General features: G+C 41.0%; 3 protein-coding genes across 7 annotated transcripts in view; 2 read left to right on the top strand and 1 right to left on the bottom strand.

Annotated features, from left to right (window-relative positions):
• LOC136747613 (bcl-2-like protein 1) overlaps window positions 1-1,954 on the top strand; it is a 7,623-nt gene extending 5,669 nt beyond the window's left edge. The window contains exons 3-4 of the mRNA XM_066700584.1: window positions 1,062-1,095; window positions 1,517-1,954. The gene's annotated coding sequence lies outside the window, so the exon portion shown is untranslated. The remainder of the gene's footprint in view (window positions 1-1,061; window positions 1,096-1,516) is intronic.
• Window positions 1,955-11,330: 9,376 nt separating this feature from the next.
• On the bottom strand, window positions 11,331-16,623 carry LOC136747611 (Kruppel-like factor 18). The gene is made up of 2 exons (XM_066700583.1): window positions 14,258-16,623; window positions 11,331-12,307 (listed from the first exon to the last, which is right to left on the bottom strand). The coding sequence occupies exons 1-2, from the start codon at window positions 14,729-14,731 to the stop codon at window positions 11,627-11,629; spliced, it is 1,155 nt and encodes a 384-aa protein (XP_066556680.1). The 5' UTR covers window positions 14,732-16,623; the 3' UTR covers window positions 11,331-11,626.
• Window positions 16,624-34,857: 18,234 nt separating this feature from the next.
• Window positions 34,858-71,432, top strand: ano1a (anoctamin 1, calcium activated chloride channel a). 5 transcript variants are annotated; one of them, XM_066700578.1, is made up of 27 exons: window positions 34,858-35,323; window positions 40,255-40,407; window positions 43,100-43,414; window positions 47,341-47,439; window positions 47,534-47,685; window positions 48,394-48,448; window positions 48,677-48,728; window positions 48,996-49,051; window positions 49,156-49,197; window positions 51,243-51,307; window positions 51,661-51,795; window positions 52,080-52,240; window positions 53,301-53,383; window positions 54,778-54,789; window positions 56,516-56,587; window positions 56,971-57,048; window positions 58,968-59,042; window positions 59,504-59,705; window positions 60,036-60,147; window positions 60,255-60,312; window positions 60,515-60,615; window positions 60,911-61,053; window positions 64,557-64,709; window positions 65,267-65,319; window positions 66,869-67,053; window positions 67,457-67,562; window positions 67,875-71,432. In XM_066700578.1, the coding sequence occupies exons 2-27, from the start codon at window positions 40,303-40,305 to the stop codon at window positions 68,154-68,156; spliced, it is 2,952 nt and encodes a 983-aa protein (XP_066556675.1). In that variant the 5' UTR covers window positions 34,858-35,323; window positions 40,255-40,302; the 3' UTR covers window positions 68,157-71,432. The 5 variants fall into 5 exon arrangements, with proteins under 5 accessions (XP_066556675.1, XP_066556677.1, XP_066556678.1 ...); XM_066700580.1 differs by lacking the exon at window positions 54,778-54,789; XM_066700581.1 differs by lacking the exon at window positions 56,971-57,048 and having other exon boundaries at window positions 34,860-35,323.
• The last annotated feature ends 657 nt before the right edge of the window (window positions 71,433-72,089 follow it).

Below are 72,089 nucleotides of genomic sequence, written 5' to 3'. Positions count from 1 at the left end.
TAAGTAGATGCATTATGAACTGGTTGATGTCTAGGAAACAGAGGGTGTCGATTAGAGGAGTTACTTCTAACTGGAGTGAGGTTGTTAGTGGAGTTCCACAGGGATCAGTACTAGGGCCTGTGCTTTTTCTAATCTATATTAATCATCTGGACTCTGGGATAGTTAGCAAAGTTGTCAAATTTGCAGATGATACTAAAATAGGTGGCTCAGCAGATACAATCTTGGCAGCACAGGCTATTCAGAGGGACTTAGATAATATTCAGTTGTGGGCCGACACCTGGCAGATGAAATTCAATGTGGACAAGTGCAAGGTAATACATGCAGGTAACAAAAATGTCCACTATAATTACACTATGGGAGGTACAGATCTAGATGAAGTAATGCATGAGAAAGACCTAGGAGTCTACGTGGACTCCTCACTTTCTCCATCCAAGAAATGTGGGGAAGCAATAAAAAAGGCAAACGCAATGCTAGGGTATATTGTCAAAAGTGTAGAATTGAGAACAAGGGCAGTGATGTTCAGACTGTACAATGCACTAGTTAGAGCTCATCTGGATACTGTGGACAGTTCTGAGCTCCACACTTCAAGAAAGATATCGCTGCTCTAGAGGCAGTTCAGAGGAGAGCAACCAGACTTATTCCAGGTCTGAAGGGAAAGTCCTACTGAGAGACTGAGGAACTGAACCTTTTCACCCTGGAACAGAGGAGACTACGTGGGGACTTGATCCAAGTCTTCAAAATCATGAAAGGCATCGACCACATCAAACCAGAGGAGCTTTTCCAGATCAGCAGGGACACACGCACCCGGGGACACAAATGGAAATTGGGCTTCAAGGCATTCAAGACAGAAAACAGGAGACACTTCTTCACACAGAGAGGCGTCACAATCTGAACAAACTCCCCAGCGATGTGGTTGAAGCTGAAAGTTTGGGAACATTTAAAAATAGTCTGGATAGGATCCTTGGATCACTTAGATATTAATGAACACCAAACGAGCACGATGGGTCGAATGGCCTCCTCTTGTTTGTAAACTTTCTTATGTTCTTATGTCCTGTTTGCAGGGGAAGGACGTGTGTGAAGAGAGAGAGACAGTAGGTGAGTAGGCAGTAAGTGACAAACAGCACATGATGTCTTTTGTTTAAATGTCATCAATGAATACATCGAAGAACATTTTTAATAATGTGGATATTATTCATGAGTCGCACACAACTTCTCAACGAAATGGAAGGTGACCTATGAAAATATACTGTTTATTAGGTTTGAATTGTGGATCTGGTTTTCTGTGTATGTTCTTTCATATTATTCACTGTATAAAACTATTAAAATTACATAAGTAAATAAAAACACAAGTAGAATTCCTGGAAGAAGGGTGAGCTGTTTATTTGTTACCCAAAAAACACCAACATATGAATTGTTTTTACTTCCAGATGATGGGCTAAAATTCCAGCTCAATGTGAGATAGTCATTTGGTGGTCTGAACATTGGTAGCACTAAGGCATTGTGTTTGTTTTTTCAGTTCCTCAACCAGCAACTGAATTAAAGCTGCTCTCAGTAACACAAGGACGCGCTGACACAGACCAGCGGACACCAGCAGCCTTCAGTGCCCCCCTCTTTTGGGCCCCGCTTCCAAAGGGCAAGACCTCCAGCGAGGAGACACCGCACATCAACACTAGACAGCTATGACACTATCCCCGATTCCTGTCCTGCTCTCTCCTACCTCTCAGCGGTCACGTGTTCACCACCGCCTCCCTAATCCCTCCAAACCCCATCTCTGTGCCGTTGCTCTCCTCTCCTTTCCCCCCCCTTTCTCTCTCTCTTGACTAACAACTTTCACTGCCATGCAGTAGAACTCCCCTCTCCCTCTCACCTCTTATCTACCACCCTCCTGCTCCACAGTAAACCTCTGGCTGCCTGAGCTCCCAGGGTCTGTGACAAAACTACCTCGGGCAGTCGCTGAATGGATCCAATCAAATTGCCAAGAAGAGGAGTCCGCTTTCAACCAATCAGGCTGTCCAGCCTCCCAGGATCTGCCTCCACCTGCCCTGCAGGTCTGAGAGAGCGACGGAGGGAACTAGTTTTGAAGGAGCGAGAAGGAAAGGCGAGAGCCTGTGTAACACTATAATACTGGACTTAATACAGTTACTTAAACAATACAACCATGTATGCGTGTATGTATATATTCAATACATTGAGCTGATCAATATATCTACATTCATTTTACAAGTTTGCATCGAGTGGCTACATGTACGGTATTAAGGTACAGACCTTTAAGAAGATACGGTTTTGCAGTTATTGAAATTCATTTTGACATTATGACACTTAAATGTATTTTGCCTGTGTATAGATAGATAGATTAATAGATGTACAAGAGCACAAACAACATACAGAATGACTTGATTACATCCTTACAGCAATGAGTTTGTCATTTAAGTGCCATGACACCTGTGTGTTGATGTGTTGATGCAGCTGAACGCTGAACGTCAGGTTAATAGGAAAATCGTGTTGAAAGGCTGCATGCGAGCCTGTATTCACGCTTAATGCAGTCCTCTCTGAGTTCAGTCACATATGAGCTGAAGTGCTCGTCCCGTGCAAATGTCCCGTGTTGTTCAGTGAAGCCGTGTTTATATGACATGCAGAGCAGGCGCAGGGCAATACCCCAGTACTAGATCTGTGACACCCCAGTCATCAGTAAAGTGGCACACGTGAGTGTATTACCCCAGATCCCCGCTCTGTACGAGCAGCAGGTCAGTCAGTACAGCATTTCCGTCACACCTGTCTGTGAAATTAAACTAGATTAGCTACTAATATATTGAACAAATTCATAGCATTGAGACTTGCACTGACATCCAGGCTACAGTATAGAGGACAGGACTGACAGACGTGCTGTATTGAATGACCTGCTGCTCACACAGGACACGTGCCTGAGGTAATGAGCTCACGTTCAATATATACGTACATTAATGTAGATTTATTGATCAGCTCAATGTATTGAATATATACATACACGCATACATGGTTGTATTGTTTAAGTAACTGTATTAAGTCCAGTATTATAGTGTTACACAGGCTCTCGCCTTTCCTTCTCGCTCCTTCAAAACTAGTTCCCTCCGTCGCTCTCTCAGACCTGCAGGGCAGGTGGAGGCGGATCCTGGGACGCTGGAGAGCCTGATTGGTTGAAAGAGGACTTCTATTCTTGGCAGTTTGATTGGATACATTCAGCGGCTGCCCGAGGTAGTTTTGTCGCAGACCCTGGGAGCTCAGGCAGTCGGCTGATTACCGTGGAGCATCCTCCTGGTCCACTCGCCTCCTCCTGGTCCACTCGCCTCCTTCCTGGATGAACTGGACTTCCTTCTCTCCTCCCCTGACATCCTCCCGGGAGACTTCTACATCCACCTCTCCAACCCCTCCCACTCATTTCCTCCCCTCCTCCACTCTCTCATCTTCTCTCTCTCCCCGTCTCCCCACACTCACAGGGCCGGCCGCCAGCTGGATCTCATCTTCTCAAGAGGCTGCTCCCCTTCGACGCTCTCCCTGACACCCCTGGACATCTCAGAGCACCACTTCCTCTCTTTCTCCCTCTCTTTCCCTCCCTCCCCACCCCCCACACCCACTGTCACCTTCCGCCGTAATCTCCGCTCCGTCTCGCCCTCCACCCCCGCCTCCACTGCTCTCACCTCCTGCCTCCCAGTGACTGTGTTTCCCATCGGTCTGCTGACTGTGCTACTTCCGCCGTCTTCTCCTCCCTCAGCTCCCATGATTCTCTGTTCTCTCAGGTCTAGGGTGGCCCGTATGGGGCGCCGTTTGTGTCAGACATAATTTCGTGCACAAAAGCGCTTTTGTGAGTCACATGACTTGATTAGTGACGTCATTGTGACATGTGAGACGTATTGGCGAATCTGATGAGTGATGGCGTATATGAGTTGAAATTGTGGAGAGATCTATTTTTTAAATCGCCATTTCAAAAGCTGTCAATAACTCCCAATGCAGCAGATCAATCAAATTTAAAACCAGCCAATATTCAATATAGTAAATGAGATTAAAATACCTGGAGCTGATAATTAAATAGGGGGTCCTGATTTTATTTGGATAGAGCAGAATAGATCCACTACATGTTAGATAACACAGTTACATGACGGCCTAGGTGTAACACACACACACTTCTGAAACGAAAGTATGTTTACAAGGCTACAAATGGTTTCATAATATAATTCACAAATTGAGTTTTTTTAATATTGATCATCTTTCCTATTATCCGATTGCTGCCCCGCAAACACACTCTTCTGAAATGAATGCATGACACTCAAGTGAGGTGCAACTCTGCTGAGCGCTCTGTCCCCATGATGCGCAGTCTTGTCCTTGGAGGAAGATGAGCAACAGTGTTGCCCCTCAGCTGAGCCAAGCAAATCACGGCCAGTAACCTTCTGGTCTCCTCACTGGAGCACTTTAGATGGGCATCAGTCAGATAATAGGCAAGATAATTAAGTACAGTAGTTCTTCCCCGGAGTCAGAGTGCCACCTGATACAACACGTGCGTTTTTATTAAGTTGATGCAAGGGATTGTTTAAATTTATTCTACTGTAGTTTGAGACTCAATTTGTGACTTATATTATGAAACCAATTGTAGCCTTGTAAGCATAGTTTTGTTTCAGAAGTGTGTGTGTGTTACGCCTATGCCTTCATGCAACTGTGTTATCTAACATGTAGTGGAAGACAATCACGACCCCCTGGTTGTTTATCAGCTGAATTTAATATTGGCTGGTTGTAAATCTGGCCGATCAGCTGCATTGGCAGTTACTGATGGCCTTTGAAATGGCGATTTAAAAAAATAGATCTGTTTACAATTTCAACTTGTATGCACCATGACTCTCATCAGATTCACCAATATGTCTCCCGTGTCACGATGGTGTCACTGATCGAGTCACATGACTCACAAAATTGAGTTTTGTCCCAGGCAAAATTTCATGCAGTTAAATCACATTTCGTGCACTTAGAGTATTTTGTCCTACATTGCTTAGCAATTTTGTGGGCGAAAATAAAATATACTTTGCCTTCCGTGGATGGAATGAACACCCGAGTACGCATTATGTCCTCAAAGTGAAATTCCGTGGACGAAATGAAAACCCTCTTTCATCATTCCGTGCACTAAATTAATTAAATATATCATTTGTGGCGCAAAATGTCTGACACACAAACGGCGCCCCATACGGGCCGGCCTAGACCTGAGAGAACAGAGAATCATGGGAGCTGAGGGAGGAGAAGACGGTGGAAGTAGCACAGTCAGCAGACCGATGGGAAACACAGTCACTGGGAGGCAGGAGGTGAGAGCAGTGGAGGTGGGGGTGGAGGGCGAGACGGAGCGGAGATTACGGCGGAAGGTGACAGTGGGTGTGGGAGGGTGGGGAGGGAGGGAGACAGAGGGAGAAAGAGAGGAAATGGTGCTCTGAGATGTCCAGGGGTGTCAGGGAGAGCGTCGAAGGGGAGCAGCCTCTTGAGAAGATGAGATCCAGCTGGCAGCCGGCCCTGTGAGTGTGGGGAGACGGGGAGAGAGAGAAGATGAGGGGAGGAAATGTGGCAGATTGGGAGGGATTGGAGAGGTGGATGTTGAAGTCTCGAGGGGAGGAGAGGGAGGGGAGGGAGGAGAGAAGGAAGTGCAGTTCATCCAGGAAGTGAGTTCTACTGCATAGAAATTTGTCTGCTATTTCTGCCTGAATGCACTCACAACACCTCAAGCTCAACCTCTCCAAATCTGATCTCCTTTTTCCCTCCCTCCTGCTCCTCACCTTCTGCTGATCTCTCCATCTCAATTACCTCAGAATCTACGAAACTCTCTTCTTCCACTATGAACCTAGGAGTCGCCCTCGATCCTGCGTTCTCCTACACTCAGCACATCACCACGGCGATCTGCAGATTCTTCCTGAGCAACATACGCCTAATCCGACCTTTCCTCACAGACTACTCGACTCAGCTCGTCCGGTTCCTGGTCCTCTCCCGCCTGAACTACTGCTACTTCTCCTGGCCGGCCTGCCTGCAACTGCTACCCGCCGCTCCAGTGTCATAGATTCTAAGAGGATTGAGATGGAGAGGGGGGCACAGGAGATCAGATTTGGAGATGTTGATCTTGAGATGGTGTGAGGGCATCCAGGTGGAAATAGCAGATAAACAGGAAGAGATGTGAGAGGGGATGAGGGGGTCATAAGAGGGAAAAGAAAGGAAGGTCTGGGCATCATCTGCATAGAAACGGCAGGTGAAACCATGCGAGGCGATTGAGGGGCCCAGAGAGCATGTGTAGAGAGAGGACAGGAGGGGGCCCAGGACGGAGCCTTGGGGTACACCTGTGAGGAGAGTAGATCAGGACAGTCACTTGGAGGAGGCGAGTGGGGAGAGGGTCCAGGGCGCATGTCCTGGGTTTGTGCCCTAGGAGGAGAGAGGGAAGTTCAGAGTCAGAGAGAGGTGATAATGAAGAAAAGGAAGATCGATTAGTAGGAGATGTAAGTGTGATGGGAGAGGAGGGGGGCCTGTTGAAGAGCTTGCAGATGTCTGTGATCTTGGAGGAGAAGAAGGAGGCAAAATCAGCAGAGATGGAAGGAGGAGGAGGAGGATTAGGAAGGGGAGGGGGGTCAAAGGTTGAGTAGAATTTGCGGGGTTTATTGACAGCATTCAAAAAGTGAGTGAAAGTAAGACTTTTTAGCTGAGGTGAGGAGAATGTAGACCAGGACTGTCCAAACTATGGGCCTCCAGTCAGATATGGCCCATTCATAATTTATTAAAGGCCCGCGACATGGTCTGAAAATTACAGTTAAATGTGGCCCACATGAGAATTTTCCTCTGTAAGCGATAGTTAGGCTACACAGTGACAGACGTTTAGACATTGCTCATTTCTGATGTCTGATTGGTTACTTGCCTGATTTGTGATCTGCCTGATTGAGTAATTTACTTATTGAAGGCGGGACTAAGCACACTGACAGCCCAGAGAGCTGCAATTTCGAATAAATTAACCAATCAGGGACATCTCGGCGAGCAGCAATTGGCTGAAAGATCTTTATCCTGAAACCTTGGAATATCTGTAAAATGTCCTGTTTTATTTATTTACAATTTGCATTCAATAAATACTGGCATTAACCTTACATATTGCATTTCCATTGTGTTTTCTTTGTTTCAATGTACATTTTTATTACATAAAATATGATCAGGTGTGTGTGTGTGTGTGTGTATATATATATATATATATATATATATATATATATATATATATATATGCACTAATATTAGGCTACATACCTACCTATATAAAATAATAATAGTGTAACACTCGCAATGTTACACAAGTGTGTGGTTGAACACCCACCTGTCCCTTTAACTAGAGACAGTAGCCTGGTCAGGTAAAAAACTTATTTTCCCACAGTCCTCTGGTTCTATCTTTCCCCCATTGGCTCATTCATATCCTCCATTGTCCAGTCACAGCCTAGGCAGCACCTGTTAGTATATACAGAGCAGCCATAGCTAGGCAGACTCCATGTTTTGCAATCCTTTTTCAATCCTATCTCTATTGTGTTCACTTTTAGCAACCCTACTAACTGTGCGTTCACATAGCTTTATACTTGTTGTTTTGTTGTTTCTATTAGCACTGTTGTTTATGTAGGTGTTTATTGTCTTGTTGAGTTGGATCCCTGTTGAGTGTTGTTTTACAGTTTGTGTGTTGGCTTGTTTTGGACTTTCCTCACAACTGCTTCATTAATCTCCGTTCCTCATCCCTGGATTATCCACCAGGACCATTGCAGAGCTCTCAAATTTTCCAGTCGATCTCCTCAACATTCATTGCTGTTTTCACTGGACTTCTGCTAGGTGAGCTCACTCCATCCAGCTGACATTGGTTTCTTTTTCATTATCATTTTCATCAAGACTTGGACATTGTTCATTGTTACTTTGCAGGACAGTTCATTTCACCTTTACTTTGTTACTTTGCTTCAGCCTGTTTTCAGTTGTGTTTTCTGGACTGTGTGCATCCATTTCAATCTCATTTATCTCCATTCCAAGTTTCTCGTTGTTTTCTGCATTGTGTGTTTGTTGGGTTGTCTCTCTGTGGATGGTCTGAATGTGAGTGTTTTGGGCTCCTGCTTCAGGTCTCTCCTGCTGTATTACAAGGACTTTTCTACCTTTACCAAGTTCTTTTTCATATATCCGTTCACATCCCTTCTCTATCCTTATACTGTAGCTGTACTCTGCAGTCTTTCTTTTGACCTATATTCTATATGTCACTTATTTCATGGTTTCTTTCCTATCCTATCCTATTTCTGTTTCTGTTCTACTGAATCCCCACAATAAACTGCATTGGTTAAGAACTGAATTGAATCTGACGTCCCTGCGTTTGTCGTTTGCCGCCCTTTCTGACATACTTTAACTGTAATCGCTCCGTTTGGAGGACTTGTAAACTTTTCTTGTAGACCTTGATAGTGTGCATTGAGGCACATGAACTGTATTTGCGTATTAAATGTATGAATGCATTTAGGGCTTGCAAACGATTACTGAAAGTAGTTAACCTGTATGTTCGTTCACACATTACTCTCACCTGGAGACCATGATTACAGTTATTACCCAATAAAACAAACGTACACGTACTGATTTGTCGGGTGGTGTTCCATCTTCACAAACCTGAGCGCACACCTCATTTAAATAGGACGTTTCACTGCAAATTAGCTGAATGAATGAGGCGTGCATTTGGTTCCACCTGAAGCAAGTCACAGCTGCACTCTGGGATCTTATAAAATTGCCGCCTAAAAGCTGAACTCAAGGCGAGCGAAGTGAGATTGCACTTTTAAAATTCAGCTGATCTTTCAATACGAATGGATAACTTTCAAACTGAAGTTGCAATTGTTGCTGTGTTCACTTTATTTGTGGCAGAAAGACAATACAATAAAACGAGTCAAAATATTCCTCCTTTCTCCCCCCTTCCCTGAAGCACCCCTGATAAATAAATAAAAACTAATAAACTGATGATTATGGTTTTTGGTAGCAAATATTAGATAATTCCAAACTGTATCCCATAAAACAGCATCATCACAAATGGATAGATCCTTATTCCAAATACTATGGATTGCCGAAGATTTGTAAGAAGCTTTGAAAAAGAGTGTGGAAATTATTCCCCTTGTCTTACACTTCTTATCCAGCAAAGTATGCAACGTGTGTAAAGCTACAGTCTGTCCCCCAGGGCACCATGTAAGTACTCGATGCAGAGTGAAGATGAAGATTTAAGAAATAAAAGAAAGTACCACCTGGTAGGTTATACTGCAATTGTAAATCCTGGAACCTCTGCCTCTGACTTTTCCATAACCCTATTTTAATCTGAAGCATCCTTTCTGTTTTTAATTGTTGTATAAATAAATTACACTATTTTTATAAATTGCTCTCTGGCATTCTTTACTTCTAGACCTGAAGTTTTTTTCCAATATTGGTCTCCCTCTGTCTTGTACTGGGTAGTTAACAGCTCCCCACAGGGGGATGGCCGTTACAGTATATTAAATATACAACACATGTGCATCATTATTACCAGTGTAAGAGGATTTTTATTATGCTTCGTTTTCAGCCAATCTTTCATAACTGTTTAACTGAAACTCATAGGCCAAGTATTATTACCTCAAAGACTCTCTTCAGAGTGAAGACTCTGTCAAGTCACAGGTGTACAATCATTCATTTGTGACAGAATAAATGTAAAACTTATATTTCTAAACCAAAGTAATAAGCTTCTGCAGTTACAGGAAAGAAACGGATAAGACCGGATCTCTCTCCCTGCTCCTCACAGAGAGCAGTCGTGGGCAGGCTGGTCAGCTTGCAAGTTTATCGTGTTCCTCTCACTCAATCATAGTGAAACACCTCTATACCATGAGCTCCATACGTGAGGAGAGGGCCCCTCCCCTCTGCCCAGGCCTAAGGTCATAAGATGAACACAAGAATGCACTTGGCCTTTGGCCTGTCTGGCTGAGTTCAGACCATGTATGGATGTGAAACTACAGGCTGTCGGGACATGCAGGCTCTCATGGAGAATTGTCTCCACTGTAGAGAAATAAGTTGTACCTTAAAATCTTACGCTGGTAATTTTGGATATACGGGTCAATCAAAGTCAGTTCCTTATGACAAGTTATTTTGCATCTCATACTCATTAATAAGTAGCAATGCATATGTCCAAGAAGAATAAGCCATTACAGTGTACTTGGAATGCTAAAGAAAGCTATATTGAGTATTAACTCTGAAGCTTTTGTTGACATGTAGCGCTCTTTTTATGAAATCATTAAATCGTTACCACAATATAATCAAATGTTCCCAAGTTATACATTTTATTTAATGTCCCCTCCAAGCCTCCATTTAAAATAACCACAACATTAAAATAAATAATTACATTCTTTCCCCAAAAGGATCCAACAATTTGCATGGCACTGAATTAAGTAAAGCCGACTCATAGCCTTACTAAACTAAATATATACTGTAACATTAAAATAATTACCTTTCAAATCTCACAAGAATATTACTTTATAAAGCCTTCATTCCATTTTCCGCCCCTTACGCTTCCTCTAAAGATAAGTCAACACATGTCCATGCGACAACATTTCAAGACAAACGTTTCTAAGAAGTTTTGAGACTCGATATCCATTGCATTGTTGTGTCTTAACCGGTCTGAATTTAAGCTAAGACCTCCGCAACCTCTTGGAAACTGTAACTCAAGATTTTGATAAGTTAACTACTCATAAGAGTATGGGGTCAGGATTGACGGCAAGCAAGTTCAGAGTCCTATTGGTCCAAATTGGTCTTCGACACAGACGGAGAGAGAGGTTAGACACACAAGTGAGGTGATCCACCAGTAAGTGTTGCTTGTTGAATATTCATTTCACTTAATTCTCTATCTACATGCCTAGGTAGATGCAAAGAGCAAAGAGCAAAGGCAGTCAGATCTCACCATGCGCCACACTGACCTCCCTGAAAACATTAAACATTTATAACTGGAAGGCTTTTTAAAACTGCACTCTCATTGAGCACCAAGTGTCCAGTAGGAGAACACCAGTCGTGTGCAGCTGCTGCATAACACCAGTTTCGTACCTTTCAAATACCCGCATTCTCAATTACTAAAGATTATCTGCAACCAAGCAGGTCAATAAATGTCCTGCAATACCGTCTCAATGTTCCTGATGAGAGAGATGACCCACTTCAAAATGTAACATTTTAATCTTCAAAACAATCATGAAAATAAGTAGGTACACTGTCTGTGGCTCACCAGCTAAGAGAGGTTTATGCCTAGAAGAACTTTTTATGAACTCATAAGTCACATTCCATAGACCAGTAAACATTGTGTACTACTTTTAATAATTCTGATGACACCCAACCATTCCAAAAGTAGATATAGGGATTATATAGCTTGTTTGAAAGCAGAAGAGAAACCACCAGAGAGGAGTGAGGAGGGAGAAGATGAAGGGGAGGAGAGCAGGAGCGGTCGCTTGGAGGAGGTGAGTGGGGAGAGGGTTACAGAGGTTACAGTTACATGTACACAGTTGCAGTGCTGGTAGGCGTGAGTTCAAGCACGTGGTGGACACACAATAGGGGGGTCCTGGCTCATCTGGCCCCTGGAGTCTTAGCCGCGGAACTACATCCACTTCCGTACCACCAGAATGCCCACTGCAATCCCTGTCAGGACAGCCAGTCCTCCCAGGAGCCACTTCTTAGTGGATCGTGTATAGCGCTCCTGCGATCCAGTGCAGCTCTCCCGCTGGCCTGTGCAGCTCTCCTCTGGCCCTGTGCAGCTCTCCCGCTGGCCCGTGCAGCTCTCCTCTGGTCCCGTGCAGCTCTCCTCTGGTCCCGTGCAGCTCTCTCGCTGGCCCGTGCAGCTCTCTCGCTGGCCCGTGCAGCTCTCCTCTGGTCCCGTGCAGCTCTCTCGCTGGCCCGTGCAGCTCTCCTCTGGTCCCGTGCAGCTCTCTCGCTGGCCCGTGCAGCTCTCCTCTGGTCCAGTGCAGCTCTCCCGCTGGCCCGTGCAGCTCTCCTCTGGTCCCGTGCAGCTCTCCTCTGGTCCAGTGCAGCTCTCCCGCTGGCCTGTGCAGCTCTCCTCTAGCCCCGTGCAGCTCTCCCGCTGGCCTGTGCAGCTCTCCTCTAGCCCCGTGCAGCTCTCCTCTGGCCCCGTGCAGCTCTCCCGCTGGCCTGTGCAGCTCTCCTCTAGCCCCGTGCAGCTCTCCTCTGGCCCCGTGCAGCTCTCCTCTGGCCCCGTGCAGCTCTCCTGTGATTGTGTGTGGTCTGCTGCCACTTCCTTCCCATAGAGCTCTGCAAAATGGTCCTAGTTGTTGGGAGGTGGGGAACACGGTAAAGAGAGGACTCAATCAGGATTTTGATCATCATATTTATGATTCAATTGTCTGACCCCCTTTAAATCAAATAAGAACACACACACACACACACAAAGAAACAAACATACATTTTAAAAAGTGCAAAAGTTACAAGAAACTAAACAAAAAAAAAAGAAAAGTATAGTAGAGAAGGCACTGCATTGTGGGTCTTTGGCCTGGTATCTCTAAGGATTAAAGCTGTACTCTGCAGGAGAGGAAAGCACACTAGAAACACGGACCCCGCAGTGGGTCTTCTTTTGAGAGATGCGGTCACGCATTGAGAGCCTGGTTTAATTAGGACAAACACTGCATTTTGTTTTATTGCATTTCTATTTGGTGTTAAATATCCTAAACTGATGGAAAACCACATCAAAGGTGCGTAAGAGAGAGAGGGGGAATGGCAACCTTATTAGCTTTTTAACCATGAGTCAACAACGAGATGCATTTTAGAGCGGTCCTGCATCTAGCATGCTCACTTTACATCTTGAACATCAGGCAAAGGTCTCTGGGTGAGTAATGCAGTGGAAATTGACAGTCTAACTAGTGAGGACACAGCTTTTCCTATTACCTATTTCCTATTTCCGATTTATTTTTAAATTTTGTTTTCATTACTATGTTATATCATTCTTTTATTCTGTGAAGTGCTCTGTGGCAACCTGGCAAAGGGCACAATACCAAATAACAATGGACTGAATGATTGATAGATTTCAATAAACAAGTAAAGAATGAGGTGAATCCAGCATCTCGAAGTCACTAGAGCGTAGACCTGGCTGTACACATATCCTATATTACACAAAGGCTGCAGAGAAACAGAGCCATCTGTCAGCGCAGTCAACACTGAACACCGCACACCGCGTCAAGCTGCTTCCAAACTCATGGGACAGAAGCACCACTCCGATTCCTACAGCAGGACCCATTGCTCAACCTTTTCCAGTTAAAGCCCAGAGCCCAGCAGGACTGGGGAGGTCGAGAGGTGCGAGGAGCCGCTGCAGGTTCACTGTACAGCCACAACAAACAGGATTCCACTACAGATTTCAACAGGAGCCAGGTCTGTGCTGTGAAATGTCTTCTGCGGCTGACAGAGAAATCAACGCAGGGAGAATCCGAGCCAATTTGGGAAGATGGAATAACAAAACCAATAATTAAACGTAGTCTTTACTTTCAATGTTAGATATGATGTTTGAATCAGAATAATCCCAGTCTGAGATCAATTAGCCTGGACATCAGAGGCTATTAAATATTGATTTGATAAACAGGTATTTTGGAGAGTAGCTCAAAATGAATAGAAATGCAGAATCTCTGAGCCCCGTTGGAGAAGAAAACAATGTCTTGAAGTGAGTGCGAATGCATTGCAAATCCATCAGATCCTCAGCGCAGATTTCAGCAATGCAAATCCAAGCTGTATTCTGAAGAGGCTGATTTTCAGACTGTGTCAGATTGTAACATGAGGGTAAGAATACAGGTTTTGCTACATAAACATAAAAAGCTTCAGTTCTGCAGTCACAGGCTGTTACTCCAAGGTAACAGTCTAACTCACCAATGGTTAGGGTCAGATGTTATAATGAAGTTAATTCATTACTAATAATACAAAGTGTAAAATGATGTATTATTATTGGTGCACTGTATATAACTTGCACAATGTCACTTCCAGGACATAGACCTTGAACTGAGTCTTAGGAGAGCACACTGGGTGGACATTATACAGCATACAAGAAACAGCAGAAAAACGAAACATAAAAACAATGCACAACACGTGTGTCTGCACAGAGAGACAAGGGATTGAACTCTCGATTTATGTGGAACTGACTCTCACATGCAGCGTCTACAAGCAGCAGAGTAATACAGCGTGTCAACACAGAGACTCCTGGAAATGAAGACAAGCGCGCCTCGGCTCTACTCACCCATCCTCCGAGGCTCTGAATGCAGGGCTGGAGGCAGTCCAGGTACTCCGTCATCCAGTCTGCTACGGCCCCCACCATGTGGCCGCTTTCCGTCTGCGCACACTGCACGCACAGCTCCCCCCCGAAGACGAACAGCATCACGATGCGGCCCCAGTTCACCCTGTCCCGGAACATCTGGTTCACGACGTCCTCAAGGCTGAAGAGGGTGGCGTCGGACTGTGCCGGGGTGATGAACAGGTGCGAGGAGAGCTCGCCGAAAGTCCTGCCATACTGGCGCTGTAACTGCTCGGCCGAATCGCGCAGAACCGCCTTAACAGCCTCGGTGTTGGCCAGGGGCGGGGCGGGCTGTGAGACGTCATTCCTGCGCAGGCTCAGCTGGGCACTCGAGTAGCTCTTCTGCGAGAGTTTATATCTGATGTAAGAGACCACCAGTTCTCTGTTGGTGTGGGACATCTCTCTTGTCGTCGTGTCCATTATGTATGGCAGAAACGCTTCCTGCGGCCGATACTGGTCCGTTCAGCTGATTCTGACTGCGCTCTGTGGCTGGGCAGGAATCCGCAAACCCCGCACACATGACGCAACAATGGCCTGTATCATTGCATCGTCGATCTCTTGACATCGCAAACGCAATGACGTCACAAACAGCCGATGTCGTACACAGAGCAGGGGAGTGCGTCAGCAAAATCAACAAAGTACAGCTTTTTGAAACCGCAGGGAGTCAGGGGTTCCCAAACTGGGGTCCGCAACCCTCAAGGACACCCCCCAAAAAAATGTAATCAATCAGGCATTTCAGTGAAAATACCGCCAAACCCCCTCCCCCGCGTTTTTAGGTCAGCACCCCCTTTTTGAAATGGTTTCAGGCAATTGTTATAATTATCCCTTTATCCAAGCTGACTTGTAGGGTTTTACAAATCTTAATATAATCTACACACACACAATGCATCAGTACAATTACAGTATCACAACCTGACCAATTTGGTGCCCCTTGCACCGCAGCCAATTCCACCTCCGATCATTGTGTTCATACACTCACACAGAAACTGCATAGCTTTATGTCTTTGAGATTTTCTTTATTTTAGAAACAAAAAAACAAAAAATAACCACGAAATAAACAGTATTAAAGAAACAAGTGACATAAAACGAATTATAAATAAAATATAAATAAAAGTATTGCACGAAGAAACTATATTGGAGACACCTGGACAGCTGATCGTTCAAAAGGTGTGATGGTTGTGGGGCATCGGTGAGAATGCACAATCCTCATTCATTACAGTGTCCCTATTGCATCACTAGCATTGTATCCAACGGTGTCTTAGTAATTGTAATATTAAGTTTGATGAATATGTATGTGTGATTCTACAAAGAAATAACATCAACATAGATCAGTCGTATAATAATCAATATAACCAATATTCATGCAAATAATAATAATACAAATATACACAGTTCTGACAGCAGAGCTAATACACTCAAATGACTTTACATGCAGCATGCATGCAAACCTGTGGATCTATGGATCTCACTACAGCTAGATGCGGAGAAATTACCTTAACCAAGGTTAAATCATATAAACTTATAACCGTTATACATATAATACCCTATAATACCCTTGAATACAATTCAATAAACATGTAAACAATAAACAATAGATAAAGGTAATAAATAATATAAATCAACGCATTACGGCCGCATGGTGGCGCAGCAGATAATGACTCCGCTGGCTTACAGACTAGCATCGCTATTCTCAATATGTAGCGCAAATAACTCATACCAAACATAACAAACGTGTCTACTTACAATGTGCTGCAGCACACAATCATTTCAATAACACACAATAACTGTGTTTTGTAGACTAAAGTTGTCCAGCACAGCCCGCACATGATCGCCAGGGCGAAGTTACTCACAAACCCAGGAAGTGCGTGAGCGCAGGCGCGCAGCTCGGCATCTAATTGGCTGAGTGTTAAGGGACCGGGCAAAGGAGCAAAAACAGATAAAAACGTAAAGTTAAGGGAGTCACTACAAAAGCAATTTCCACGGCCCTTCAAAACATTACAGGTCAGGTTATTCCCCAAACAGCCGAACAGGCTTTCCAACATCCGCCGATGAATGCAAGGTAAAAGTGACTGACACGGACTCTAGCGCTGTAATGAGCGAGCATTGTCCAAAGTAAGCTGGTAGTATCACTGCTCCGACTATTCATTCATCTGGACTCATGACTGGAAGGTTGTGGTTCAAATCCCGGGTGGGCAGTGCTGTTGTACCCTTAAGCAGCTGCTTCCCTTAGACTGCGCCAGTAAAATACCCGGCTGTATAAATGGGTACAAATGTAAGTCGCCCTGGAAAAGAGCGTCAGCTAAATGACAAAAATAATAATAATAATAGCATATCATTGCCCCGCAGTTATCTTTTACTTCTCCTCTGGAGTCAATAAAGTAATGGCGGTGGAGCCATCCGTGAGGTTTATTTCGGTTTGAGAATCCATCACGTGTTGGTGGTTTAAACAAACTAACCAGCAGCCTCACCGATTCAGACACGTGTTGCCTCTGGAACCGTTTCATACATGTCATGTGTTCTAATGACATTGAACTGATACACAATGTATCACACATGGGGATTGCATTCTGTAATAGACATCTACCCTTAACTTGTCTCCTAATGTTGCTTTCTTTCGTGTGTTTATTCCATAATGTTCATTGTCTGTGTAATGTTGTACAACACTGTATTGAAATGACACTCGTGTAAACCACCTGTGATGGGCATCGGCTACATTATTGTTATTAATCACTTAGCAACTTAATAAGAAATATATTGTATTCAAACCCATTTTGTCATTTGTTTGCATTTGACCCGAGTCAGACTGATGTAATTCATTGACACTAGCTTTTATTATTTTATGTGGAATTGAAGATTGCACTATTCAGAATATATATATTTGGCATCGCTAATCATTTAGGTTACGAATCGAGTTTCCCGGTTAATAATATTAGTACTGCATTGAACTACAACCCTGCATTAGCACTCCAGAATAACCAGGTAGTATTGTAGTACTAATGTTTGACTGTCCTTGTAATCAATAACAATGTATTATTTTAATATGTGGTTGTTAGGCTAATTGATTGATAACCCTGTATTAACTGAAGATTTAGATGTTCAACGGAATTGTTTTAATTTGAAAATGTAACAATGGTCAATTTTCTTGGTAAACTGAAAATGGTAAATTGATTGAATGGTTGCATTTAGCTGGTTTCAAGAGCATTAAAAAGATCTGTCTAGTGAAATACAGTTTTTATTGTATTTTACATTTTCTTACAAATAAAACATTATAATTATCATGATTACAATTAAATTATAATACAAATCCTAGGAAACAATCAAAACGTTTTAAAATAAAAATCAATACATACAAAAAGTTTTTATGGGATTTTGAGTTCCAGAGTGCCTGGATTGTCCATGTATTTAATGCCTTCCGTTTAGCTAAGTTTTGTATTTAACTGGAATTAGAGATCAAATGAATGGTTAATTCTGGTCTGGGTTAGGGTTAGGGTTATTCCTCAGTCTCCTGGCTGTAGATTGTGGTGGGAAAGCTGCACATTTTGGTGTTGGCTAGTGTTGGGGGGCAGCCTGTTGTTTTTCCTTCAAGGAGGCAGACTGATCTAATCCACTGCGTTACAGTGAGAAGTCGCTGCTTTCTGCGCTGGACTGCAATACATCACAGTAATGATTCTGATTATTATTATTATTATTATTATTATTATGTAGATGTCTAATGATCTATAGGGATTTTTAAGCAATGTGTCATGTTATCTGATTCGATATTGTGTGCGTGTGTGTGTGTGTGTGAAATAAAATGTTGTATACAAATGTGTTCCTATATGTAATCAATTAGAAAAGGTCTGTTTGTCAGTGTAAACTTTATTCTTCAGAGCAGGTGACGTTGACGTCGTTTCTGTGAGTATTTGATTGCAATGAATACAGTTTGCACTGATGAACACACCTTTATAATTGTTAACATGTAGGAACACATTTGCAGAACAGCGCTGCCACTCTGTTAAAGTAACAGGATGCTTTAATGTCACATTGGTAAGGTTACACTTTGCAAAGGGAGCCATTTCCATTTCTCTGGAGTTTATTTGTGCATCATACACTGAATACATTGATTTCTGTTTTATCAGCACAACTCGCAGGCACACAACTCCCTGTACACCCAGGAACAGTGGAAAAATCGCAGAAAATATTGTAATACATTATTTGAATAATATAATTATACACTGTAAAGAAATCACGTAAAACAAATATGTGTAACCGAATTTATTCAGTGTTAAAACCCGTATTTTCATATAGGCTATGGTTAAAATACTTCGACAAAAAATACGGATATTATCTATAATACTAATAGTTTGTAATGTACAGAAGCATTTTGCAGAACACTGGCATATCCCTTGAATTGAATGTGAAATTATTATTATTATTATTATTATTATTATTATTATTATTATTATTATTAATAATAATAATAATAATAATAATAATAATAATAATAATAAATAGTTGTCGCTGGGCGAGCTGACGGCTCTCCTCTCCGTCTTGTCCCGCCACCGAGAATGATAGACGCTGGAAGGAAATTCAAGGATGTGTCGAAATAACAATGTATTTCCTTTTTTGTTAATCTATGTATTTATGAATTACTAACCTACTGCATAACACAACATGCAGTCTTTACAATTAAGTGTTTGGGTTGTTCACTGTTTTTGAGGAACTAGTCGTGCTATATTTCCAGTAATTGTGCGATGAAATATAACATGCTGTAGTTTAAATGGGTAAAATGTAAAAATAATGTGATATAATGTAACAATTGTAAGTCACCCTAGTTAAGGGTGTCTGCTAAGAATATGATTAATAATAATGATGACAAATTGAGCTAATGATGAGCAAGGTGACAAGGACCTGTGCTTTCTTATCTTGCCAGTCTTCTGCACTTGGGCTTCTTTCAGTTACAAGTGGCCAATAAATCTACACAATGCGTACATCTTCATTTATTTTGTGACTTTTATAATTTACCAGCTGACACAACTTGTGGATTGAGAGTAATTTCTTTAAAACACACTCCAGTTTCAGTTTAGGTCCCCCCCAGGTTAATAGCCTGTCAAAGTGATTAGACATTGCTTCAATTTAATAGATTGAGTGATAATGGTTTCATAATTAGCTGTGAGCAATTGACTAAATCTGGGTGTTTTTCCTTTCTGCTTAGAAAAGGCATGGACAGTGTCAGGGAAGACGGCCATACATTGCTGAGTTGTATCCAGTCGATGTTGCCAAACCTGAGACATTAAGAATTCAGTTGTAGACAACATTACAATATTGGGCGTAGATACCATGCACACTTCCATGAACATGACGGGTTGATGTTTCTTGAGGCCAGCGACACTTGTGTAGGAGATGAAATACCTGCATCAAGTCTTCCAGTCTTGCCCTGCGTCATTTTTTGTGGTGAATGATTTAAAATGTATTATCTGAGGTGTCTTATACATGAGCTTTACAGCACAATGAGACAATTCTGGAATGTAATTTTATCTGAAGCCTTTTCAATTTCCAGATATTGTAAAACAAGATTTAGTTTAAGGAAAGTAACTTCAGAACTGTCACAAGCGTTTCTTGTTACAAAAGCACATTGTAAGCATTGTGCTGTTCAAAATGTTCTGTAAGAAATTAACATGACAGTTTATGCAGACTACGCATTATTCTTATTATCATTTCATGAGCCTCTCTGCTGACAGCGACTCGGTTCATGATCAGCATTGACCAGATTGTTGTGAAGGAAAACATTAATACATCCCAGGAAGTTTTCACTATTTCTTTTGCGTCCTACTACATCTCCAGCATCAAGTACCCTGCAGAACTGGGATCAACGCTGGAATTCATAGAGAGGCAAGTTGCAAAATAACTCTAAAAATATTTAAGATGTATTTTGTAATGTGTTGGCATTTTAAAATCCTAAAGCAGAGCCTTTTAATTATTTTTAACAATATGGGTTTTAATTTAAGTATAAAAGTGTATAAAGAAAACATTAAGGAATCAACTTTTTATCAGTTACACAATTTAAAGAGTCCAATGCAACTAAATTAGTTCAATTAAGGGATCAATTAAGTAATTGGGAACTCGGTTGGAACAGAAAACAGCGGGGTAGATGGTCCTCTTGAACCTGTCCCTGGCAGGTTAACTTGAAGTTAGCCGGCTAAGAGTCTGAATACATTTAATCTGCCCAATGAAATGAGAGCTGACACCCCCTGAAACCTTGATATTCAAGTGTAGACATACAGTGCAGCCTGAAAGTATTCACAGCGCTTCACTTTTTCCACATTTTGTTATGTTACAGCCTTATTCCAAAATGGATTAAATGCATTATTTTCCTCAAAATTCTACAAACAATACCCCATAATGACAACGTGAAAGAAGTTTGTTTGAAATCTTTGCAAATGTATTAAAAATAAAAAACAAAAAAAAGCACATGTACATAAGTATTCACAGCCTTTGCTCAATACTTTGTTGAAGCACCTTTGGCACCAATTACAGCCTCAAGTCTTTTGGAGTATGATGCTACAAGCTTGGCACACCTATTTTTGGGCAGTTTCTCCCATTCTTCTTTGCAGGACTTCTCAAGCTCCATCAGGTTGGATGGGGAGTGTCAGTGCACAGCCATTTTCAGATCTCTCCAGAGATGTTCAATCAGGTTCAAGTCTGGGCTCTGGCTGAGCCACTCAAGGACATTCACAGAGTTGTCCTGTAGCCACTCCTTTGTTATCTTGGCTGTGTGCTTAGGGTCGTTGTCCTGTTGGAAGATGAACCTTCGCCCCAGTCTGAGGTCCAGAGTGCTCTGGAGCAGGTTTTCATCAAGGATGTCTCTGTACATTGCTGCATTCATTTTTCTCTTGATCCTGACAAGTCTCCCAGTTCCTGACGCTGAAAAACATCCCCACAGCATGATGCTGCCACCACCATGCTTCACTGTAGGGATGGTATTGGCCAGGTGATGAGCGGTGCCTGGTTTCCTCCAGACATGAGTTCAATCTTTGTTTTATCAGACCAGAGAATTTTGTTTCTCATGGTCTGAGAGTCCTTCAGGTGCCTTTTGGCAAACTCCAGGCGGGCTGTCATGTGCCTTTTACTGAGGAGTGGCTTCCGTCTGGCCACTCTACCATACAGGCCTGATTGGTGGAGTGCTGCAGAGATGGTTGTTCTTCTGGAAGGTTCTCCGCTCTCCACAGAGACACGCTGGGGCTCTGTCAGAGTGACCATCGGGTTCTTGGTCACCTCCCTGACTAAGGCCCTTCTCCCCATCGCTCAGTTTGGCCGGGCGGCCAGCTCTAGGAAGAGTCCTGGTGGTTCCAAACTTCTTCCATTTACGGATGATGGAGGCCACTGTGCTCATTGGGACCTTCACTGCTGCAGAATTTTTTCTGTACCCTTCCCCAGATCTGTGCCTCGATACAATCCTGTCTCAGCAGTCTATAGACAAGTCCTTGGACTTCATGGCTTGGTTTGTGCTCTGACATGCACTGTTAACTGTGGGACCTTATATAGACAGGTGTGTGCCTTTCCAAATCATGCCCAATCAACTGAATTTACCACAGGTGGACTCCAATCAAGTTGTAGAAACATGTCAAGGATGATCAGTGGAAACAGGATGCACCTGAGCTCAATGTTGAGTGTCATGGCAAAGGCTGTGAATACTTATGTACATGTGCTTTTTTATTTTTTATTTTTAATAAATTTGCAAAGACTTCAAACAAACTTCTTTCACGTTGTCATTATGGCGTATTGTTTGTAGCATTTTGAGGAAAATAATGAATTTAATCCATTTTGGAATATGGCTGTAACATAACAAAATGTGGAAAAAGTGAAGTGCTGTGAATACTTTCCGGATGCACTGTACCTAAATATCCCAGTTCACACTCACAGCCAGCTTCTTATTATACAAATCCCTTTCCTTCTCCACCATCCCCAAATTTAAGGAACTGTAATTCAGATAGGCTGTAAGCAAGATCAAACACAGTACATGTTCCAACAGCCTAGAAATAATATAGACAATAATATAGATGGATATATATTTCCATACAGTATACTGTTGGCCAGCACAGAGCTCTATGTAATATCTGCATAAGTCTGGGATAAATTATATTGAACAGCACCGCGTTTTAGGGTCATTAACATCGATGCAATTAAAAAACAATAAACTAAAGCATTTAACTTATTTGCAGTTGTTTGTCAGACTTCTGGCTTATGCAGATGCAGTGTTAGCTTTATTCAATGTAATGTTCTTTGCCTCTTCATACTCTTTCATAATAAGCGCTGAAACAGGCAGCAGCTCTTTTGCCTTTGCCAAGTCATTGATTTGACGTGCCACTGAGCGTTCTTTTGTATCCAAATGGGAACACGCACTTATCCGCGATAAGGAAAGTCTTAAGCTAACAAGCTAATTAAAACCGAGATAAGTGTTGGAAGAAATTAAAATCCCAGATATCAGTTAGCCTGTTGCATAAACCGGGATAAGTCAACTTAGCCTGGATTTGTAGCAGTACTCTGTAGACCTAACACACCTCAGCAAGAAGCACATAGCAGAAAGGGAGGGACCAGAGCCGGATGCTCTGATGGGGATGTATGTACCTGTCCTACAGTCGACCAGCTCATCTGTCAAATCCTGAGTCACACAGAAGCACTGCAGACAGGTTTGACACCAGCAAATCCGTCATTCGCACTAATTCTGTAGAATAGTATCTCATCACCTCTCATACAAGATGCACTGGCCAACTGATGAAGCCATTTAATAAAAAACGATTTACCTGAAGTGGGCAGAAAGTAGTATTTTCACTATTATTTTTATTTTGTGTTCTGTTTGTGTTTCTGTTTGGCTTGTTTTACACGTGACATTTGCAGTTTATGCTCTAAAAGTAGAAGAACCTTCAGAGGCTGTGTTTTGTGTCGTGTGTCTGGTTTTTAATTTGTTGTCAGTTTTATAAAAAAGGCAGTCTCACACAATTCAATTCACACATTTTTCACAATTGACATTGGCTGCCTTTTCTGGTCTTTTAAAAAAAAAGTAGAATTCCCACCTTCTGAAGCAGAGACACGCAGCAGGTGTTAGAAAATCCCTAAGCAGCATCAAAAGTCCTTACTTTATTTTTTATTTTATTTTTCCATTATCTATCTTGTTTGCTTTCTTTTGTTTGTGGAGAACTCCCCTATGAGTACGGGTGAGGGAACACTATGCCCCCCAGTGGCAGGTTGTCCACATTACAGACTCTTACAAGGAAATTTGTGTTTTCCTTCATCCTTCACCTCATGAACATTGTGCGCATCCTGCCGGGGTTGCTGTCCACCCTGAGCTCTGTGTTCAGAAAAACAGCGCAGATGCCTTCTAGAGCCTTCTAGCCAGCTTCAGTCACTGCAGGCCTGTTTTCTTTCTGCTTTGCTCCCTTTCAAAGCCTACCCTTGGTTGGTCAGGGACCTAAAACTAAATGACAAAATCGATTAATAACGGGAGTGACGGGCCCCCTCGTGGGACAGCACCATGGCCAGGGAAACAGGCGTCTGAATGGAGAACTGCATTCACATGCAACCCACAGGGTGGACAGCCCAGCTCTCTGTGAGGTTGTAGACACAAGGGGTAGCAGCAGGAAACTAATAGCTATATCTATACGGACTGTACTTTCAATACACCTATATAGTATCACATATGTGTGTTTGCATTTCAGCTGTTGCTGGCTTTAGAAGTCCACGGGCTGGTTTCACAGGCACAGATGAACGCTGGTCTGGACTCCCCCAATGTTATTTTAGCAAGGGTACTCCGAGATTAGTGCTACTCGAGGTCTGTGAAACCAGCTGCACAGGTTTAATTGTTTGAGCTGTAGATTAAACCAGAGGGTCAGATATCACAGGCAGAACAGGAATGCTCTTACATTCAAATATCAAAATTACAGGTCGAATGTAGACTTTCAAAATAAATAATGACAAGATTTTGGACAATCCACAATTCTACTTAAAAAAATGCATATTCTGGATCAGTACTACTTTATAATTTCAAGTGTCATTAGGTACATAATTCTATAGTAGCTTAGAAGTATAGCTAACTTATTTTCTGTGAGTATCTTATGCTCTTTCGTAGATTTGAAAGGAGCTTTACTCTTGTAATGTATTTTTTAAGCTGGTCCCAGTTGGCCACACAGTGTCAGTATTGTTCAGTTTCAGTTATTGTAGTGATTAAGTCTTTGCACTGTCAGGCGCTGAACAACTTCAAATGCTTTAATGACAGATTCAATTAGACAAACATTGTTTGATCACTTGTACATCTGGACAAGTTTCCCCAATGTTTTCCGATCAACCTACTGCATAACACACAGCCTGTAAAAGTTTTGTCTCACCATTGTTTCTTCACATTCCTGGTGTTCTCTTAGCACTTGCTAAAGAGAGTCTGTCTCTTGTATTTGAAATATGTGTTATTTAGATCATTCTTATCTACTAATGTGTGTGTTTTTGCATAGAGAGTGTTTTAACTTCTGACAGATGTTTTATATTATTTAAATGGCAAAATAAAGTCAGTATATTGAGTCTCAGAAACTTCCAGTGTTCTTTGACTTTTGAAGTACAGTGAATTGAACATCAATGTAAGCAGAGAAATTTAAATCAAAGATTTTACTCTTCAGTATCTTTTCCCATACTATACAATCTACATGTTGAGCTATGGAATTATTAACTGTGTTCTGGTGATTTGTCTTAAACCCTGGTGATTTGTGTGCAGAAAGATTGAGTGTGTGTGTGTGTCTTTAAATACGTTCTGTAAAAGAGAGAGAGAATAAAATAGGTTAAACCTGTTTAGCAGTTCAGTATGCTCTGTGTGCGTGTGTGTGTAGTAAAGTGAAAACAATTAAATAATTTAAAAAAACAATTGTTGAACACAAGGTTGACAAGTGTGCCTTGAGATTAACTCAAACAACAATGGCTGAGGCCTTTGAACATAAACGTAATTTTAAGTAATGAATACAGCTTTCCCCACTACACCTCTCCTAACATTACAACTGGCTTGACAGGTTTGTTTTCCACATCCAGCTTATAACACAACGCCTGCAGCAAAAGTGGATACACAGGAGGAGATTTACCATCATAAATGTTTAGAGCCCCCCTGGAACGTCACTATACATTTCCGGGTGTTTTATCTGTAGATTTCCACATGCACACCCTAAAGTGTGGGTTTGATAAGAGATCTCTGGGGTTAATTGGGAATCTCAAACTGAGAAGATTCTGTTTTGCATTTCTAATTTGTTTTGCACTCAACCGATCATTGCAATTGTATGAATGCAATCCAGTTGATTAGTTTCTAAAAACACATTTGATGTCTCTAAGCTAAGATGCAGTTTATAAAACATAGATTCCAACTTCAAATTCCATGGATTCTTACTCCTGCGTAAGGATGGATTCTGGATTCTAGAGAGGGTTGATCTTTTTGCTGGTTCTAGAAGTGAGTTTGACAGTAGTGCACATTTGGTGCAAGGAGTCAATTGGAAGTGTTAAGATATCTTACCCAGTAGTAGCTTTATTAATAATCAGAACCATTACCCTAGGCAACACCACGATTTGAATTTATTACGGCATTATTTGAGTGTTACCAGTGGAAACTAACCTCAGTGCAAGTCTAGGTTCGCTGTGAATTCTAACTGTAACCCTAATCTGCTAGTTAAACCTAATAAAACACCAATAAAATCTCCAACTGCAAGTTAATGTCACGTCAAACACTGAATCACTCAAAAGGTGCTTTGCAAGTCTGAGCAGCAGTCTTCTGTATTGTTGTGATACATTTGTTCCATTACATTAGCATCTGTCTCTTCTTGTTATTCCAAGCATGCATATTTCCATGCTTCTTTATGTCATTCCCAGTTGACCAGGTCTCAGAGCCATAAGTTCACACTGGTAGTAGGCATCGGTCAAATACGTTTCCTTCAGGCGAATGGGCGGATTTCCTTTCAATAGTATCAAATGTTAGAATGTTAAAATTCATCGGGTTTCTGGTTAAAATCTGTTCTTGTTCTGCATTCATCACTGCCCTGAAGTATTATTAAAATGAGCATTGCACGTTGAACAGGGTGACAGAGTGGTGGGGTGTTCTGTAAAGAGATCGAAATAGTCTGCAGAGGGTACTCGGGTATGGGATCAAATTAGGTCACGGAGGACAAACTCAGCAGCTTTATGTTCAGCAAGTAGAGCGTCGGAAAAGAGGGAGCTTTATCACATATGCAAAACCGTCATCCACCCCTGAAAGCGGCGAGAGAAACGCACAAATGGGTGTAGTAATGCACTTTGTTGAGAATATTAAGGATACCTCTTTCATTTTGTTCCAATCCTGCAAAACTGAAGGAAGGAGCTAATATGTTGAAGCAAAGGATGACTTAAAACAGATGTAGGTGGGAATATTGTGTCCCAGATCGTGCTGTACTTTGCTACTTTCACATCAATTAAAATGGTCTTGTAATGCCTAAATAACAGACTCGCATTAGGAGTGAGAAGTACAAACGCTTGACTCCCCAGGTTTTAAATAACTTTTTGATTTGGATTAAATGAATCACCACTCTCCAAAACACGTTAGACAGGCTGTCTCCTCGCTAATAGACTTTATTTATGCTATTGATACAAAACATTCAGATGCCTCCCTCAGCCATCTGTGTTCCCCACCTGTGACAGGACAACCCCCAGGAACGTTGTGGGAAACTGCACTCTTAATTGTGGACTCTTACCATTTCTTGACAAGGTATTGCTTTCCTGCTGCTGTTTTCTAAACACAAATACATTTGTTTTTCAATGTGTGCTTTTGTTCTGTTTGTGTGAATGTTTTCATTTCCATTTGGATGCATTTTTTTTTGTAGGTGGCGTAGAAACCTCAGGCTGAAGTGTAAATGTATTATACACAACCATTATTATCACAAAAGACAAAACTACAAAATTACAGATTTTACTGGAATAAACACATTTATTTACCTTGTGAGCACACTGTAACATACATTATTGTTCATTAGCCTATTCACACCAACCAGCATAGGCGAGTGGCATGAAATAGTCTTTTTGTAGTTTTTCTGCTATCCAGGAAGTTAAATTGTACAACATATCCTGATCACCGAAAGAGCACACGTGCCAGAGTGACCGGCCATTATTTGGTAAATTTTCAATTTTTAAGTTTTAAAAGTTGCTCATCTAATGAATCAGTCTGGAAGGGTGGTGTACATCTTACTTACTCACTAAAACAAAATGACCCACTAATCCATAATTATTGGGTACCTTTAAATGTATACATTACCTGAACAATGCCAACCCTGTTTAACTGGGAGATTGTATTAGTTCAGATCATTTGCATGTACATTCATGTAGAGAAACGTGTGCAGGAGATAGTTTCCAAAATTTGTGTTTTGTCCCCAATCCCCCCAATGACACGCATCCAAACCTAATCCCAAAGGCCTCACTTCTAATCCTGAAAACAGTCTCTCGTCTCATCTGTGTTTGTTTACTTCTCAACCCTTTCAGGATCTGACATAACTGCCGTAATCAAGCCCTCCGCACCACAAATTGCAGTGGTCTTTTTTTGTTTTGTTTCTTAGAGTAAAAAAAATCAGACAGCCAGTAGTATTTACTACAGGAGAGATGTGATCTCTGTCACGCTTCATTTGCTTTGTACAATGAAAGTGGCAAGCTGCCATTGGTTCTCCGCAGTCTCATTAGGACCGTGGCTTCTTCCTCGTCTGGACCTCAGGCTTCTAAACCTCCTCTCTGTGTGCAGTTCAGAGGAACACAAAAAGTTCTCAGGCTTTCCTTCAAACCCAGTACAACTCACGTGGGACGTGTTACATCATACCAATTGGCTATCTGCTATTAATCTACGGTTATCTATTTTTTAAGTGAACTGTTTTCATTAAGCTGTTTACGAGAACATCTCAGTTCATTTAAAGTCCTAATGCTTCCTAAGCCCGTGGTGCTGACAGCTCCAATTCCCACTGCTTTTCCGCAGTGTTCACCAGCCAGGTCAATTGTTATCAGACCCCCAAAGACCACGGCACGTCCAGCTGCAGTTCATTAAATGCACTGTCCATTGTTTGACTGTGAGAAAGTCACTTCTAAATTTAAAAGCTGGAGTATGTGCAGCGCTTCTCAACGTCTTCTCGCTTCTATTCATAAGTGATGCCTGCTGACGGATTCTATTTTTCCGCCTCATGTTTATGACTTGGGGAAATGATAACTCAGGGGCACTAACCGATGGAAGAGTTTTAATATAGAAGGCAGAAATAGGACCAAACCGATAAGGTAGAGAAAATTAATGCATCTGGAATTGGTTATATTTATAAACGAAATATTAAACTGTTATGAATGGTCACCTTCTAAACTATGGTGCCACAAACACGAAGTATCACTTTGGACTTGAACAACAAGAAGAAATACTTAAGTATGATACGTCCAATTAAACTGTTCTTTATCAATGGGAATTTGGGAACTCAAAAGTGTATTTTGATTAATTAGTAATTAATGTATATCAAGTAGATCAATAGCGGATGTGTTAGGGGAGAGATGACACTCCCAAAAGTTACTGTGTTGGACCTAGGTATAACCAGAATCCATAATTAATATGCCACTATATTTCCAAACAATAAATGTTTTGTTTATTCTGTTTTCCACATCCTATAATACTTTTTCTGGGAATATCAAAGGCAGGGAGGTAACTGCGCAAAGGGGTGCAAACATATCAAGGGGCCCTGAGCACGGGACACTCCCAGGGGCGTGGGGGCGCTTTGTCTGCCAAGGCTTTTACAGAAAGGTAGCTACACCCCTCATCAAAGAGTATGACTCAGTAATGTTTGTTTTACTGAATAAAAAACTTGAGAACTGGCTTTAGTGATTACAGAATAATTACACGTGAAGTGCTTTTTCTATACACTTAAGAAAATAAAAGAAAGGTTAATGACCATTAAAAGACGGCGAACAATGGTCACCAAGGCGCTAGTTACAAACGGGTGCCTGGTATCACGGAGAAACGGTTTGCCAAACACCACCGAAGCGATGCCTGGGGATCCCTTCATGTAGTTTGTACTGCGATATAGGAATAAATATGTAGAACAAGACCCTTCCCGATTACTTTGTCTTGAGAAAATAGAGAGATATGATTCAGCGTTTATCTTAGAAAGTTCCGGACCTTTTTGACCTGTTAATTTCGTTTTAAACTTGTCCAACCCACGGTAGAGAGGCCTGAACATATTTTAAGAGGTGACTCAGCATTTCGCTTGTTCTGTCGAATGTAATTAGGGGGATGACAGTATTACAGGAACATGTACAAACATGGATGAAAAAACTCTGGAACACTATGTGGACATTTTGGAAAGAGCAGGATTAAAATATCTTTGATTGCTTAAAATGACCTTTAACGAGACATTTACAAGAAAATGCATGTTTCTGTCTAGTTTAATGCCCGTTTTTTCTTTTTTGTTTGTTTGCTTGTTTGATTATTGCTGTTTTTGTGCTCTTAGGTTATGGAAATGAAGGAGCAAATGGTGTCCCTTAAGCCAGAGGACTTTCCAGCACTGCCTCAGGCAATGGAGATACCCAGCACATTGTGACCGCTGGTCCCGGGAGGAGGAATGAACTCTCCGCTCGAGCGCAGTGCATGTCCTCCTCTCCGTCCAGCTGTCTCGAAGGTCATTTTGCTTTCTGACAGCGGAGTGAGCTGAACCCCAGGAGGGGAAACGGAGAACTTGAGAAAATGTTTACCGCTTTACTTGTTGTACGTGGCTAAACAAGCGCACAGAAGCGTGCTGGGTGTTTCATTACAGAGGATACTCCAGGCCATAAATAGTTTAGGGTGATTGTATTAGATTTGTGTGCGTTTCTTTTTTTTAACACATAAATGAATGACAATTCCTATTCTTCGTATGTGTTCACTACAAATTAAACCTTCAAAGTTGAAGTTCTGCTGTACTATAAAGTGGCAAGAAGCAAACCCAGAGTATGAGGAATAATCAGGCAATAATCAATACCTTTCTCTCTGGAAGAGTATTACAGTGATGTTTCTAAACCTGTTATTGTTATTTTATAGTCTTTGGAAGATAAACTAGGTAAGTACCAACAAGGAACATAAAACTCAGATACTTTCTGTTTATTATAATAACAACAACAACAACAACAATGTATGTGTGTGCCTAATCTTAATAAACATTGAATTTGGAGGACACCGACCTTAGATGTCAAATTGATTCTGTAACCCCAGCATTGATATTACATGTTTATATGCAAATCAGTTCTGTTTACAGAGCCAGAGAGACGACACGATTATAAGAAAGCCGAGTTATCTGTCTCTTCCAGAGAACAGTCACTGATGGTAATAAACAACAATCCCACGCCACCAGTTCAGACTACAGATGTTTTTTATTCACTGTAAAACTAATTAGTCATTTATATATAGCATCCTGATCTTCCCATGCAGCGAGAAGCCTGCAGAAAACAAACACACGGGTCGGAGGTCAAAGCTGTTAGACAGAGCGCTGATGGTTGATGGTCACACTATTGGTTATGTCAAGAATTAAGTACCGCTATAATGATGAGGTCTTCTGTCAGATAGTCAGGCACTGCCAAGGGTGAAACACGCCTGAAGTCTCAGTGAAGTCGATCGTTGGAAGATTAGTTTATAGTCATTCTGATTTCAGTTTATTGACAAAACTGAAGCTGATATATTTCAGATTTTTTGTTGTGATGGGTTTTTGTCTCATTCGTATTAATTCAGTATTTTTCCTCCCGCCATGTCTCAGTCCTTCAGACCCACCGAGGTGTTATTTACAACCACAGGAAGCTGTCCTCGCCGACGCAAGTCTTCAGGGACCGGTGCTGTAAATGAAATAAGTGTTTCTCAGAGTCAGGTTTCTTGATGGGAAAGCACGACTGAGTCAGTCCCCTGTTTGGTCAGAAACTTCCCACGATGCCGTTTCTTAGATTTGCGTCTTCAGAGGAGTGGCTGTGGAATGCGATGATCTTATTGTATTTGTTGAATTATTTATTTTACAGACGTGACATGGTGCACTCCAGTCTCCGAGGGGGAGCACTAACATGATGGTCTTAAAAAGGTGAGCACACACATACACTCAGACACTTAAATAGTCTAAAATTAAAACGCTGGTCCTTATCTGTTGAATTACAATAATTTCCTCCCTAGTGAATTGATGCTGCAAACAACCCAACAGTTTATAGGATCAGACTGAGGGAGGATACCTTCAATTTAAGATTTCTCATTGGAGTGTTTGGCAAATTAAACAAACACATTCACCCCATTTGGGAGAAGTGCAACAACATCAATGTTACAAAATTAGCATTTGAAAACAACTTTTGAAGACGTGGTCCACCCTGAAAGCTGAACTGCCGGTTTCCTCAAACCTCCAGGTCATGCACTCAATAGAGTTGTTTGCATTTGTGCTTCGCCCTGATTTGTGTTTGCCGGCTTCTGCAACAGAAACGTAAACCTGAGTCGGCTGTGCCATGTAAACGAAGCCTGCCGTGCCCGCCATATTGTTCTGTTGACATTTACCGGTTAGACTATAAACAGTTGCCATTGAACGTATTCACAGCCTTCATTTGAACCAGTGTTTTACAGTGTGTAGCCTTCTCTACTACGAATTGCAAGTGATTGTTGATATCTCTACAGATTTGGCAGAATACTGATACAGCCTAGAGAAAACTAAAGATTTTAGCTGATTGAGTTCAGTTTCTGTGGGGACTGAAAGAATGGATTTTGGCAGAGCTTTCTGAAAACATAAAAACGATTCAAGTGTGTCTAAAGCAAGCAGTAGCAGTAATAATAATGGCTTATATTACAGCTAGTAGTTTGTAACTTGTACTACTGTTACTACTTTAACTATACAAATGTCCTCCAAATAAGAAGTAAGAACTATATTTTCCACATCAACTGCCTATTCAAACTCAACAGTGATTGTCCAAACACACAGACAGGTGATGGGCGTGGCAGGAAGACCAGGACGTACCACCAGTTCTAAACCAGAAAATAAGCATCACAACGAAATACGTTTTGAAACCTCATCTATTTTTCATCAATCTGATTTATTTGTAGGTACTTAAATGAGGGAATATTTAAACACTTGAACCATCTGATTACTTGTCTGCCACAGCCTTTCAAATGACATACATTTACAGTGTAGTGTACTCAGCTTCAACGTTCATCAGAGGAGGAACTATGGAAATCTACATTTCCCAGACAGCTGTGCTGCAACATTAGCAATGATCAGATCAGTTTTAATGAGATGCTAAATAATTCCACGTCTCTAAACTGGTCACGTTTTCAAAAAGAAGGCAAGCAATAACAGAATGACTCTTCTCTTGTTTGGCTGATACCGATGCAGTGACCCCAAACTATCTGTACCAAATCCTCCTTTATTAAAAAAACAACGTTGCAACCATCCACAAAGGAAAGATAAGCCACATTTTACATATAGACACCCATGTTGAGTTGCATCGTCAGCGTCTGGACACTGGCTTGGGGATCAGGCGATGGGCTACTTTATATTTATTTTTGAGTAGAATTAATTTAAAAAGTAGCTTCCAATACATTGATTTATTTGGATTAGTGTTGATCAAATCCATGCTTTTTTATATTTTGTATACCAAGCCGTTCTTAGACTGTGCTTGTCTCTGACTCTTGTGACACCAAATACCTGGTTTAAAAATGCATAGGGCTATTTGCAAAGTAAATATCTGGCCGTGTTTTTTTTTTTTTTACTACCATGCCGGTTGACCTTGCGTGTCTGCATTTCACTGCACATGATGGCAATTTGAATTTATGAAAAGTTATCGATATCCAATCTAATTACAAGGATAGGTTTAATAAAGCGTTCATCAGGCCCATAAAAGTTCAACTGTAATAAGGAGGCATTTTATTGAAAGTGAGAAGAATGATGTCTGGTTGACATCTTTAAGATACTGGTCTTTATTTTGTTTTCAGGAAAACTGCTCTTTTATATAGTAGATCAATTTGACAAAATTGGACTCAGTTTCCACTCCTCTTCAGATTCTTAAGGACGCCATCTTTCCCGGCCATGTGGTGAGCTTTATTGTGTAGTGTGACTGAAGCTCTGACACGTACACTCAGGCATTAGTCTTCTTCATGTTCTCTATTATACTACTCTGTATTTGATTGGACGCCTCCCAGTCCCACCATTGTTAGGTTAATTAGCCCCAACTGCCATATTATGGTGAAGGCATCTGTTTTGATTCATTTCAACAGTTTCTACATCATCTAGATCCTTTTTCATTATATTGGATTGTTCTTGTGTAGAAAACATCTAGTTTTATCATTTTAATCCCATTAGCACAGGACTGGGACCATTCTGCAAGTCTTTCAGAAAAGGACAAGGACTGTGTGAACTGTCCTATTTGTTACAAATACTGTCCTTTCATAGCCCACTTTTAAAGCTGTCCAGGATGCCAAAGTCACTCTGTATATACTTTTGAAAAGAACAATTAATAGTCCCAGGTGTGTGAAAAGGCAATATGTCATTGTAAAACTAAATTGAACGTCAAAGGAAACGCTATTTAGCAGTTGGATATTAAATAAAACAGAAGGTAAATTTAGTTTGAGGTGCCAGCATGATAAATAATATTCAGACAGCTTAATGGAGCTGTAACCTTCTTTTCTCTTTTCTTGCTTTTAAAATGTAGATGTAATGCCAACACATAATGTAAGAACATGACACTATTGTCCACATGAAAAATTATATGACCTGCAAACAAACCTTAGTCTGTGTAATATTAAAATACATTTGAAAATCTTACTTTTCCCTCCTAATATTATTATGAATCAGTAGGAGGAGGAGTTGTATGTTTAATAGTAGTAGTAGGACCAGTATTGTTTACAAACTATATTTTTAAAATATTCATTTTGGATTTGATCTGTCTATTCCGTTGCTGTATTAGCAGCCATGATGTAGTAGGTCTAAGACATATTGTATAGTGGGAGAGCTTATAAAAAGCTATGTCATCAACACATCTAATGTCTATACAGTGCTCTGAAAAACTCTGCTTTTGGAAATAAACGGAGGTAAAAAAACAATATGGAAGTAAATATTTAGTAGCCTATTAAGAGACAGTTTAATCTAGTCAAAGTAGCACAAACTAATGCATTATATATATTTTTTCCATTGATCAAAAAAGCAAAAGTAAAGCATGATCTGAATATGTCACAGATAAGAAAGAGACGACTGATTTCATGCCACTTCCTTCTACCTGTTTGTGTGCATCAATAAAATGTGCATTTGTTTGAAAAGATGTACACAAACACATAGAGAGCGCAATGAATGAGTCGCGGTGCTCTGACACAACCGTAAGATAAGGTGGAAATTTCCACGGCTGTAAGAATGGGTGGGGCGGCTCAAGTCCTATTCAGTTTCAGAGGAAGTGAGTGCCGGGGTGTGTGAGTTAGGGAGGAATTATAAAATGTCACTGTTGCATCACTGATATACCCAGATGATAACTTTCAGGTAAACCGCAAACATACGTACGCTGTTTTATGCGAGATGGTGCAGATACGGTGCAGCTCAATTGAATGGCATTCATTCTCACACCACGCAGGGCTAGTCTGTGCAAGTTTGCCTTCTCACACTTCACTAGACGTGTCACTATTCCCGTTTCTCTCAGTCCTGTGCACACTGACTTCTCGTTGTTTGATCTTGCACTGTCTGTTTGGTGGCGCAAATGCGTCTGGCATGTGATCCACCACCATTTCGATCTGTATCCCAATATGTATATTGATAAACAGGCGCGGAAAGTTAAGTTGCAGATCAGTAGATAAGCATGTCATCTTCACTCCTGGCAGCGTCACACCCCCTCTGCACTTCCTGGTGCTTTCTTGCAGCGGTGGACGCGCAGCGGTGTCGGGCTCCTGGCGCAATCCGTGCGCTCTTCTCGCCGGACGCACCTGGCAGCGCACTGCTCATGGACCCGGCTCACCTGTGAGGGACTGCAGCCATCCATCCGTTATCCGGCCTGCAGGTAAAGCCTTCCAGCCAGGTTTATTACTTAATGAAGTATACTTTGTTATGATCTTACACGGGAAATTCTTCTTTAAGATTTCGAGAGTTAATAGTGCAACGCTCTGGTCTAAAAAAACCAAATAAATCGTGATTATTTTTCCCAGTGGGCATGCAATACCTAGTAAAGTATTTTAAATTGGAAATATTCGCCATTGGATTCATGCAGAATATTTTTGTTTTAGCTTTTTTTCCCCAGTGCAGGGACATCAAGTCAGTCCTGCAATGTATGCAGTACTGATGAAGCTAATATGCAAGTTTTTGAGTTTGTTTGTTCTTGACTTCGTCTGTATTAGTTCTTACTCTTTAAATGTTTGTGTTTGTTTGTTTGTTTGTTTTTAATGTGCATTTATTTAACGTATTTCAATATGTTCATTGTTTTGGACTTTGCCTTTTGTGAGAGCGCCCATTTGCAACACACTTAATTAAAACACTCTAACGAATACGAATTAAGTTATACAAAGCCCTGCAATCGAAATAATTGTTCTAACGTGTTTATTTAATTGAATGTCGCTTCCAAATGTAGGCTATGAAGATGTCATTTAAATAAATGAAGAATTTGAGCGCCCTCTTGTGTAGATAAAAAAAAAAGAATCGCACCTGATACTTTTGAAAAGGTAATTTCAGTGCATTTAAAAACATGCATAAATAAATAAATACACATATGCAAACCTAATGGTTTATATAATCCACGGCATCAGGGCATTTAGTCGCATAATGTGGTCCTCATTTCGATATTTTTTAGTAACACAATTTCTACAAGATTTAACAATGTTGCTGCAAGTTTGTAGGATGGCTGGTGTCAAAGCATGGACACAACTCACATTGCCACCCCACGTCTGTAATGTTACTACAAGTCGCTGCAACATTCAATTGTTACCTGGGAAAACATTTTATACATGAATAACATCCGAGACATTCCACTGGAGAAAAGTTCGTGGTGCATTTTTTAAAGATGATTAAGTCGTCTATTTCATAACACAGCGTGACTTTCTCTTTTAGTATGCACACGATGTACTGGCGCAGAGTGCAGCTGGGGGATGCCCAATTCAGCTCAAGGTTGTCACAGGAGATCTAACCCCGCAGCATGACAAACATGTTGTGACATTTAGTCCGACGTTTTCCCTCTCCCTTTCACCTGCTTCTGTCACTTCAAACTACAGCAAGGTCAACCGCCTCGGAAATACTTGGAGCATTTCAACTGGCCGCTGCTGACCGCAATGTGTCGGTCCAGACCGGCGTGTTAAGATGCTGTATGGTGCCTGTCGCGATTATTCGTAAAATTGAGAAATTGTCCTTTTACAAAAGTCTTCCTTCTCAATTTATTGAAATGTTCCGTATTTTGTCCATCTACATTATAACACCTTTGTGAAAGAATACTGAGGAGGATTAAGGTAGCAAACGTGTTGTTTGATTCGTTTTTTATTGCGTTTTGAGATTGATTCCATTAAAATGGTCTGGTTTGATTAAAGATATGCATTATTTTCAAAATGTTCAGGCATGTTTTAAGCCAGTCGTGGAGCGCCCCAACCCCGCTTCGTGCGCTTGTTCCAACTCAGCTCTGTTGTTTAATTGACCCCTTATTGAACCCACAGTTTCACTTGTTTAATTGTGACTTCTGTTTGACTGCAGTATTTCCGAATAAAGTCACATGGAGTCGTTGGGCTGCAACAGTTTGCTTTCCACTACCCTGCTGGGTTACAGTAGCCTGATTGCTCGGTGCCAGTCCCTTTAATCATCGCGAAGGACGGGTTACAGGCGAGCGCTCTGGTTGATTGATGGTTTTGCGCTGGGAGTTGCGTTAGGAACCAGATCTTAATGTAACATCGAGAGACCATATTATTTTTATGTATTTTTGTCCTGGTTTGCTCTTGATGTTTTTCATTCATTTTCTTCTTGCGTTGCCTCTCCAATAGGAGTGGCGATGCTCCAGGATAAAACTAATTTTGGATTCAAGCACGTTGCACTGGGAAGCCCAATCTCGGGGGTTACTGGCACTTTAGCGACGACTTCATGTTTTTAAAGAAATTGTAAAACTGTGCCTGGGTTGAATACAGTGCATAGTGAGATCGGACGTGGGTGGAAACGCAAACGGGAAAACTTCTCAAAAAGTATGATGCCACAGGGTATTGTAAGTATATTTATGGTATTGTACTGAAGCAATCCATCTCACGATTTACATGCATTTGGCTAAAAAGAAAGGCCAACTGTGTTTTCCTAATAGTATAAACAATGCAGTACAACTTGCACCAGTGTGTGATTTTCTAAATATGAAAGATTTATAACTATCAATGTACAATATAGCCGTGCGTAATGGAGGGAGTTTATAAAGCGCACTAGACATTCTTGAGATATTTTTGCGAATGCTGGTTTATGTATTTATATCTATAAAAAACGAGTAATTTAAAAAGTAACGCCGTGGAAGGTCATGTCTATTTTAATAAGCATTGCTCAAAGTACAGTACGGAGGTGTATTTTGAAGGCTAACATAAATAGGCTGATGCTGGTGGCAGATCCATCCACACTGATGAAGCTGCGCATCCGGATTCCAAGGAGAACGCGGAGATTCTAATATTAGACCCAAGGAAGTTCCTTTCTTCTCCTTCTCCTTCTTTTTTCAACTTTGATTCCCACGGAGACTCGCTGTAATGTGCTTATTTAAACTGCCAAACATTGTATTGGCCTGAAGCCCATTTTTCAAATCTAACACGGAACACAAGAGCGCAGTCGAGCCCCCGATATCGGCTTGATAGAAACCAGCTGTAATGTAGTTTAATCAGCCTGCGTTTTCATTTTTCTTCCTTTAGGACAGTGGTTCCCAAAGCAGTCCTGTAGCCCCCCCTCCGCCTTTTGTTCCATCTGAGATCTTAATTACTTAGATTTATCGTTCAGTTCAATTAAGGGTTGAATTATCCAATTGAGTCCCGTTTGGAACGAAAACCAGCAGGTCGGGGCGCTGCAGGCCGGTTTGGGAACCACTGCTTTAGGAGAATAGTAAAGGACCATCCGGGTTAGGGTCAGAAGGAGTAAAATGAGCATTTCCCATACTGTGCTGGACAAACTCGCTGTTCAGCTGCACGCAGTTTTAGGGTCTGTGTAATCCATGCATGTGATGATCACCAAACAGAAAATCTTAAGTGAGCCAACTGGTTTGTAAACACACACATTTAATTTGAATGTATACTTTGTGTTGTGTGTTTGAAATATTAAATTATTCTTTAATGATGATATATATATAAAGTAAGCGCATGTGAATAGAAACTTCCTACAAAGCAAGTGTAACTCCATAGATGAATGCTGCAGAATTGGGAATAAACTGAGCTGGATTTAATCAAAGACCTAGCAAACCACAAACATGTACCTGATAGCCATTATATTTATGATTAGAAAGAAGCATCTGACCAAAAATGGATACATATGTGTGTCATATAACTTGGGATTTGGGATTGAATTTTTAAAGTACCCTTAGGACCCATCCATGTAAAGATCAATTAATTAATTAACAGTACTCTTTACCATTGTAGTAATTGTTTCCTTTGAAGCAAACGGTTATCATGTACTTTTTGCACAGTACCTGTTAGGCAGAGCAGGAACACAAAATTAACAAGGAGTTGCCAAAGGAAAAAAAGGCAGGTGGTGCTTGTACCATGTGTTAGAGTATCAAGGTGCAGTTTTGTCTTTCCCGCTACTTACTTGTCTACACATTGCTTGGGAGCTTTCATTGGATAAGTAGACTCAATGAGTTCAGCTGGTCTGTTTTGGAATGGGGCCTGGGACACTGCTTCAAAGCACTGGGGATGCACAATTCACTCTTCACGCTCATCTTCAAAAGATGGCCGTTTGGACAGGCCCCCTTCTGGCCCAGTATGACATCCCTGAGTCCTATGGCCCCCTGCCCAACTCTGCCCCCTCCCCGCTGTAATTATAACTTTGAACACTTGATGATGCCAAGTGCTCGAAGGGCAAGTGCAGCAGGTGTATTCGACTGGAATTAAAACTGTTTACAGAAAACATCCATATAAAAGCCCTTTTATGTGGTAGAGGGGAGTTTTAAAGGCAGTTGTTTTGTGGAAGGAGAGAGGGGTGTTTTTGTGCTCATGATCATTTATTTAATTTGACTTAATAAGACCTAACAAATACCACCTTGACTGCAAACTTGTCTCCTGAACCCATTGCAGAATTATTGAGGGGAAAAAGGGCAATGAACTCAACTCAGGAAAGTCTCAAGGAAACTACAAATACACATATGCGCACATATGTCTACAGTACAGAATCCACTCTGTGTGTGCGTTCATTAAAGAAATCCCTCGCTGACATCCAACTGTTTAACATCACTCAGTTATTCATAATCTGCATTTTTTAATGAATGTTTTTTTAAGTCAATACAGTTTTAATTACATTACTGATAAGCTGAGCTATGCTGAGTCATACATTCAATTAAAAGGAAGATGAATGTACTGCCTTTACTGATAAACTGTCCCAGAGTCATAGGGAATAAATGCATTAGTCTCGCACACAGCTATTCATTAATGCAGGAAAAAAAATACTATATCTGATAAGAAAGGTATTTGAGATCTACGTGGATGAAACAGGGGTTGGTTTAGAGAGGAGAATGTACCATCAAAATCTTAGCATTCTGGTACATTCTTTGTTACAAAATATTGCTTTTCCTCTAGTGCTGATATTACAAATGCAGTCATGTTTCAAAGGTTCTCGCGTGCTTTTTAACACATTCCTCTACCGGCACTTCAGATGAACACCAAGCTCATGCTTGTAATCAGACACAGAGCTGAATACAGTTCTTAGATTTACTCTTGGATAATTCTGTTGAGTACATCATTCATTCCTTTATGTGCCTGAATATACTGTACTGATTATTTATTATCCCCTTAGGTAAAGGCTATTTAGTTAACTGTAGAAGAGGAACATCAACCGTCTGCAATGAAGAGAAATGAGAAGTATACCCCACTGGCCGTCAAAGAAAAGGTCGACATCATCAATATCAAGGGGATTGAAGAGATTGGATACGTCCAACAAGATCCCATGGTAAGTCAGTCTCTCGGCAGGCTGTTCGACTAATAAACGGAACAGCAACAGTAATCCAAACGCAACAGACATTTTGGCATATGAAAAATATAAGGATCACATATCTGTACCACTTATTAAATGTATAGATTTATTCCTTATGGCAAATTATATGGTGCCAACCTGTTCTGTAGAATTCACCCTGTGATTTGGAAACTCGGACAGCTGTGCAGAAAGAACAGGTTGGTTCGAAGTCCAGGGCAGGGAATAGATCACGGATACATAGACCAGCTATTGCAAATTGTTGGGCACGAAAGGTAGCAATTCTATAGTTGCAAGAAAAGAAAAAACAGAGGTACCAATTACAGTTGTTGTTTTTATATATCAGCTGCTTCCATTTTTATTCTGTTACAACAAATCATGTCCTGCAGCACGCACTCTTCTTGTTGCTTTCCTCCTTTTCAGTCTCTGCGAATTTCAATTTGAAAGAACTCTGGTATAAAATAATACATTGCATTGTTAAGACCAATTAACCCGTTTCCTGATGTTTCCTGTGAGAACCGAACTTTGCTCTGCCTTCCTTGGGACCGTTTAGTAAAGTCTTACATGTGTTTCCTAAAGGGACTAGTTGGAGATATTCAGGGCCCGTTTCCAGTGACTAGTGTCGTGCTCTTGTTTTTTGTGGTTGTCTGAGAAGAACATGCAATGCTCACGTTGCAATGCTGATGTTATCATCAAAACAAAAGAGCATACTGGAATGTTTAATTGAAGATGCATCATTCGCCCACATCTTAAAAATACATTGAGTCTCTTGTTGGGAAATGCATCGTAACTTCACCAATTGTCAATATCAAATTAAAGTATGCTTTTAAGGCCACCGTAGGGGAACAAAAGCTGAAAAAACAACTTGTTGCAGCTGCTTTCTGCATCAGGATTTATGCACGAAGGTCTGCACATCCTCTTTCCTTTTCATTGGAAAGGGTTTCTAATTGATGTTTATATTATCAGCACGTCAATGAGCAGGCACTCTGTGACCCTATAGCTCTGCACCTGTATGCACTGCACTCTGTGAAGTCAGACTAGATGAACAGCCCGCTCAGGGCCGTGGGTGGCAGTCAATTCAAATAAGGACGGAAGTGATAATCTGCTGCACAGCTGCGATGAGATGCACGTTAGGGAAATAAGACGGATCTGTTTTTCTTACATTTTGGCAAGGAATTAACGTCGTGTAATGTATCTATATATATTTGAACTGCTGTCTGGAAATGTGTGAAATCATACAGCAGTTTCAAAGATAGAGACGCATGCCTTTTCTCCTTCTGGTTCTCAGTGGAGGACTCTGATGGCAGCACTGCTCAGGTTGAGATCGGGACTTTATAGTTTTGTCTAATATTAGCTCCTGGCTTCCTCGGCTGCGCTTCTCAAGTGACAGGCGGACTTGCGGCATCAATCGCGCAAAGCCTGCGGGCCACGCCGCGCACCACCCGCTAATTACCGCAATTACACGGGCTCAGTAATGGGAAGATGGCAGCCGTGGCACCTGAAAGTATCGGGATTTCTTTACAAAATGCGGGCAGACGTAAAGATTACCTAAGGGATGTTATTTTTCACGGGAAGTTTGAAGTGAGTACGGCTCTGCACAAAATGCGCTTCGCGGTAATGTTTTATAGTGCCTTTTAAGATGAGTTGAAGCATTTGCTGTTGGACATTTATAAAGCGTTTTTACAGCAATAGAAACGTATTGTAAGTGTTTCTCTGGGTCAGGATTGATCTTGAACAGAGTAACTTTGTTTTTGGTTTCTTTCAAAGTTTTCTTTTGCGATTTTGTTTCTCCTTCCCACAGCTTCAGTGTGTTTGACTTCACAGTTACAAGTTCAAACCCTTCCCTGCAATCAACAAACTTATGATCTCTTTATTTTACTGTCCTGAAAGAGATTATACTATATCAGCTATTTATTATGATTTAGTTCTGCATTGTTACTGCAAGTTAATGTTGTAAATGTTTGTAAGTCGCCCTGGACAAGGAGAAATAAATAATACAATCATATTTTAAGTTTAGTTGGGAGCAACAGGATTTTCTTTCATTTGAAGTTTGATTTAAATATATAACAATACAATAATATACCGAATACTCTTCCATTTACTAACGTTTACGTTGTTAATGGATTAATTACACAATATGCGTAAAACGGTAATATTAGTGGACTTACTTTGGTAATACTTTGGAGATTTGTTTTCATGATTATTTGAATAACGCTTGATTTACGTTTGTTGTCTAATCTATGAAAGCAGTGTGAACACAGATAATATCATATTGATCACCTGCAATATGTATAGGAGCTGCAATCAGCAGCATTGAACACCTGTGGGTGTTCAATGTCCAAGAAGACAAGTTATCACTGACTCTGAAACTTGACTGTGTTAAAATAAATCAATAAAGTGATATACACTATACACACATGTATATAAATGATTATCTCCCAGGTGTGGTTGGTCAGCAAACAAGGGTGGGGATGCAAATATTTGAAAGGGAAATAGTTTTCAGGCCCACATCCTTGATTGTTTTATAGGTGTTTTATACGATGCCTCATTATCTGCCTGTGTCCCCTTTGCCCCCCCCACACCAACACACACTGACACACACTCACTCATTTACACCAACGCACACTGACACACACGCTCTCACGCCAGACCTCCTCTCTCGTCTTCCCAGATCTTAAACTCCCTGGTCCCCGAGGAGAACACCCGCTGCAGACAGGGCTTGTACTTCCAAGATGGCAAGAGGAAGGTGGATTATGTTCTCACCTACCATGTCAAGAAACCGAGTGGCTCCCGAAAGCGCTCGTCTCGCGGGAATGCCCTGACCCGCACCCTCCGGAGGAGCCACCGCGCCGCGTCCAAGAATGACCCCGAGATCGCCGCGCAGGACCTCAGCGTGGACTACCACGAGGACGACAAGCGCTTCCGCCGGGAGGAGTTTGAGGGCATCCTCATGGAGATGGGCCTCGAGCTGGAGATGGACGAAAATGTAAATATGTTTTCATTCCCTTGCTGTAGATGTTTGGAGTTATCAGTCAGAGGAGGTAATGCTGCCATGGCAATATGAATACTTTCAGTACATTGGTTTACTCTCTCTCTCTCTCTCTCTCTCTCTCTCTCTGATGTCAGCTAGTTGGCTTTCACAGACACAATAAAAAGAAGACAAAAGGGTGTAGTACAGACTGGCATGGCGAAAGATCCTTGGCGTCAGCTAAAATGGCTAATCTTAAGCAGTAGTAAATGGAGTGTTTGGCTTGAATATTCACTTCGTAAAATATATTGCTGGGGGTTGTATGTTTTAGTCCTCTTTAGTTTATTCGCTAGGCTGTGAGGGGAATGAAATGGTTTCTCTCAAGAACAATTGGTGGGCATTCGTCTACCGTGAATGTTCACCTCGAATCACGAAGGAGTGTCGGAGCTCGTGCTGGCAGAGGACAGTGTGAGGAGGAGGCAAATGTGCGCACCTGCTGGAGAGAACACGAAACCTGTGGCCATGACAGGTATTTTAATTAAATAATCTGGTATTAGGGTGCAGACTTGATCGTGAGCTGGTGTGCTTGTAGACATGCCTTGTGAAATGAAACCCTTGCTGCCGACTGGCCCGCAAGTGCAGATCGAGGCAAAAGATCACCTGCCAGGAGGACTTTCCCACGTATCTCTCTAGTGTATTAATGTCAATGACAAATGGGGCTGAAGTCCTGTGGGGGGGGACAGGACTTTCGACACCCCTCCCCGTCCTATCGTGTAACTCGTGACTCTGCGTCACCGTTTGGCACTCCTGTGCACGAAGCATCGGGAGATGAGCTTAGATTTCATTCTGCCTCCTCGGTGGAGTTGCGCCATTGGATTAGCCAGGTGAAATCAGCATGGAAGCTCTGAGCAGGAGAGAGGATGGGTATACAGTTAACGTCTAAAAATACATGAACAGTGATGGACTCTGAACTTCTGTTATTTTTATCTTCCTGCTCACAGGGGAATATGGTGGTAAATGGGTATCTCCCAGATCTTCCTCGCAGCCGAGTTCTGAGGAGTGAGTTGAGGGAATCTCTGGTTTGTTCACTGGTTTGGTTTAACTCCAGAAGAAACACAGTTTTACCTGGTGTAGATGGTCTCTAAGGTGTGAAGACCGTATGGCTTCATCCTGTACTCCATGGTTTTCTTTTTTGGCAAATTGCATGAGGGATATAGTTTATAGACATGCCCCAGACCAATTTTGAAGTCTGGCAAATCGCCCCAAGACAGGGAAATGTTTTACTTTCCTCTACGTTATCTTTTTACATATAACCACTTATCATGAACGAAGACCATGACTGTATGCACCCCCCCCATGCACAGTTTTGAATCTAAAGGCCCTCCCCTGCTGATAGCAGCGGTCAACCATCTTTTCACACAGAAATGGGAAGGTTTCATTTTAAGGTTACATTTTTCACGTCAAAATTGTTGTGGAAAATTGCTAAAAATAAACTTGTAAACATAACGTTTTACATGATTTCCATATTTACTGCTTTCCTAAATATTTGGAATTACAAAAGTGTGTTTTGAATCTTACCAAATGTGTTTAGAGACTCGTTGTGTGTGTTAAGGAAGTACCATGCCTCATTATATTCAGAGAAGATTGTGGTGTTGGGGAAAGAGGGTAAAGTGTCATTTTTTTTTGTCTTTCCCTCATATTTATCCTGGGTGGAAATGAGGGTGATTACAATCAGATGTCCCATGTATTGTAGACCATTATAGCTGATATTGTAACCTAATCTGTATACAAAAGACATTTTGTTGGATGTAATTAGCATCTGGATCCAATTCTTCTGTAGCAATGGGAATTTGGAAGTGTAAATAAGGCATTTCCCTCCCTTAATTACAGATTTATGTTTTTTAATGGTCACGGATCACCTCCTCTGGGTCAGTCTTGTGCTACTGGACAGTTAATTTCTGTCTCTAGTGTCTAATAAGCATTGAATGCCTGAAAGTCAAGTGCAGAGAGTCCTAAACTTGCCCAGGTTAAACAAGTAGCACAGCTTGTAAAGGGTGGATGAAAGAATACTATGTAGGCTAACTATTGTGTGACAACCTTACTTTCAGCCCAAACGGCATTCCTTTCAAGCTCTTGTAAGACGGACATCCTCGAATATGTATGACGGCAGTTTCAGTTTTATTTTCGAATGCTAGTGAAAGTGAGAGACACATGCAAGACCTGCTTTGCTTGATAGAAGGTAAAGAAGTGGGCAGAATTAAATGGCTTTCTTGCCTTTTCCTTTGCATTGAATGTAGTAGTAATTGTAAATATACGTGAGCTTTCAGTAAAATGTCTTTTTCTCCTCGCTGTAGGTTTGTTTATTCTAGGGCAGCGAGTTGATGTCGGTTACAAATACAATTGGTCTGTTCTGTCCAGGAAGCCCGGTTTCACTAGTGTGTTTAATTAAGATGAATAGTGTGATGGTCAGCGATTCGGCCACTTCATGGAGGAGAGTGATAGGAGACGGTGAAAAGACCATGTCCAACTGGGATGAGCTCAGCAGCTTTAATAGTAGTGTTATGATGCAATGACAGGTTGGGGTCAAGAAAGTTCATCCAGCAAACTGTCGCAAGTTGGGGCCATCTACTGAACGTATAATTGGGACATTACAGTAGCTTAGGAGCAAATGCCAATGATGCAATGAGAAGTTAACCACGTATATGTTGACGTTTTGGAGAGAGTGATATTTATGATAATGGAGGTAGGCTTATTCACTTGGATACTGCCCTGAGAAACACAATCTATTTGTATTGTCTTTTGTACATGTAAAGGAATCTTTTATTATCAGGATATTTCATTCCTAGTTTTGTGTCTGCCAGACCAACGTTTGCAAGAGCTGTTCAGTTAAGTAGTTCAGTATGGGTGGGAAATATAATCTTCGCAGCAATCAAGGGACTAGCTGGCTTTCCCATCAGGGCTCCGGTTACTGTGTTGACCAGCGTGTTCACCAACAGTAAACAAACAACTCTTAAATAATGATTGACCTGAAGTGAATGTAGTGTAAGCAGTGTCGGCCTCTTTTGTTTATTTACATTAATAAAATACACGTCTCTGATTTTAAAATGTCATGCAGGATGCAAGATCTAGCCCTTAAGGAACAGTAGGGTCTATGTTCCAGCTGGCAGCTATGATGCCTTTTTTACTTGCGTTCAAAAATATAACTTTTTTCAGGCTACTGAAATTCATGTATGATAGTTTATTTGTTTGTTTGTTTATTTAAGATTGAAATGGTCTAGCATCCCTAGTGTAAGAGAGCTGGAAGTAAACACGAGATGACCCCTCCTGATTTATGGCATGTATCTAGGAGATCGCTGCCCCCTTGAAACATAAATTTGTGTTTTAGAAGCACAAATATGATTTGAATTAGAATCGACTCTGTTACCAAAACATTCCTCGATCCGCTCTGCCGTGTTTACACTCGCGGCATTCTGCGCATTCTTGACTTTAACCCTCTCGCTTTCTGTGATCCTTGTTCATCGGCAGATCAGAACATGAACTCATGCCGTTTGTGAAGAAAAACAAAGAGCAGGAAATGACCTGTTTGCAGCAGTCACACACACTCGATACTAGATCCCAGGGGAGGCATGCTGGCTTTTTTATGTCCGAGGCCTTCAACGTGGACTTCGGAGAGTTCACAGTAATGTGAGACGAGGAGACAAATATTAGAATGAGTTGAACGATTTATTTTCCTTCTTAGACTCATGAAGAATATTATTTTGTTAAAGGGCTTCAATTATTTTGATGGAAGCTGTGGTTTTTAAAAAATTAAGATAAACTTTGATGTTGATTTGTATGTTATATGGTCTCAGAGTCCTTCTTAAAGCAGCGTAACGGTTCAAGTCATTATTTTGGTAATAATCGCTGGTATGTGACACACTGTTCTCTAATGTTCCTTGTTGCAGACTAAAACCCCCGGAGTAGGATTTGTGAAAATACACGCTCCCTGGAACGTCCTCTGTAGAGAAGCAGAATTCATGAAGATCAAAATGCCAACCAAAAAAGTATGTAGTCCCTTTCAAATTACGCCTGTTTTAAATTCCCACTGTTTTTCAGCAGCTTGCTTTTTCTTAACTCATCTCATCTTTTTGTCTCTAGGTGTACGAGATTAAGCAGGGCAGCAACTTTGTGGAAAAGATTAATTCATTTATTACTAAAGTAACAGAACCACTCCATCCCAACGTGGAGGAAAATAGGATAACCAATGTGAAGCACCTTTCCTACCCGTTTTCAAGAGAAAAACAACACTTGTGAGTACATTTGAATATGAACCCGATTGATGCTCTGAAAGTAATCGGAACTACAACGATAACATGCTTGTTCTTAAAGTGAATTACTCAAGCACCTAACGAGCTTTCAATGGGATAGTCCTTAAGTGACTGAGTAGCTAAAATCTAAATTGATATTGTTCTAAAATAACTTGTATACATTTAAGCAAGTGTAAACAGCGTGGCCAGATGTGCCAAGCATATAAAAAGAAAAGATATGGTAGTCACTGTGTAAATATAAAAATACTTGAGCTGACCCATAAACAAATAGCACTGGCTCTGTTTGTTTAAAGAACAAGTCAGATGCTGACAAGTTTCCATTCTTCTAAATCCCTTACCATCAAACAGTCCTGCTTTCCATACAGGAAAAAGTCTGTGTGTTGGACAGCAGAGGGTATTTACATTCGATGACTCCCCAGCTGTCACAGTATTTTATCTCCAAACAGCATCTAGCTATTATGTTCCACTTAAGTTATTGATCCTACACATAGACCTATTCCAGATCATATTGCATTTTATGTTTGTTATAAGTAGTAGAAAGTGTCTAATTGTGGTAAATGTGTGATTGGATACAAGTTTTAACCCGTTTAATTATTTAAGAACATAGACAAAAAAAACGACTTCTAGCATTTCTTTAAAGTTCATTTAAAAGAGTTGAAAATGTCATAATAACTGTAATTTCTTTAACAGGTTTGATTTATCAGATAGGGACTCATTTTTTGACAGTAAAACCAGGAGTTCAATAGTAAGTATTACATACAAAATGTTCCCAGAAAACCACAAAATAAAAGTTGATTTTGTATGTCTATCTTGTTTGTTTGAGGTGTGATTTTGTGGCTTTCGATACGATGATAATTGAGATGATAATGAGATGTCTGTCAATAGATTTGTTCTATTTTTGTAGAAATCTCAATGAGATAGATTGATTTGATCCTGTCTTCACAGATCCACACTGTGTTCTTCTCTTTGTTAGGTTTTTGAAATACTGAAGCGCACAAAATGCACTAAAGCTAAATACAGCATGGGTAAGCCACATCACTTCCTGCCTTAAAGAACAAAACTTCCATTTGTCACGGACTCTATCTGTTAATCTTGAGTGGATCGTTCTACTGTGTGCCGTGTAAGAACGATTAAACTGCTATTTCAGTGCTATTAAAATAAATGTAACGGCGTTTGGTTTTCCTAGTGTTTTTTCAGTATCATCTCCCTGACAGTACAGCTTATTCTAGAAAGTGTTTTTTCATAAAAAGATTGAGGGGCCTGACCTCATATCTGTGTCTTTTTCTCTACAGGGATTACCAGCCTGCTTGCCAATGGCATTTACACGGCTGCCTACCCCCTGCATGATGTGAGTTTCGCTATCGAAGAGTACTTTTATAACGTATATATTTAAATGCATATGAAGTATGTATAAATATGACATGTGATCTAAGTCTGATTTCTTTATTGCAGGGGGATATAGATGGTGAAAACATTGACCCCAATGACAGAAAGGTAAACGAATCAAACTTTGCAGTAGAAGAGGTTGAAACTGAATGCTCTGTCTGTCTTAATTCTCCTCCTGGCATGCATTCAGACAGACAATTGTGCGTGTTAACAGTGGAAACCTTTCTTCTGGTCTGAAGGCCGTGTTATTGTGGTTCTGACAGGTTGTTTTAACGGTTTTAAAACATCCTTATCAGACTTCACCTGGCACGATGCACTGAGCCTTGAGTTGGCTCCAGTGCTGAGGGCCGGTCAGTGTTTAATGTTGTTAATCTGGATGTGGACAGGTGTTTACTGTTGCAGAGGAAATCTCTTTAATGAGGGCCGGTGACGGGGCCTGCTGTGTTTTTTCAGCCCGATCGTATGCGTATATGTCTTTGTTAGATGGAGCTAATGGGAGAAGTGCCTAAACAATAAAGCGTTTAAAGTCTCCAGTGAAATAGGAACCTGGATGACTAGCTTTAAGTCTTCCTCGATTCACTCGCTCGCCCTTTTTATCCTCGAATGTGATGTATAGGCCTTCAGAGATAACATCCCAGGCGATGTATTGGCCATAAAATGTATTACTGAGTACTTTATTTATGAACGTTTTGGCGAGTGTCTTCATAGCACTCATAAAACCCAGATTGCTTAAAACCGCAGTGAACATAAAGGATGCTTCAGAAATGTACGTAATGACCCTGCACTTGACTAGAGGTGAAGAGACTGGGCATAAATCCCTGAAGCTGAGAGGAGATTACTAGCGCCGCCTCATAAGTTCATGAACATCAAGATCGCAAGTCAATTTCTCTTATTTTGGTCATAATATTCGCCAGACTTGTTCTCCTGACAGCTGAAAGTAGCAGTCGGTTTGTGTTGGACTCGAGTGCGTTGTATTTCTGGATCAACGCTTTGACAAAGTGATGCTTTGACTTCCCCCTCCTGACTACTCTTGGTTTCCCAAAGTTATACAGTGCGTTAAACGTTGTCAGTGATTTTAAATAGCAGCAGTTTCCTTACATCTTATAAATAAATGGATATTTTCTAATGGCAAACTTTAACGGCAATTGTCAAAGGCCACCCTTTGTAGTGTTTGAGAAACAAATGTATGAACAGTGAGCTGCTTTTTCTGTGCTATTCATTGAGAATAGTTTTCTGAACTCATATTAAATGTGGTTTATTTTGATGTATAAACAAACACAGACCGATATGTTACTATTTTTATAGTATTTTGTAGCCATTTAAACTATACTGTACGTGATGAATAAGTTTTGGCATCACATCAAGCCAATAGTTTAGTCTCCTCTTGAGAGTAGAAAGTCTGGAAAGGGTTCAGGAGTGTCCATCTCTGTTTTATTTGCTGTTTATTTAAGTATATACAAATTTGAACTGTAGGAAATGCAAAACACAGTTGGTAGCAACTAGCAAGTTCTCTCCATCACAGAATACACAAATAAAAAGGATTAGGTGCTTGTGCATTTCTTTACATTTTCTCATGATCGTGTGATTGAACACTTGGTCGTTTTTGATCATTTTGCACGGTGTTATGTCACTGTGTAGTTCTGTGCAGCAGCCGTACTGTGGAAGGTGTTGTGCTCGTGTTGCGTGTGGGAATCGGAGCGTCTGCTCAGAGTTGAGTTTCACCCCCCCACACACACACGGATCACATTACCGCCAGAGAGTGATAAACTGCCAGATCGGGAGGCCTGCTGAGGCGGCTTTATCTGCACCGTGTTTAATGGGACCATCCAGACGCAGCTTGTGGTCGGACCACCATTGTGGGGGGTGGGGGGTGGGGGGGGGGGGCAGGGGTTCTAAACATTAAAGGGGTGAGACTGCAACGTCGATGTCTAATACAGAAAACAAATTAATTTTATTTCACTTAAACACAGTTTGGGGGATTTGGACTGGCCCTGGAGGTAGAAAATGTGGGGGAAATTGTGTTTTCTAGGTTTCACTTTAGAGGGCTGTCCCAAATAACTGCTCACCATAGTTTGTCATGTATTCCACGGCCTCTTTCATAAAATCTATTGACACCTTATCCAATTAGTTTTAATCTCGTTTCCCTTTTGCAGCTGCTTTATGAAGAGTGGGCAAGTTACAGTGTCTTCTATAAATACCAGCCGATTAGCCTGATCAGGTGAGATACCAGTTGGGTTATATTCATGCTGCCGGTTAGTTTAGTTTTAGTTTTTTTTTGTGGGGTTTGTTTTTAAAGACAACTTTAAGGTATTTCTGCCTTCAAGTGAAAATACCAAAGAAGATCATTTGATGTATTCAATAACCGAGTAAAAACAGGTACACCTAGAACAGAGTCAATTTACTAATACGTGCACATGTGCTTTCTTATTTTAGTGCCATGTGACATTCAGCCACATTTTATTTGTGAGACGTTACAGTATGAGCATTATATCTGTTAAAGTAGGAATTTGTATAATAATGGATTGAGGTACGTAAGTGCTGACAAAATAACTTGTGACTGATCTATTTCAGGAAATATTTTGGGGAAAAGATTGGACTGTACTTTGCCTGGCTTGGGGTTTACACTCAGATGCTGATCCCTGCGTCCATCGTTGGAATCATTGTCTTCCTTTACGGCTGTGCCACTGTGGACGATGACATTCCCAGGTCAGTTCACTCCGCGATCTCTGAGATTAAACTGCGAGACTTCTCTTCTCTTCTCCTTGCGAATGTCTGGAGGTTAGGGATGCATGTGTGCTGTAAACTGGTGTGACTGTCTAGTGAGGCACCAGTACTGTCATTGCTGCTACCTCGCCCATTCGAGTTTAGTCATATTTGTGTAACTTGGCGTGCATTGTGGCATGTCACTTATTTTGTTTGCCCACTACGCTTGTTTTAATAACGGCATTATTGCTTTGAATTTTAAACCATTTTTAATCCGTCCCCTCTAGCATGGAGATGTGCGACAGGAGGAACAACATCACCATGTGTCCGCTGTGCGACCGGGCCTGCAGCTACTGGAAGCTGAGCATCGGCTGCGCCACGGCCCGGGCCAGCCACCTCTTCGACAACCCCGCCACCGTCTTCTTCTCGATCTTCATGGCGCTGTGGGGTGAGCCGCGCTGATGGGCCTTTTCTCTGTCAGTCCCAGACGTGTTGGTCTTCCACTTCAGACCTGCAGTGGTTTTCTTCAGTGCCGTTCAGACGTGTTTATAGGCTATTCGATCCGATTACATTTACATTCATGAAGCTTAATTTGTCTGTTAATTCAGCCATTCATATAATTGCCTGATGCGTTGCTTTGTTTTGTTCAAAGATGTGCGATCGCGTGCCTCAGTGGAAACTCGCTGGTTTATTTTGAAATCCATTATTTATTTTCACAGCCTGGCTATTTTTGCACATTTCCAGAGAGAACATACAATAGTCTGTTTGTATATAATGAAGCTGTGTGTGAATTGTAAACATTTACCCAGTTGTAAGAGAGTGTCCGCTGCCCGTGTCTGGACTGACCAGCCGTTCCCTACTGTAATATACGATGGCCGGGTACAGAGAGAGCTGTGCTTTTCCAACACCCTTCTGCACAATCTCCGAGATACTGGAGAGTAACTTTCATTTAAAAATAAACCCCTTTTGTCTGCCTTCCTCTTTCCTGTTTCTCATCACAGACTTCTGAATGAAGGCAGGAAGCAATTGACTTTATTGCAGAGCTATGTCAGGTCACTAGTTCAAATCCAGAATTTATTGGCGGCTTGATGTTTATAATTTTTCACTCGGCTATAAGAGGGAAAAGTTGCAGACATGTTTTTGTGGAGCTCTTCTTTAATGGCCTGTCAGGCTGCCCTGTAACGTTAAAGCAACATTTATTGTGTGTAATTTGCAGTGTAACCAGATCCGCACACTGTATCTCTCAGCCCCTATTCCAACACTTCAGTTGAAGACATTATCTGTTCATTTCTTTTAGGCACATTCCTTGACAGGTAATCTCCCAAAAAATAAACAAACTAAATATTTATCACTGTGCTACTCAACTGGTAGTCGATTATTGCACGATGTAGAACTCTCTCTCTGGCCGTCTCCATCTGAAAGGGATCGTATCTTCCCCTCTCTGCGTCGCTTCTGCTTATCTGCTAATAAACATTTAGGTCACGGTCAATGTTGTTGTTTTGTTTCAGCCACCATGTTCCTGGAGCACTGGAAACGCAGACAGATGCGACTCAATTACAAATGGGATCTGACCGGCTTCGAAGAGGAGGAGGTGAGAGAAGATTCGCTCCTCTTTTCTTTCAGGAGATAGATGACCCCCTGTGAGTATAGAACCAGGATGAAGAAGCTGCGCCCCACAGTCCCCTTTCAAGTGCGCATCACTTAGTTATTAATGGACACCAAATGAGCACGATGGGTTGAATGGCTCCCTCTCGATTGGACACTTTCTCATGTTCTTATACAAGCGCCAATCAGTCAGGACATCAAATGACTGATCAATATCCATAATGAATATCCCACACTCCCACACCAGCAGCCTCTCATGAAAAGGTCTTGCTTATTTACCTTCAGTCAGGCTCGTTAAATGTGTTATGACACTAATCTGGCAGAATGATATAACGACCGTAAGAGTGACTTCTATTATTTACGTATTACATAAAGAGAATTCATACACTATATTCAGGCGGTGAAGTTTTACTTGTATTGCTTTTATTGCTGATGTCAGAAAAGAAACGAGTGAGGAAAATCCCAATCCTTCTTTATCTTTTGTTCTTTGCAAAGCACACACCGCACCACTCAAAGCTCTTAACTGTCCAAAGTGCTGCCTCACAGCGCAAAGAGAACGCATGAGGCGTGTCTGTGTGCCGCAGGCGTGTGGCACCCTGCGCTGGTAATCCAAGAGAATGACATCATCGGTGCCCAAGACAAACCGGGCTTTGTTCTTCTGCACTGCTGGTCAAACACCGTCTGCTGTTCGGCACAGTCCCGACAAAATTCCACTGAAGCAAAGTCACTGTAGTGCAACATTGATGGTATTTGAATTTTATTGTTCAGTACCTGGGAAATCTTCCAGAGAGCCATTTGTATTTATGTAAACACTGTAGCAAAGATCTCGCCGTGATAAAACAGTCACTGGAAATGGGGTGTGGCGCTTCAGTGTGCTTATTTTGCCCAGCTTCTTATACCTAGAAAGTGCTGTGAAACAATAGATTGGTTTGTTTTAAATTGTGTGAAGTCTTAAGACAGATGCCAACGGAGTACAACATATGTGAAATTTAGCCCTTTGGGTTTAGTATAGATATTTAAAGCATTAAACATGCACTACCTTAAACTTACCTTAATTCATTTCCCAAAATACAGTTCACTAATGTATAACCTCCTGTTCTGGCAGAGCAGTGTTTGTGTGGTTGGGAAATCCGAATAACTAACATGCTCTGATGGAGGATCTATGTTAGTAGTGCGAGGTGTCAGCTGAGGCAATGCAAACTGAGCTTTTTGTTCAGGTTTTGAGTCTTATTTTCATCCCTGCCAATGCTAGGCTCCGAAACTGAGCAGTACTGAGTAGCGCTGCTGCTGTTGTTGTTTTTTTACCAAATATTATTCCTTTACTTCAGCTGACTTAATTTGTTTTGTTTTTGTTTGTTTTTTCTCTTCGATTTCCTGAAGGAAGCAGTTAAGGTTTGGATTTTTTATTTGGTTGATTCTCACTTAAAGCTGATCCTTCACTGCCTCTTGCCAGCCACACGGTTCCTCTCTCGGGATTCAATCAGACGGCACCCTCTGAGATTCTTTCCTTCCCATCGCTCATTAATCCTCTCAAACATGCTGGTTATGGCGTAATTTAATTCATAATTATTTTCCCTCCACCTTCTAGCACCACTAACTTATCCACTTTGATGTAAGTTGTGGCTCCTCTTCGCCTGCCTATTTCCCCTCTTGTATCAGCCACACGTCTTTGCATTTCCATACTCTGGGCATGTCACAAAGCAAGCTGAGTTTCAAATCCCCACATTAGTACCAGGTGGTCAATAGGATGTCTGGGGTTTTTAAGCATGGACTCAAAAGTGAGTGACCAAATATGCATATTTACATAAGTTAAGTCATGAGGTTAGGTTAAGTTGAGGTAAGTTGTATAGGTAAACATTTTGCCTTCTATACATATAGAAATTGTGTAGGATTAAAGATTTATTTGATTTCTTTATTTAACCCGATGGCACAAGGTGTGGCATGTTTACAGAACAAACAATAAACAGGCTGGGCAGAAATATTTGATCCCAATTTAGCAAGCCTCTGTATGTGACACACGTGCCACTCTAGATTCCGATGGGTTAATAAAAAAAGTATTTCTGCAGAAATGCATTAGTCTGTTTAACAGTCCACTGACGTTGCCACAGTACCTGGAATGAATAACAACAATGAGTGATGGGTTGTCTTTGTGGATGGGAGCTCTGGATTAGGGTTGTGCCGATGGATGATATTATCATTTGCACAAGAGGCGGAAGGTCATTGTGCGGGTCCCGGGGAGAGGGGAGACGCTGCACACTTTTTGGAATAAAATTAATATGTAAAATAATGATGTGTTAGGAAAAAAAAAAAGTGTAACAACCGTGTGCTTTCAGTTTTGATTTGTGTGCATGTTCCGTGCCAGGAACTTTAAATTCCTTAGTTGTTAAATATGATAAATTAACATATCAAAATGTTGGAGCCCAAAAAAGCATCCTCTCCTATCATAAATATATTAAATAAATGTACAGACCTAAAATAGCCTACAATGGTAAAATTAAGATGACTATGATAGGATGACAATGCCCAAATGTATTGGGCTGCGAGGAGTCAAACTCAGAAGACACTTTATTCTTTCAGAACTTGCTGATGGACGTCCATAATCACACCTCACTTAGTGTATCTGACAGAAAAAGCTTTACCCATAGAAGTAGCCCCACGTAGTTGTTGAACTGTCCGCAGGTGATACTCTGGACTGAGGTTCATTCATACAGCTGCTGTGGCAATGTGTTGAGTCCAGCGTCTCGCACCACGCACTGTTGCAGTTTCTGTCGCAGCTGCAGGGATTTAAGCACAGCACAGTCCGATTTACAAATCCGAACATTCTCCATCGAGAATTGATTAAGCAACTGATCACAAACTGCTTTTTTCTTGTTTCCATTTTAATTTGTTCTTGATCTTCATACTTTTTGATTTTAAATGCAATTCTTGGTTCAAGGTGTATCGGGAGCTTGGTGAATACACGCCAGCTAAGGTTGATTCATGTCTTGTAATTTTTCTGCTCTTAATGTATCTGCAAGGTACTAACCTGTTATCTGCACTTTAATCCTCAAGCTCATATGTATATATAGAAGTGTGTGTGTATGTGTGTATACATATAATTCATTTTTATTTTAACCAGGACCACCCAAGGGCAGAGTATGAGTTCAAGGTTATGCAGAAATCGCTGAAAAAGGAGAAGCAACATAAGAAGGTATGAGTTGGATTTGTGTCCAGATGCTTTTTTCTTTGTTAATTTGCAGTTGCTTGGTTTTAAGGGCTTTACTACCAGAAGTCTCCTGTCTACTGTTCTCCCTCCTAATTTTTTAAAATGATAAAATCCTGTTGGACATCTTCATGTATACATTTATAGCTGTAACTTCATCCTACTACACATTTCATTGGCACGTCTCACTACAGTTTCGCAGTGATATCTGCCAAGGCCGTATTTAACTCCGTGACGTTCCTCTACAGTTCTCCAGAGACAGTCCATTTGGGAGTTTTAATGTGTTTAACCCATTTTTTGCAACCTTTTTTTACTTTTGTTTTGATTATTTTGGTGGGGTGTTGCTTTTGTTTTTATATTCTTATTGTCAGAAACATCTGGATGTAGTAGAAGAGCCAACAAACAAATGGAAGCAAACTGTTCAAACTGCCATGGCTGGGGTGAAGCTGGTACTTCAAATGCGACCTTTATTCTCTTTCTAACTGGTCTGTCAAGACAATAACACAATCGTAATGTGGCCCTGAATGGCAGAAAAGACTGTCATAAAAAACACATCAAAACAACTATAAAAATAATGACCGCACTGGGTCAATATCATTCTGTAATAATGCACCATCATGTCAGTAATACACAATAATACAAATGTTTTTGTGAGTACATTTCTGTATTCAAAATTAAATATAAAACAAGCTTTATTAATGTATTAGTATTTATACATGATAATCCTACTAGAGCATTGTAAAATGTGTTTGTAATTCTTACTTGTCAACCAAGTATGAATAAACCTGCATTTAAATGACACTTTTGAAAAGGTGTCGGTTTATTGACTTACATTACATTAATGACCATATGTTGGTATTTTGGGATGTAAAGGGTTCAAAGACTTGAAAGACGTAACATTCAAACTAAACTAAATCATGTACAGGGACTGAAAGTCGCACCATGACGAGCTAAATGTTATTCATTCATAGCATAAAACATATTTTGGCCTTGACACACCTGTTGATTAAAACCTGAATTGCACTTTTCTACAACTTCACTTTTTTCTCACAACCCGTTTCTTGTCACGTTTTATGAAATGCACTGTTTTCATCTCTTCAGCTCTGACTTGTAGTTGTTGTGCAGTGTCTTGACCAAAGTGGTTTTGTTCCTAGTGTTAACTGAATGCTTGTTCCTTTGTTTTTCTGCATGTTACCTGTTCCTCCTTGAATAATCCACAATGTGTTTTAGTTTTTCCCACAATGGACCCAAAAAACATCTCCTGCCACGCCAACTTTACTGTACTCTTCTGGGGGAGGAGGGGGAGGGAAATATCTCTTAATGTTACAAAATACATCTAAATTCTTTAGCCTGATCAATCTTGCGTCATTGCAAACACAAATGTGTGGAGGGAAATGTGTTTTATGAAAACAGTCCATTGTGGAAGTCCTCCCCCCAGTAGCATGTATCCTTACCTTTTAAAGATGCTGACCCCTTTATTTTATGTGGAGGTTGTGTTGTTGATTTATTAAGATTTAATTCAAATTTACATTCAAATGCTGAAGTAAATTGAGAGGGACTTGACTGCAAGCTATTGGTTTGCATTTTATTCAGATTCTTGTTGTACTCATTCCAATAATTGTTTTTACATTTTCACGCTCTGTGAAAACACCCCAGGAGCATGCAAGACTCAGATCTCACTAGTGATCGCTGTAAACGCTGCACTTACGAGCCCAGTGTGTTTGTAGCAGCCCATGGCCTTGTGCCAGTTGAAGAGGTCTTTGAGTCAATTTCTGCTGCTTCACGCATGGCTTCTGAATTTATACTTTTGAATATCTTGTAGGAAAACTTTCAGTAGCGACCCACCCTTTGAATCTTCATACGTGGAAGAAAAATGTATTTTCATGCATCTCTCAACAAGATCGCTCATATTTAAGCTTATAGCTACATTTCACAATGTAGATGTACAATTCAGGATTCATCCATTTGAATACGTACAGCCTGAAAAGTTAGATTTTTCAGGGTCATCTTCTGCCTGATTGCCTTTACAATTTAAAAACATAATTTTATGACCATATAATTTTTTTCCTGTAACTGTGTGCTGTCATTTTTATATAAATGAAGGTTGTGCAAATATTCAGACTTGGCAAACCTTTTTCATATTAAGCGTGGGAATGGTCCACTACTGTACTGAGACGCAGGCAGAAAGCAAAAACAAGGACCAGTTCCCTTCTGATTAAGGGTTCTGACCCAGATAACTACCTCTATTCCTCAACCTTTATGAACGATACTGAAGTTTCAAATGGGAGCGTCACCATCCGAACCATCATCACATTGCTGCTGCTTTTAGCTGCACTTTCTTAAAGCCTAAAGTTTTGTCCTCTCTCAGACAGAAAAGGAGAAACTGACCTGTAAGGACAGAATGCCAGCGTACATTTCGATTCTCGTCCTGATGTTATTAATGGTAAGAATTCCACAACATCGTGTTCTCTAACCACTTTTGTATCATTTGTCATAGTGATGGCAGTATAATTAATTATAATTCAAGCTAGAGCTGTTCATGCACACAAATAGTAAGGTCAAACCAGAGGAGCTTTTCCAGATCTGCAGGGACACACGGACCCGGGGACACAAATGGAAATTGGGCTGCAAGACATTCAAGTCAGAAAACAGGAGACACTTCTTCACACAGAGAGGCGTCACAATCTGAACAAACTCCCCAGCGATGTGGCTGAAGAGACAATTTGGGATCATTCAAAAACAGACTGGATAGGATCCTTGATCACTTAGTTATTAATAGACAACAAACGAGCACGATGGGGCGAATGGGCTCCTCTCGATTGGACACTTTATGTTCTTATGTATGTGCTGACAACGTGCTCCTTGCTTGTTCACACTTCCTGTCCCTGCATTTCTTGCCTGCAGATCAGTGTCACCTTTGCCATTGTGTTCGGAGTGATTCTCTACAGGGTGTCCACGAACGCGGCCCTGGTTATGAGCTCCAATCCCATCACCCGGTCCAACGTGAGGCTCACAGTGAAGGCCACAGCGGCCATCATCAACCTGGTGGTCATCCTAATCCTCGACGAGGTGTACGGGGTCATTGCGAGACGGCTCACCATGCTGGGTACATACAGACTTCGACTTCGAGAAATTCTACAGATGCCATTTCTCCAGACCTTCAATTTTTATTTTCCTACTTCAGGATATTTTTGCTGAAAGGGGGAATTAATCTCAAACCAGAACCCTTTAATTTCTAACTAAATTCCTCCCTGTCGTCAGCATGTGTCAGGAAATGGCTGTGCAATTCTCTCTTGTGCCGATTGTGATCAAAATGGTAGCCATCTCTAGTTGACATCTCGATGTTGAAATCGTATTTTTTTTCATAATTCTTAAAAAGTCTGCATTTTTGCAGAATCGAGGGTCTCAAATGTTCTTGTTTTCTTGGTTTTTGTAGAGGTCCCAAAGACGGACAAAAGCTTTGAAGAGAGGTTGATCTTCAAGACGTTTATTCTCAAGTTTGTGAATGCCTTCACTCCCATCATTTACATCGCCTTCTTCAGAGGAAGGTGTGTTAAGGTCATTCAGCCTCTTGTTTTATCATGAAACTGGAACTGTCTCACATTGTTAGCTGATTAATAAAATGCTGTTGTTTGTTTTGTCTCTTTGTCCATAGGCTTGTTGGCCGTCCAGGAAACTATGTATATGCCTATAAGTCCTACCGGATGGAAGAGGTACAAATCTAATGCTCATTAAAAGTAATTCCTGTACAAAGTAGTAAACGCATGCCTCAGTGCCCTGGTTAAACCCAAAGACTGACTTCTATGCCTTACATTTTGCACTGTGCTCAATTAATTCTAAATAGCAATACGTTGATCAGTTCTTGGGAGAAATGTGACTTTATTAAACACCCGTTTGTTCTTTCAAACTGGCTAGTGTGCGCACGGAGGGTGTCTCATGGAGCTGTGTATTCAACTCAGTATCATCATGCTGGGAAAGCAGCTGATCCAGAACAACCTGTTTGAGATCGGCATTCCGTAAGTAATGGCACTAATCGCTCGACTGTCACTGACGAGGGCTTGTGTTTCGTTTGTTTGAAATGGCACAACCTGACAGGGGTTAATGCTTCATTAAATAATGCCAGTTGCAGCCTGGATATGTTTCAAGTGGCTACATTCTTCATATAACTGAAATGCAACTAGATACCGCTACAGATGTTGTGATCTCAGTTGGGAGGCTTCCTGGAACCACAATTGAACTTGAGTGCATCTGCCTGAGATACAGGCATCTGCATGTCCGATAACGCCTTGTGGTCGTGATCTCTCTCTGCAGTAAACTGAAGAAGCTGATAAGATACATCAAGTCGAAGAGGCCATCTTTTCAGGAGGAGGAACGGGAGAAGAAGCTGCAGCGATACGAGACGGACTATTTCCTTGAACCTTTTGCTGGGCTGAGTCCAGAGTACATGGAAATGAGTGAGTGAAAGCCATTCAGCCCCCTACCTTATAAACAAAAACCCCCAAAAAGTTATTTTGGTTCTGAAAGAAACCGACACCAATGATCCTGAGAGACACCCAGATCGAGACGGCTCTTGCTTGGGTCGAGCTCATAAACATGAACACTGTGTGCATTCTGGGAGTGATTAATTCGTGGCTGCTTTACTACCTCGGGATTGAGTTGCACATTAAAAGTAATCGCAGGCCTGGGGAGAATATAGACAGACATGCGTGCAGCCGTGCCGTCTCCAGTAGTACAGTGCTCAGGATTGTTGTCAAGGTATGTGGCACCTGTGCACTCCTCTGGTGCAGCTCAGCACAGAGGAATGGAGAATAGCAGGTTGGGCAACCTCACGTTGAGGCACGGAATTGAGATTAGCAGTAAGAAAAGCAAAGAGTGACTTGGCAGAAGGAAAGAAACTGTGGTTTTTATTGCTCAATGTAGCATTTCTAGGTAGGTAATCATAAGGAATTAAAAGTACAGTGTCACACGTGATGACACCATTGCCCTTTAGATCATTAAAATAAACGGACATGAGATTTCATGAGCGGTAACATTTATCTTTTATTTTGTCTGAAGATAATCAATTGAAAGCTTTAAAGCATTCCAGAACCTTTGAGGTGGTAACATTTATGATGCCAGTAGGAGGTTTATTTCAGTCAGTGTAGGTTTAATTGATTTAGATTTTATATTTACTCAATTAAAAATTCATAAGGGGAGCTGCGATGCATTTATGGGGACGATCGTATTGCAGCTGGTGGCGGCTGTGATTAGCTGAGCACATGCCATCGGCTGATTTGCTGACCTGAACTGAACTACAGGGAATTGATTCTTGTAAATATGAACTGGGTGTTTTTTAAGGTTCGTCTTAACGTGAAAGGTAAAGGAAGATACTGTGGTATATTTGTTAGGATTTAATGGTTACTAATTGTATTTTCGAAAGTAATTTTGCCTGGTTGTTGCAAATAGCTAACAAAAAAGCAGGGGTTCTGCAAAAAGAATACAAAAATGAAAAATTGTTGATTGCTGGTAGACTTGGGCACACTGAACTAATGCCAACACAATCATCTGAATGTATAATTGTTTCACTTCAACAGGTGTTTAGGAATTAATATATTCAAATTTTTATAAGTCAGACACTTGACAGACACACAGCTGTACGGTCAACATATTTTACACCTATCTGCCTTCCTAGCTGGACCACCATCTTCACCCACACCCTCCTTGTGTTCCTAAGAAACGCTGTTGAAAAACCAGCCTAATGCCCTGTTTTAAAAGGTTTGATCATCCATCTTGTGTGCGGTTGTATACAATATGGAGCCTGAATCTGCTCTCTGTCCCTCACATGAAAGACTCGTTAGTCTGCGATGGAGCTGTTGAGTAAGCGTCCTGTTTTAACTCAGTCTGCAGATGGAGTCAGCATCAAGGCTAATATATAGTATTAACACATTTTCTACGAACACTAAGGTTACATTCATGTACAAATCAGACGGTGTACCAGAGCAATGTGTTCCCCGGCAGAAACACACGGTCTGAAGCAGACGAACACCAGAGCTAGTGGGCAAAACGCCTAAGGTTGTATTTTTGAGTGAAACCTGAATCCACGGGCCAGTTCCCCCCCCCCCCCCCCTTCTCGCTGTATGTGGGCATCGGGGTGTTGGAAGCAGCAGAAAATTAATTATGTTTCGCGACTGCTGATCGGTGCAACGCGTGAATCGGAGCTCCTGGATGAAGACGTTGCTTTGAAATGGCAGATGAATTGGCGCTAGAGCCAGACTGGTCACAGCCAATGTGTTTGGCTCCTCTCTCCTCTATTTTCACAAGGCAGTCAAGCTTCCAATACAATAAGAGAGGATTTTATTTATATTTGTATATAATACATTATTTTCCAATTGAATGAGTGGTCTACGGCCTTATTTCTGTAAACAGATGTTTGAGCATTTGAAAGTGGAATATCCAGAAACAGATATGAAACTCCAGGAACCTAATGGACATCATCTTCCAACCAGAACTTAAAAATTGACTGAGGTCATGCAGAAAAGATTATGATCTAAAACATTTTTAAAGTAGGTTTATTCCTGGAGTCCAGTGTGTAGTTTATTGTGTATTTCAATTCTTGTGACACCTACTACTACTACTACTACTACTAATATTATAATTATCAAGTTTTTCAATGAGGTCACTGTATATGAATCCTTTGTTCCTGTGAAGTAGAAAGAGCTGAGTTGTCCATCGGTTGGCTAAGAATAAGTGTGAACCTCAAACACCCAGAGCATCACAGCCATTTAAAAAACGGGGTCTGATCTCATCGGATCTAAATACCTGTGCAGGGCTCGGCCAGGCTAGTCTTTCTGCCGGTGAGTCAGTAGATGACACTCCACCATCCGGGCCAAACACCATGCAGCTTGCTGCAAAGGGCATGTGTAAACCGTGGGAGTTTTGTGTTTTGTGTGGATATAAGGCGCATATCTTTCAGCATTTCAAAAAATAAAACATAAAAATGAAGAGGACGTGACACGAACATACAAACAAATCTGCTGTCTTGTTCCTTCCGATGAATCATTCGGCCGCCCATCGTCAGAAGTGAATTGTAAAAAATACTATTCATACAATCCTTCGGGGAAATCTAAATTCCTGGGGGTTTCCCGAATCTCAAACGGGAATGTGGTTAATCTTTTGGAGTCTCTAAATAGATCTAATTATACTGCAATCAAGTTCTTTTATGTATTTTTAGTAAGTCTTTAGGCACAGCTTTAACGACACAATGGCCGTTAACATTAATCTAAACTGAGCACTTGGAGTCCTAAAGGTATAATAGAAGAAACTAAGATGCATACTTTACACTCCTAGGAAAGACCCTAATTTTTTCTGGATAGTAACCTGCTGAGAACACAAGCCCTTGCTCCCCAGTGTTCATATTTCTAAAGGAACAGATTAATAGACTTCACTATTTTGGGGAGCTGATGGTGACGGACGGGCAGGACTCTCCCCACAGCTGTTTGCACCTCACAGTTAACCTACCCTCATCAGCTGTGTGTCAGATCAAAGTCTGACGGTGTAAGTGAAAACTGCGTCTCTCCCTGGCTGCTCCTGGCAGACTGTCAGGGGAGACTGAGACAGTTCAGCCTGATTGGTTTTCCTGATGGTGCGAAAAACACACCTCACACCCCGTGCCTCCTTTAATCCCCTCGCACAGCCGAGTCGTGCTCATGCTGGGTGAAGCATTATTCAGCCATTTTGAGCTTAAATGAGCAGCTCATTTTGAAATCGATCGGAGTTCCATTGAAAGGCCTACATCCTGTCACTGAGAGAAAATCGGTCAAAGTGTGCAAACTGCCGATCAGAGCTGACCGTGGAGGCTCTGCTTACGGGGAGGTTCAGAAGTGTGGCATGTATTATTTATCTGGAGGGTGTATTTTTAGTACAATAGGTTCTAAAATTGTACTTTTTAAATGATTGAAACAACTCTCTCTCCTTGTAGTTATCCAGTTTGGATTCGTTACCCTGTTCGTGGCTTCATTCCCGCTGGCGCCCTTGTTTGCTCTGCTCAACAACATCATAGAGATCCGCCTGGATGCAAAAAAATTTGTTGCAGAGCTCAGGAGACCTGTAGCCGCGAGAGCAAAAGATATTGGTGGGTAATCGATGCCTTGGGATGAGGTTGACATCAGTCATTCAGATGGTGTTACTGATGCTTTGAAGAACCAACTTCTGTTCATAATAAATATGTTGCTACTGGTCTTCTGGTAATTGTTGTTCCCAGTTTTCTTTGGGACTGTAAATCTTAAGTTTAGATTTGAAACAAAATAAGATGACACTAGTGAGGTTAATATTTAATTCATCACACAGGGTCTGGTTGTAGCAGTGGCCTATTGGAATAAATGGAATAAATGTATTGTATTGACCTTCAAGAATTAACATATTACAAGCATTGTCCATCCTGAACTTAATGGGTAGCATCACCTAGTGGCCAGTGTTAGCCTTGCAGGATGTTTTTGTTTTGTTTCTATTAATATAACCTATGAAACGTGATGGCTTAGCACAACATAGTGACATTGATTTGCAAATATGAAGGGCCGTGTCCAACTTAAATCCGAGGTAATTAAAGGCCATCCCTTTTCATAACATGGCTTTTCATTACAAGAGAGAGGAATCTAAAACTGTCAACTGCTCTTTCCACTCGTGTTTTAGGTATCTGGTACAACCTTCTCAGAGGAATTGGCAAAATCGCAGTCATCGTTAATGTAAGTGCCCCTCTTTTTAAGTTAAGAATGGAAGTAGATTGAGTTTCCACAATTATAAATAAACCTCGGACTGTAGGAATTTTAAGTGGGGATTGTAGCATGCACAAAATGTAACCCTTCAGTGGAGCTGTTATTGAGTGTCAGTCACAAAATGTATGTGTTGCTAATTATTACTTTGGTTAATTTAATAACAAGTATTGAAAAAGATCAGGGTCATATTAGAGTGGATATCTATGAGCAAAACCTTACAAAACATCTCTGGTCATGTAGTTTAGTTTTTAATGTACACGGAAGATAAGTACAATCGTAAATACGCTTTTAATGCGTAAGACATTTGTATTCATATTCTGTATTGGGAACAATTAGTGATAGAGGCGTGTGTTGTGAAGGCTTTATCCTTGTCCTTGGCTGCACACAAGGCTGGATTCTTTCCCATGACTCTTGCTTGTGAGGCTGGAGTCGGGATTGGCAGCTTCCCATTAATGCCTCTCTGTCCTGCGAAGTTTACAGTCACATTTTCTGTAGCTCCTTGTAAAACGGAACAATTAGTCTCGCTTCGTTTTCATGGAAACTCACCTAAATCTCTGCTTTAAACGCCGAAGAGAGCCCTACATGGGCACAAACCGCATCGTGCTGGCCAGTCTTCAGCCCATAAATACGAAGTCAAGTGCACTTCCGAAAGCATTTTCGCTGGAACCTGAGATTGAAACCAAAATGTATTGTGGGCTGTATTGTTTCAGCCTGTACAAATCCCAGTCCAGGTGCTTCGAGTTTTTAAGTGCACCATTTATTTTTTCATTCTTATTATTGTTTCACTGACATTCAGACTTTGGTTAAGCCACCCATTTTGTTGGTGTGCTTGTTTTTGACTTTGCTTTAGAAAGAACAACATTACCAACGCATACCAATAAATAGCGCCCTAATCAGATCTGTCAGACTGTCTCGACCTGCCTCCGGGTTAGACTGCCAGTGCTGCACAAGACTGAGTCCAGACATAAAAAACACGCAGTGCGGGGTGAGAACAGTGAAGCAATTCCCAGCAGGAAAACTCCTATTTTCAATTATTTATCTTGCATAAAGAATGTCAGTTAAAAATGAACGGCTCCTAATACAATAATAGCTTGTGGCAGTGTTGCCCCCTCTTTAACACGAGTGCCAGCGTTTGTGCTTTTAGTGACAGATTACGGTTTAGGGTTCGGCAAAATCATTTTCCTCCGCATGTGCATGATTTAGACAATTGTGCGCCTTCACAAATTGTTATATTCCCATTCCTCATGCTTCCTGCAGTTCATTTCCATTTCTTAAAGTGTTAAAACGTTGCTGTGTAGTCTTGACTACAGATATTCCCAAAAAAGTAGCTGTAAGAAATTCCTAATTTCCAGATTAAACTGATCAGGGCGGGTTTGGTTTCATGTTTGTCTGAGACTAACGGGAGGCTGTGTATCTTTCTCAAGTGTGAGAACAGTTGTAGAAAGCCCTTACTATATTGCTGAGGTTGCCTTATTTGTATTGTTTTTCATGAACGACATTATTCATTTTGACTGGCCAGGCATTTGTGATCTCATTCACGTCCGACTTCATTCCACGTCTGGTGTACCAGTACATGTATAGTCCAGATGGCACCATGCATGGATTTGTCAACCACACTCTGTCCTACTTCAATGTCAGCCACTTCCAGGAAGGAACCGACCCGCACGATCCCATGTACCTGGGCTACAAGGTGGAAGTGTGCAGGTATATTGCCTCCCACTTCATAACTTCACAGCACTTTCTCAATCTTGGCTTTACATGTTTAATGTCTGCATGTTCAGAAATCAGTGCCTCATTGTGTCTATGTCATAGGAATATTTTTAGTTTTTTTTTTAATCTATTTTCTTATACACTAGATACCATTTTTCAAATCAGTGCTATTGTTACAGCTTGTTCTGACTTCAAATCCACCCTTTGAGATTCGGAGGACTTCCACAAATCCCTTTCCACGTCTGAATGTTATATTCTCCAGAAATACAACCTTGTAGTAGTAGCTGATTAGCGGTGGTGTATTGTTTTTGTGATTTAGCACATTTAAGCATCACAGTGATGTGAGAAAAAACAACGTAAAGCATGACGTTATTGCTTGTTTTTCATTCCGCTACAGATACAAAGACTACAGGGAGCCTCCGTGGTCTCCAAACCCATATGATGTCACCAAAGAGTTCTGGGCCGTGTTGGCCGCCCGGCTCGCATTCGTCATAGTCTTCCAGGTCAGCGTTGGTCTCTCTCCTTTCTCTCCTCCAGGGTTTCAGTCTTGAGTGGCGTTCATTCACAACCATGAATTCAATAAAATAAATAAGTGGTCAGACATTTATAATGGATACCCGTGTGTGACTCGTAATCAAGGAGGTTATTTATACTTAAAATCCGACCAATCCTCCAGCTCTTTCCTCTAGACCAGGAGAGGAGCGTTCTTGTCTCGGAGGGCAGTCTTTGGGTTTTCATCTCACCCGAGCTCTCAACTAACTTATCTGTATTAACCGGACCCACTAAACAGTGATGTATTGATTCTCTGTCTCCAGAACGTGGTGATGATCATGAGTGACTTTGTGGACTGGCTGATCCCAGACATTCCCAAGGATATCAGCCAGCAGATCCAGAAGGAGAAGATCCTGATGGTGGAACTGTTCCTGAAGGAGGAGCAAGGCAAGCTGCAGATGCTGGAGACGTTGGTGGCGCGGGGCAAGGAGGCCAAGAGCACGGAGAACTGCAACACGCACAGTCCCATCTCCCGGTCGCGCAACCACAAGGGCAGCTCCGGCTCCCTGCACTCCCAGCACCTGGACTGCGAGGGCGGCGTCTGAAGCGGGAGCTGCTGCTTCGTGTCTGTGTCTCTGTGTCGATCTATGTCCGGGCATTCCACAGAATGATGGCCACGAGAGAAGACGGGGCTGCGGGGGGCGAGTGTCGCGGTTGGCGCGTCATGTTTCAAACCGTGCGACCGCCGGCTCAGTTCGGTCACTTTGCGGCGGCGATCTTGCCAATGTGGAGGACCACATTCTGAACAGAGGTCTTTTTTCCTTTTGCACAAACAATTCAATGCAGGGAAATTGTTTTTTTGTATGTTAGTTTTATGTTTAACAAGTCCATTGTTATTACTTTCTATACAGTTGAAGTTTACGTAACACATGTTTAAGTGGTTGTACGATTGAGGCACTTTCACCCAGAGGAGGTTATTTCCAGGTGAGGGGCTAACTTTCTTAGCGAATTACAGAAAAACTGTTTTGTTGTTTTAATCGGTCCGAATGCTAATTGTGGGTTACTTGTAATCAGGATATTGAAATTGTTTTTGGATTTGTTTTTATCTTCAAAAATAACAAGCCTATACATACACCAGCAGCTTATTATATTAAAGACTATTTAACCTTATAAAATGTTGTCAAAACATGCATTTCCTTTAACCATGTCAGAAATGTGGTTCACAGAGATCATTATAGTTCATTTGTGAAACTTGTAAAATGGATCTGATGGGTTTGAATTTGGCCTTGAATTGACTTTCTAAACCTTGTGCACAGTATTGTGAGTGAGCTGAACTGTCCTATTGCTCGTCCACATCAGAGCGATCGATTCTGAGTAACAATAGTAAGTGATGTCTGTGATGTAGGGTTCTCCATATTCTTAGCATTGAAATCTTACTCTCCACTGAGCCGATCACTCAGTCTTAACTCTACAGTCATCATTTCATCAATACATTAATTTTCAAGCAAAACAAAAAAATAAAATGTGTTGGTTTTGGTAGAGTGGATATCATTTGACATTTTATGAATATGCCTTAAGTGATTCCCTGAAATGAAAAGGAATATCTGCATCTGGCTAATTCGTCATTTCACCTGGACGAGGCTGGTTTTATAATAAGCTGGAAAATGTATTCAAAATGAACACTGTGCAGAATTCGTCTAAAATGAGCCCTAGTCCATTCTATCCCAGGTCTTGGGTGCAGCTCCTTAATTACAGAACACAATTAACTGAAGGAACGATCAATGCATTGTATACTCAACAGCGGGTTGCACGAACACCCACAATGCAATGAGTTTGAAAGTCAGACGTTTGACAGTACCTGATTTATGGTGTGATTCAGAAGTGCGTATTAAAGACGGCTTTGAACGAATTTACATATCTCAGGACAAACTAATCTTAAAACAAACTTTAAATAAATCAATAAATAAAACAATACCTGTTAGGTAAAAAACTATGAATTGTGCATGAAGTTATATTACTTTAACAGTCCTCTCAGCTTTATGTTAATTTATACACATCTCACTTTTGTATGACTATTCTTGGCAGCCATTACAAACGAGGTCCATTCTCACGTTTCAAAAACCCGAATCACTCTCCCCTAGGGACCCTGTTTCTAAAACCAGTTATATTTTAGAATGAAGCATTTGTCAGGCATAGATTGTATTTTATTGAATTACCAGCAGTGGCTAAATGGTTTAATTATTTATATGTATATATATATGTGTGTGTGTGTGTGTGTGAGATTGTCAAGCAGAAGCTATTGTACACTTGTGTAAGGTGATTTACACCACTTGACATCCTACAAGCCAATCACTACGATTTAAGCTATAGCGTATGGCATATCACTGACAGTAGGTGTCGTAAAATATAGAAATCTATAGATTTAGCTTCTGCAAAAGAAAAAGAAAAAGTAACAAAAAAGCTTACTTTTTTTTAAGCATGGCAGGAGAATATAGTTGGGATAAGTAGCTTAATTTATTTTTAGTATTTTTTTTTTTAAACCTTGTTTAATACAAATACTAGGTAGTTTTATATAGAGAGTTTTAAATTGACTTTTTGTACATTTTCATGTTTCAAAATGCGAAAAAGCGTTTTGGTAGAAAGTGATATACATGATGCTTAAGTTATTTAACTCTCTTGCATGATGCTATCTGTTCTGCTACCAAAAGCTATAGTCTCTACTGATGTGTTTAAATTGGAGGATATGTATTTTTAACACCCTTCTCCCTCCGAGGATGTTAATTAAAATGAGCTCCTCTTTGGAACAATTGACTTGACTTTCAATAACATTGGAAGTTATGCCTTTTTAAGTTTGCCTAGCGTGTTGTGATCGGAAGAAGAAAAAGATGTAAGTTACTACTACTACTAATAACAACCATTACGAAAACCATGAAAGCAATATAAGGATTAAAAAAGGGAAATGGCAGGTGAATCTAGTAATCTAGTGCACTATTACCTACATTAATTCTTAAATAAATATTTGTATTATTTTCACTTGAGGCTTTCACTCTCTAAATCCATAATCCTATTCATTTCACATATTTCAGATGGATAATATGCCAAAGTATACTAACTATACTGAAGAGGGTTACATTTACACGTCTTTCACTGCATTCCAGTTTCTTCGACTTGTGTTTCCTGTGAAATGGAAACGCTGAAGGTTTGGACACGATTCACCATAAACGTCCCTCGATAGACCGATCCTCCTCTTTATGAGAACTGCTGGTGTGTGTTAGTCTGCCACTACCTGACAGCGTGTACTTCAATTGAGTATCGCTTTGCAGAAGGAGAGTTACTCAAAAAAGTATTTTGCCTAAAAGGTATGTTGGCCTGATTTATATTTTTAATTGGAGGTATGTATACACACTACACATCTAATACCTAAGGAATACCCAATAATGTTCTATTCTTGATTTCAATTAAATGTTTTTTTGTTGTTGTTTGGGAAGAAAGTGTTCAAGAGTAAAAAAAAAAAAAAAAAAAACTTGATATAATAACATTTAAATTCGCACCAAAGTTGATATTGTGTAATCAGTGCTATTATATACCGTGACTACATCACATCTTTTGACACCATCTTAATAAAGTTTACATTTACCTTTATTTACTGACAGTAAATCCTGGTTTCGTTGACTGTTATTGTTTTTGCTTGCATTGCTCTGGTGGATGTCATGACTGGAGCTCTTTTATATGATATCTATTGTATTGGTCACTAGCAAAGAAATTAGAACTTTAATGGCAATATATTTTGTATTGTATCTAAAATATGAAGTTGTACCTGTATAGAGATCTTTCTGATATTATGTGAAATGATTAATGAAAAATAAACTTCACATGTAGTATTTATTTTGAAAGTGTATTGTTTTTTAATGTAGGTACAATTAAATACAAGGTCCTGAGGTAGACCGTAGACAAAGACATCGTACTTCTATACAATGCATATACAGACAACTCGTTCAGTATACACTCACCTAAAGGATTATTAGGAACACCTGTTCAATTTATCATTAATGCAATTATCTAATCAACCAATCACATGGCAGTTGCTTCAATGCATTTAGGGGTGTGGTCAAGACAATCTCCTGAACTCCAAACTGAATGTCTGAATGGGAAAGAAAGGTGATTTAAGCAATTTTGAGCGTGGCATGGTTGTTGGTGCCAGACAGGCCGGTCTGAGTATTTCACAATCTGCTCAGTTACTGGGATTTTCACGCACAACCATTTCTAGGGTTTACAAAGAATGGTGTGAAAAGGGAAAAACATCCAGTATGCGGCAGTCCTGTGGGTGAAAATGCCTTGTTGATGCTAGAGCTCAGAGGAGAATGGGCCGACTGATTCAAGCTGATAGAAGAGCAACTTTGACTGAAATAACCACTCGGTACAACCGAGGTATGCAGCAAAGCATTTGTGAAGCCACAACACGTACAACCTTGAGGCGGATGGGCTACAACAGCAGAAGACCCCACCGGGTACCACTCATCTCCACTACAAATAGGAAA

This window comes from Amia ocellicauda, chromosome 4, assembly GCF_036373705.1.
Source record: "Amia ocellicauda isolate fAmiCal2 chromosome 4, fAmiCal2.hap1, whole genome shotgun sequence".
Lineage (NCBI taxonomy): Eukaryota > Metazoa > Chordata > Actinopteri > Amiiformes > Amiidae > Amia > Amia ocellicauda.
The sequence above is the reverse complement of the archived record's forward strand: the minus strand, read 5'-3'. Positions and strand labels throughout refer to the sequence as shown.

Excerpts from the sequence above, each read along its gene's own strand:
- ano1a (XM_066700578.1), top strand. The coding sequence starts at position 40,303 with ATGAAGAGAAATGAGAAGTATACCCCACTGGCCGTCAAAGAAAAGGTC. Across the intron at positions 60,148-60,254 it reads ATCGCCTTCTTCAGAGGAAG|GCTTGTTGGCCGTCCAGGAA; the intron begins GTGTGTTAAGGT and ends CTTTGTCCATAG. Across the intron at positions 60,313-60,514 it reads AGTCCTACCGGATGGAAGAG|TGTGCGCACGGAGGGTGTCT; the intron begins GTACAAATCTAA and ends CAAACTGGCTAG.
- LOC136747611 (XM_066700583.1), bottom strand. The coding sequence starts at position 14,731 with ATGGACACGACGACAAGAGAGATGTCCCACACCAACAGAGAACTGGTG. Across the intron at positions 12,308-14,257 it reads TTCAGAGCCTCGGAGGATGG|GACCATTTTGCAGAGCTCTA; the intron begins GTGAGTAGAGCC and ends CCCAACAACTAG.